The following is a 72,089-nucleotide window of genomic DNA, read 5'->3' as shown; positions in this document are numbered from 1 at the left end:
AGTTATGGAATTCCCGCTACATATGGTACACCTGTAAGATCATCTGTAGTTACAAAATCCCTTCTACATATTGTACACCTGTGAAATTGTCTATAGTTACAGAATCCCCTCTTCATACTGTACACCTGTAAAACTGTCTCAAGTTACGGAATCCCCTCTACATATTGTATGCCTGTAAAACTGGCTGAAGTTACGGAATCCCCTTTACATATTGTACACCTGTAAAATCATCTCCAGTTATGGGATCCCCTCTACATATTGTACACCTGTAAAATTGTCTCAAGTTACAGAATCCCCGCTACATATTGCATGCCTGTAAAATCATCTCAAGTTACGGAATCCCTGCTACATATTATACGCCTGTAAAATTGTCTCAAGTTACGGAATCCCCTCTACATATTGCACACCTGTAAAATTGTCTCAAGTTACGGGATTCCCGCTACATATTGTATGCCGGTAAAATTGTCTTAAGTTATGGAATCCCCACTACATATTATACGCCTGTAAAATTGTCTGTAGTTACCGAATCTCCGCTACATAATGTATGCCTGTAAAATTGCCTCAAGTTACAGAACCCCCGCTACATATTATATGCCTGTAAAATTGTCTCAAGTTACGAAATCCCCGCTACATATTGTATGCTGGTAAAATTGTCTCGTTATGGAATCCCCACTACATATTATACGCCTGTAAAATTGTCTGTAGTTACCGAATCTCCGCTACATAATGTATGCCTGTAAAATTGCCTCAAGTTACAGAACCCCCGCTACATATTATATGCCTGTAAAATTGTCTCAAGTTACGAAATCCCCGCTACATATTGTATGCCTGTAAAATTGTCTCAAGTTATGGAATCCCCACTACATATTATACGCCTGTAAAATTGTCTGTAGTTACAGAATCCCCTCTACATAATGTATGCCTGTAAAATTGTCTCAAGTTACGAAATCCCCGCTACATATTGTATGCCTGTAAAATTGTCTCAAGTTATGGAATCCCCTCTACATATTGTACACCTGTAAAATCATCTGTAGTTACTGAATCCGCTCTACATATTGTACACCTGTAAAATTATCTGTAGTTACCGAATCCCCTCTACATATTGTACACCTGTAAAATCATCTCAAGTTATGGAAACCCCTCTACACATTGTACACCTGTAAAATGGTCTGTAGTTACCGAATCCCCGCTACATAATGTATGCCTATAAAATTCTCTGAAGTTACAGAATCCCCTCTACATATTGTACACCTGTAAAATTGTCTGAAGTTACGGAATCCTCTCTACATATTGTACGCCTGTAAAGTTGTCTCAAGTTACAGAATCCCCTCTATATATTGCACACCTGTAAAATCATCTGATGTTACGGAATCCCCGCTACATATTGTACACCTGAAAAATTGTCTGAAGTTATGGAATCCCCTCTACAAATTGTACACCTGTAAAATCGTCTGAAGTTATGGAATCCCCTCTACATATTGTACACCTGTAAAATCATCTGAAGTTACGGAATCCCCTCTACATATTGTACACCTGTAAAATCGTCTGAAGTTACGGAATCCTCTCTACATATTGTACACCTGTAAAATCATCTGAAGTTACGGAATCCCCTCTACATATTGTATACCTGTAAAATCATCTCAAGTTATGGAATCCCCTCTATATATTGCACACCTGTAAAATCGTCTGAAGTTACAGAATCCCCTCTACATATTGTATACCTGTAAAATCTTCTGTAGTTACATAATCCCCTCTACATATTGTACACCTGTAAAATTGTCTGAAGTTACAGAATCCCCGCTACATATTGTACACCTGTAAAATCGTCTCAAGTTACAGAATCCCCTCTACATATTGTACATCTGTAAAATCGTCTGAAGTTACGGAATCCTCTCTACATATTGTACACCTGTAAAATTGTCTGAAGTTACGGAATCCCGCTACATATTGTATGCCTGTAAAATCGTCTCAAGTTACGGAATCCCCGCTACATATTGTACACCTGTAAAATCATCTGAAGTTACGGAATCCCCGCTACATATTGTACACCTGTAAAATCGTCTGTAGTTAGGGAATCCCCTCTACATATTGTACACCTGTAAAATCGTCTGAAGTTACGGAATCCTCTCTACATATTGTATACCTGTAAAATCGTCTGAAGTTACAGAATCCCCTCTACATATTGTACATCTGTAAAATCGTCTGAAGTTATGGAATGCCCTCTACATATTGTACACCTGTAAAATCGTCTGAAGTTACAGAATCCCCTCTACATATTGTATACCTGTAAAATCGTCTGAAGTTAAAGAATCCCCTCTATCATATTGTACACCTGTAAAATTGTCTGAAGTTACAGAATCCCCGCTACATATTGTACACCTGTAAAATCGTCTGAAGTTACAGAATCCCCTCTACATATTGTACATCTGTAAAATCGTCTGAAGTTACAGAATCCCCTCTACATATTGTACATCTGTAAAATCGTCTGAAGTTATGGAATGCCCTCTACATATTGTACACCTGTAAAATCGTCTGACGTTACAGAATCCCCTCTACATATTGTATACCTGTAAAATCGTCTGAAGTTAAAGAATCCCCTCTACATATTGTACACCTGTAAAACTGTCTGAAGTTACAGAATCCCCGCTACATATTGTATGCCTGTAAAATCGTCTGAAGTTACGGAATCCTCGCTACATATTGTACATCTGTAAAATCGTCTGAAGTTACGGAATCCCCGCTACATATTGTACATCTGTAAAATCGTCTGAAGTTATGGAATCCCCTCTACATATTGTACACCTGTAAAATCGTCTGAAGTTACGGAATCCCCTCTACATATTGTACATCTGTAAAATCGTCTGAAGTTACAGAATCCTCTCTACATATTGTATACCTGTAACACTGGCTCAAGTTACAGAATCCCCACTACATATCATACGCCTGTACAAATTGTCTGAAGTTACGGAATTCCCACTACATATTGTACACCTGTAAAATTGCCTGATGCTTGAATATGAATGGAGGATCGACATTCATATAAACCATCAGCCATGCATAGATTTGGTAAAGTTTGCACAGGAAACCAACGCTGAAGCTATTTTGCTGTTTGATATATAAACTTATCAATGGCTGATTTCAATACCACTTCACCACACACCAACCAGTTACAAAAACGCCAAAATTCCTAGTTGGATTGGCTCCCAATCAGGCAAATTGCAGAGGGATGTAGTGGAACGGTTTGGGGTACTGTTTTTGTGCATGTTTGGCTTTTCCCATTTTACTGTATCTCTATACCCTCTTTCCCATTTTACCTGCACACTGAACCTCTATACAATCTTTCCCATTTTACCTGTGCACTGTACCTCCATACCCTCTTTCCCATTTTACCTGCACACTGTACCTCCATACCCTCTTTCCCATTTTACCTGCGCACCGTAATTCTATACCATCTTTCTCATTTTACCCGCACACCGTACCTCTATACTATGTTTCCCATTTTACCTGTGCACCGTATCTCTATACCCTCTTTCCCATTTTACCTGCACACTGTACCTCCATACCCTCTTTCCCATTTTACCTGCGCACCGTACCTCTATACTATGTTTCCCATTTTACCTGCACACTGTACCTCTATACCCTCTTTCCCATTTTACCTGCACACTGTATCTCTATACCCTCTTTCCCATTTTACCTGCACATTGTACCTCTATACCATCTTTCCCATTTTACCTGCACACTGTACCTCTATACCATCTTTCCCATTTTACCTGCACACTGTACCTCTATACCATCTTTCCCATTTTACACTGTACCTCTATACCATCTTTTCCTCCCTCTACATGCTACAAGTATATACTCTGCAAAGTATAAACAAATAATTACATACACAGGTATGGGACCATTATTTCTTCAGGCTACACAAATGCAGCCTATAAAAATGAACTAATTAAGATATCCCTTCTGTCAATAAGTCAACCCCAAACCCCGCTGCACCCATAAATCAACACCACCCCACCCCAGTTTTATTCCCAATGGAGTTCTTACAGATAGAAACTCTCGAAAAGGGATCACACAGCACTACCAGATTCATTTCAATCTGAATGTCTGAATGTCAACAGCAACATTTCGGCTATCCTGATAAATAAAACATATCTATCATATAAATAAAAAAATGTTCGTTTTGCCTGCTGTCTAAGTAGCATTACAGAATATAGTACTGACATTCTCTACTTTAAAGGTGACAGAGAGACGAATTTCTAAGATCCATTAAATAATAGCTACTAATAAGGGAGGTCACTAAGTTATTTTGACCAATAGAAAGAAAGATACTGGGTTGTAACAGCCCATGGAACTACAGGGCAAAAAAGGGGTGACATGTTGACTAAGGGACCGGTGTACTGGTTCACCCAGACTGAATGTCTCCATACACTGAAAATCTACCTACATTGCCTACTGCATACATGTACATACAGTGTGTACCTGAGCATTGCGAAATATAACCTACTTACAAATGGTCTTATGTGGAATGAATAGTTGTCTGAATGGCATGCTACAGGGCTCCTGGAACACTGTCAGCACAGTAACCCACATACTACTAAGGTTTGGTGATGGTGGTGGTAGGGGACGGAGGCGGGGGGGGGGGGGGAGGGGGAAGGGGGTCTAGGAGTCACACTACTGCCACATTCCTTGTGCACAGGCCCATACACCACACCAGGCCAATCAATACTGTTCATGACTCATGACATGATCAATGACATACAATACCTGATCAATAGTTGATGGCAAATCGTCATAACTGCTGCTGTCCACCTCAACATTAATGTGCCATATACACATGTATGAGGACTGACAATATAACAGAACCAAGTGTCACCTCAACATTACAACATTACTCTGCCATATACACATGTATGAGGACTGACAATAGAACAGAACCAAGTGTCACCTCAACATTACAACATTACTCTGCCATATATGAGGACTGACAATAGAAGAGAACTAAGTGTCACCTCAACATTACTGTGCCATATACACATGTATGAGGACTTACAACAGAACAGAACCAAGTGTCACCTCAACATTACAACATTACTCTGCCATATACACATGTATGAGGACTTACAAAAGAACAGAACTAAGTGTCACCTCAACATTACAACATTACTCTGCCATATACACATGTATGAGGACTTACAAAAGAACAGAACTAAGTGTCACCTCAACATTACAACATTACTCTGCCATATACACATGTATGAGGACTGACAATAGAACAGAACTAAGTGTCACCTCAACATTACAACATTACTCTGCCATATACACATGTATGAGGACTTACAAAAGAACAGAACCAAGTGTCACCTCAACATTACAACATTACTCTGCCATATACACATGTATGAGGACTTACAAAAGAACAGAACTAAGTGTCACCTCAACATTACAACATTACTCTGCCATATACACATGTATGAGGACTGACAATAGAACAGAACTAAGTGTCACCTGAACATTACTCTGCCATATACACATGTATGAGGACTTACAAAAGAACAGAACTAAGTGTCACCTCAACATTACAACATTACTCTGCCATATACACATGTATGAGGACTGACAATAGAACAGAACTAAGTGTCACCTGAACATTACTCTGCCATATACACATGTACGAGGACTTACAATAGAACAGAACCAAGTGTCACCTCAACATTACAACATTACTCTGCCATATACACATGTATGAGGACTTACAAAAGAACAGAACCAAGTGTCATACTAATGTGCCATACTATATACACATACATGGGGGCTGTTGATAAAACAACAGAGCTAAGTTTTACTGCTAACAAAATGCATACGTGTACAAACTGAAAACATGCACAAGAGCTGTAGGGTCTAGTGGGCCTCCATGGCTGAGGGAGTTGGCATGCCAGCATGGCGCAATGGTCCAGGAGCCTCTCGTCAAAGTAGTCGCTGTGAGTTCAAGTCCAGCTCATCCTGGCTTTGTCTCCAAAGCAACCTGCGGATGGTTGTGGGTTTCCTCCAGGTTTTGCTCGGTTTCCTCCCACCATAATGCAGGCCGCCGCAATATAACGGAAATATTCTTGAGTATGGCGTAAAACACTAATTAAATAAATAAATAAACAAACAATAGTCTATGCAGTCACACGCATATAGCACCTTCATACAAGACTTGTCCATTACATGTCACTTCCACAATGGTAGAGAAAAGAATAGAACTGAAGACAATTACAATTTGTAGATCAGAATCTACAAATTGTGTCAGCCAATAACTCTCACACACCTGTACATGCACACTAATTGCCATGGTTACTACACAAGCTGACACCACTTTGAGTTTTTAGTTTTAATAAACTGAAGACTCTTAAAAACACATAGAAACACGTAGAAATTTGTCTTTCACTCTAGAAAAGTCTGAAGACTGTTCATGTAAATTTTTAGTCCATCAACTGATTATAATCACTTACATATATTTACTTATAGCTAAGATTTATAAATTTTCCCAGCTGCACCAGTTCTACACAGCTAGCTTCCATGTGTATAACTAGGTTAGCTGTATGTACATGTGCACCGTAGTTTTGTGATGGAAATTACAGGGGAATCCCCATGTGGTCTGAGCCCATTACAGGCATATCAGAGCCTAATACCTACATGTATTGTACTACAATACTACCAACTAGACTAGCAACTACCTGCAACTGACATTATCTCACACACTACGGAAAAGAATTAACATTCTAAATCATTAAAAGATTAACAAATAACCCATTATCGGCACTAATTTTAGGATCAGCATTAACCCATAAAATTAGGCTATGTCCATAACTCATGATCAGCAATAACCCATAAAATTAGGCTATGTCCATAACTCATGATCAGCAATAACCCATGGCGACCGAAAAGAGGATCTTCTTTTATACCAGACAATGTCAATAAACAAAGTAGTTCCATTTCCTTCTGTCCTGTGGTGATTACTAAGGACTTAACAATTTATTTGTTTATTTACTTGACTGCTGTTTAATGCCATACTGAAAAATTTTTCACTAATATCTGAGTACCCCCAATAAAGCAGGAAACCTTTAGCAAGTTTCTGACAAACTGTCTCAGGTTCTTGGTCCACATCTTGGGCCCCATAACCCTTACATCCTGCAATACCAAGTCATCTTCCATATCTTTGTGCATCATCAACCTGACATCTTGCAATGCAGCTGTACATATACATACAAAGGCTTACATTTTTTTAAATCCTCAAAATAGTCCCTTTTGGAGAATCACACATATGTTCCTGAGAGACCCATGATAGAGCAAGGAGTGTGCCACTTAGATAACACTTCCTGAGTACAAACTGTAGCATGGTACTGATCAAACAAAAAGCAGTTTTTCTATCCAGGAAACAAAACTTGGTCTGGAGTTCTGTATGATGAGTTTGTACCAATGCACTCTACATCTAACAGGTGCCCCACCCACAAATAGGAAGTATCTGATTATGTATGAATACAAAACATATAGGTTTATTAGCAGGTGGTCTTCCTCTTCCTACTCTCCAAACATTTTCATTTCTTCCAGCCATTATTAAACCTGACCACCATGACACAGAAGAGTTACCCGTCCATCGGAACAGCAGTAAACCCTTATAACATTCATAAATATATAAACAAGCTGTAGCACATTCCAAGCTGGCTCATTACAGTAAAGCACATTTCTGAAGTTTTATCAAAATTTATGCGCACAAGAAATACAGTTCTATGCATTTGATTATTTATTTGATAGGTGTTTTAGCCACAGCCTTATGCAGTACATGTATGTAGAAAAAATGGTAAAAATGGTTAAAAAGAAGCAAAAAAAATTCTCATTTTCCAGATAGTTGTATTCCAAGGAATACAGAAAGCTCAAAACTGCAATTGGAATATGTGTGTTCGTATGAGCACTGAGGAAGTGCATTAACAAGTTCAATGTAGAAATCTCTGACTTGTAAGTTGTGGTAAGATACGGTCTTATGATAAGATACTAAAAAATGATATGAAAAAATGGTTCAACTACAAATACTCGGTGTGTACTTCTGACTGCAGGCTCTTTATTACGTGTATGTCAGGAAGAAAAATGTTCAAACTGAGCGCTCTACAGATATCTGATGTACTGTTACGGTTCACATGTTGCATGTTCATGTAGATGTGCTTAAAAATGCAAAAATATACATGTTAACATGTTATTACATTTAACTAAGACACACTACCGCCATGGCTGACAAACTTTTTCCACATGTGATGTACAGACAGAAATAGTTTCAAAGGAGATAATATCATATGCCATGGTATATAATTCACGACAGATATACCTAGGTTTATATAAAGATAGTTAGTTATAAATAATGTCATTGGCAGCCTGCAAATAGCCAACTACTAAGTTCTGAGAAACACCCTGAAGCAAGTTTACTTATATTTCCAACATTCAGCGCTCAATGCATGCAAGGTAGCCTGTAGAGTACCTGTGCCTGCTGATGGCTTACCTGTAGACACCCTGGACACAGCTGTCACCACGGGAATAGGGGACAAGGTCTCTGAGCTGCCAAGGGACACAGGACTAATCACAAAACTGTGGGACGAGTTCCCTGCTTCTGATGGGTACTCTGCCATTCTCCGTTTTTTGAATGGCAGGTGACTTCCGCTGGTGTCGTGCTGAACATACTGGCTGTTTTTCTTAACCTGTATCAAACTGCTGTCTGTGAAGGCCACCTGACCTCTGGTACTGTTTTCAGTGCTTTGTGGGTGAGACGGGGACACAGCTGGGCTGTAAGAGGCACTGGACGGGTGATTGATGTTAGAGTTTGTATGGTGTGTTGATGTTACTGGTGTTACAGAGTTATCTAGCTGCAGTACTGTCTGTGGGAGTGGTGACACGCCCTCAGTCACAGGGCACTGGCTACTCCCCTTGTGCTCCACTGTGCCTACGCTGTGACCATGCTGCACAGACACCAGAGTAAAGTCCATCTGTGTTTTATTGTCAACCTGGGTAGAAGACTCTAATGCTCTCCCCTGAGGTGACAAGGAATAGAAACCTCCAGTTTTTGCTGGAGAATGGCCTACAGTGTTCTGTTCTGTGGAAGCCATGGCCCTTAGAGATGCACCTGGTGATAAGGTTATGTGAGGGGTAGGGGTTATGGGCAGAGACGGCACCAAGCCTTGTGCATTCTGCCCTAGCTGATTTGCCCTCTGCAGTGTTACTATAGCCTGAATCTGTCCCAGCATGAAGGCACGCTCTTTGGGAGATGCCCGGGCCAGGTTATCACTCAGTCTCTGTAATGCTTGCTGCTGAGCAGTCTGCAGGTTGTGGTCTGTGTCCTCAGAGGCATTCTTTCTAGGAACGCTGGAAGATACTGGGATAGGTGCAGGAGTAGGGGATGGGGCAGCCAAAGGGCGTTGGTTGGCTACAGGGGCCTGCTTTCTTGGTAGAGCAAGAATGGAGAGTGGCAGTTGGGGCTTGTGTCCATCACTAGGGAGCTGCGACACTGCTCCTGAGACACCTACCGGTGTCACAATCAACCTGCCATCCTTCACAGTGCTTGGCTTGAGCGTACCCAGTTTGCTTGACATCCTTGGAAAAGCTTCACCTTTTTGAGGGTACACAGGGAATGGTGTTAAGCCATTAGGCTTGTCTGACATTCTTCTATCAGGAACTACCTGTGGCTGAGGACAATGTGTGTTGTCAGGTAATCTAGTGTTCTCTCTCACAGCTGATGATGGAGACTGTACACTTCCTGACTGGTTTGCAGGGCTTCCTCTTACATGTCTCACTGGGCATGTGGATGCCTTAGACGGGCGCAGAGACAGGTTATGTAGATCAGGTATCATCTCGGAGTTCTCAATGTCCATGGCCTCAGCACCTGTCTGTGTCTCTATCGTACGACTCCTCTTCTGAGGGGGGAAATATTCCTCACTGACACTGACCACAAATTTTTGTTCCTGGCTCCATGGTCCTGGGTTAACCACTCTGGGAACTTCACTACTTTCTGACTGAGCTGATTTAGATGGTTTGCAGGCCTTTGCCTGACTCTTACGCTGTATGGGGTTAGGCACAGGCTGCACCTGGACAGGTGTGGGTCTGGCTGCTGCTGCTGCCCAGGGACTGGTTCTGCCCTGATGCGTGGCACTTTCAGCATGATTTACAACACTTTGCAACACAGGAGGTGGACTGTTTATACCACAGTAGTTTGATCTACCATTCTCTAATATGGAGGAAATCACTGGGGATTGCTTTCTTCTGATTTGATGTTTACCTGTTGATGAGGATGACACTGTGTCCTCCTGGACATAGTCACCCTGTTCTAAGTCTCTACCTGTTGTGGTGGGTGTGTCACTATCTGGGGCAGGCAAGCTAATCACCAGAGCCTCCTCGCTAGTAGAACTACTCCTGCTCGACACTGACGCAGGGCTAAATTCTCTGTGTCTGCTCACTGCTCCTGGAAGTGTCAAGCCTAAACCAGAGGCCAGCACGGACATTGCTTCAGCAGCAACAATCCGGGCATTTGCCTCATTCTGGTCTAACATGGGTGGTTGCGCTGTTGAGGTTGCTCCAACCTGTGCCATATCCGACGTCTCCCCATGTGCTAACTGCTGCTGTAGCTTCTGTACATTACTTAACTGGAAGTCCGCTTCTATAATATGGCCAATGTTATCATTCTGAGATTCTCTGTAGGGTACAATCTCACCTTTTCTCTTCTCCCGTTTTTTCTCCCCTTTAGCACGGTGTTTAGTCTTGCCCCGGGTTGCCCCGCGCTGGGGCACCGAACCCTCCTCATCAACTCGTCCGACACATGCTTTTGGTTTCGTCGCCATGTAAAGACTGACACACTTTTACCTACCGCCACTTGAGATCACCTTCAAAACCTTACTCCCCCGCGGCTGGCTTTCTGCTCACAACGTTACATGCGTGACTAACAATCCAGTACTTTACGTAATCAATAGCTGTTCCGGATGAAACCTTTGGAAAAGAAAGGTTTTTGTCGCTTTCATTCGTTTAACAACATCAATTTTTCAAGCGTATGTTTTCGTCGACTTCATCCGGCTAGCGAGGACGTCGACAGGGAAAGCCCCGATATCACGTGACGACGACAACCAATCAATTTTCAGATACAAATACTAGCGTGCATATTTCGGGGATTCCCCAAACTTGTACAATTTGAGACACATTTTCGCAAGATACAGGTAATATAAGTGAAAAGTGATGATATCTGCTATCACACAGCTCATCTACAGGCTTTTCCTTTCCTGACTGTAGCTGGTTATCACCAAAGCCCTGCACATTTGACCAGAACAGGCCCTCGAACACGCCTCTTCCTACTGAATAAGCCTACACCACGTGATCGTGAGGTGGACCACACGGAAAGCCCCTTTCTCTACAGGGATTATCGAAGTCTAGAAAAAACGGCACGGACTTTTCAGCTTTGAGGGTTATAAGATAATGAAATTTGGAAGCTGTTTTAGGTTAAAAATAAACAAAAACCAAAACACAACAGGAAAAAGAAAATTACCGGTATGCACAAAGTTTATAGTTACAAGATATACGTACGGTATGTATATATATACCACTTACCCACAACGAAGATAGCACAAGCTCATATCACCGATATACAAATTTACATCTGTGACATAAAAAATGACTCTATCATGTTTTCTCTTTGAAGTTACAGAAATGCACAACTTCTCGTTCAGTGTGACAACCTTTTATACACATATCGACACCGGTACATATACACAGCTTCCATGCAGCTTTATTTTGTAGGAGATCAGGGGCGACCGGTTTGAACGCCCTGGAGAAGTTATAGCATGTAGGCGAAATAAGGAAGAATACAGAATGAAACCAGGACCAGCAAATCATGACTCGGAAGTCGATATCTACCGGTAGTCACTACAGTACTTCATGGATCTTTATTTATCATGTATGGTTACTTTTTGTTAAATTCGGTGTATAATTACTTTTCATTAAATTCAATATTATTAACTTGCGTGTGATTTATTCACGCCAAACAGTCATTCGCCCAACTACAGACCTGAAAACACTAGGCTTATTTATAATACAATAATATATATAATACAATAACTGAAACTACAAAAAGAAAAATAGCTAAATTAAGACATGAAAGCAAATTAACAAAATTGACAAAACTCGAAAATGAAACATTGCACAAGATTTCAGTACCGGTTCTATGTGACTAGACAGATCTATGTTCACAACGGACAAAATGGGTTAACGGTACATAATAAGTATCTTACAAAGCTAAATACTGTGTGGACATTTGTGCACTTGAGAGGTAAAAATGTCTGCGTTTGAGTTATATAAAAATAATTAGATTGTATTAAGGTTAAAGGAATACAAACATTAAGAGTTGACGTACAAGTATATATAAATTGATTTAGAGCACTTCTGAAATTTGTATCCCCATCAAGACAATTTATTCCTCCGTGTATATAGCTGAATGACGTGGGAAAACATCATATCACCCTAACATGACCCCTTCCGTCCATGCGTCCCGAGTACACCTTGCATTTACCAAGAAATAGTTTGCTATAAACAAGTTGACTGCTAATTGCATGATGAAATTTATGTGATTGCGTTTTCTCATTTTGTTGCTTATGGTATAGTTATTATGATTATCCATTAACAGAAACTCATACGGAGGATTATGTATGTCCTTAAAGTAAATTAGCTAAGGCAGCTGAAGTGAGTGTGGAATATGTACGGACAAGGTACAAAGACATCATGATATGCGCGTTGGAGAAGGAACGGTGGGAGGGGTGGAGGACAAGAATGTGATGTATGAGCCGAGATTCACATGATGCTTTGTGAGCAGTATTTGAGTTAATTCAGATATCTGGAACATTTTGAATTCGGAAATTTTGGCTATTAGTATAAAATCGTCGGTTTTTTACGCACACAAGAAACACTCGTGTTGTATGAACACTATGGCCCAGATCAGTCGAATACACAACAACGATTAAATACAAATGGTGTCACACTTATCGACATACCCTTAGGATTTATAAAACATCCGTATACCTAAATGTTTTCCATGAAAAAGTAATACATCCTCATGCGATGACCTATCTAGCCAGATCATTAGGTCACGGTAGACAACCCACTTTCTCATATAGGATACTATGCAGCAGAAGGAAATCCGTTATAATATCTCCCCTCCCACGTCTATTCACCAGCTTCATACAGCATATTAAGTTGCGTGAGTATGGCTCTAAAATCCTCACCAAGCCGATACGGTTTTGGATTGAATGCGTAGTTATAGTTATAGAACTAAATACTCTAACTAATAGTTATTGCCGACATTTGTATTTGCCGTCTACACACTGATAAAGTGGACGTAAGCGTTTTAATTCACATATATAAATACCAACTGAGCGTTACAAACTACTTGTTAAAGAGTTCGCCCAAACCATCATTTTGTATTGTGTTTGGTTCAGTGGTTGATAGACGGTTGATACTTATTAATACCCATGGTATAGGTTTATTACATACATGTGAGCTCTGCATGGAAAACGGCGCAAACTACGCCTTTAAAGTATCCGTAACTGAGATACTTTGTGCTCTGCTCGGTTGTACTAAGTAACTAATTCTGGCATCTGGCAAGGAATAATGAGCTTGAAGAACCAGTATTTTGTACATCTATATAAGACAGACAATAAGACAACACAAATGTCCCACACGGGTGTACAAATCATTACAAGAGTTTCCATAATCATTACGTTTACATTTTTACATCAATATATATTCGTATATAAATTGGTTTGGTTCATATATAGTAACAATAGAGTTTTTCCATCGCAAACTATATTTCGGTTGTGTGACCGAGGAGCTCGATCATTCCTCGTCTAAACTTTCGTTGTCACTGAGTATATTTTGCTCCGTCAGTATATACATTAAACAATCTCCGTGAGTTAAAATTCATCCAAAAAATGTGCAGAGGTCAAAGAGTTGGCCCCTATAGCGAACAAAAGTGTATCTAACGATACTTCTCTTCTTGCCCTTATACCGTGATTCGGCAAAGATGTTTTGGGAATTAGAATATTAACTGTATTAATGTTACTCTGTTGAAACTGAAACACCTTTTTAGGTGCGTGTTTGGCATTATTAATGTTACAAAAAATTGTCATTTAATTACATGTTGCAAACAATCTTGAGGCCACGAAACATTTTAAAATATCGGCACTTATATTTTACAGCCTTTAGCATGTTGTACAAAAAATGTTGACATTTAACATTTGCCTTGTAAGTTTGATCGGAACTGGTGATACTTTGATAGGAACTGATGGTATAGCTAGACTGGAAGTGTGCAAATTTATATTTGTTTGTTAAATGGAATTATTGATGGTAGTTTGAAAGAAACTGATGGTAATTTGACCATAACGACCGGAGCTTGGTAGTTTGACCGGAACTGATGGTAGGCCTATAGTTTGATCGGAACAGTGTAAATTATATTTGTTTATTCAAATGGAATTACATGTACAAAGTGAGAAGGCGTGGTTGATGTTTTGCTCATTAATTTATTTTATGAAGCTCTGGATCCGGATGTAGACTGCATCTCATTTATGTTGTATAAATATGCTTAACTTAAGACGTGTAGGCCTATAGGCCAACGTGGGTATACTGACCGATGTATACAGTGTATACTAAAGATGGATCAGAGTGAAGGGAGATAACTCATAACTGCACAAACTTGGTGTTCATATGCGAGTACCAGAAGTGTACTTGATCTAATTTTAAGTTCTTTAGAAATTATCTATATATAGTACAAAAATATATCCCTCTTCCCCCGCTAAGAATTGGAAAAAAAATGTATCGTACAAACTACGACTGTTTAGGAGTAGTTGAATTGGAAGAGCAAACTAAATTCTTTAACATAAATCCCGCTCGGATTTCTGACCAAAAAGCAAAGACTGTGTACATGTATCTAGTGATTTCTCCTAAGAGCACCTGGCTCACGCTTATCTGTTTGTCCCCGTCATTCACTGTATGTGTCTTGGCCTATACCTGACCAAGCGCATCGTTATGCGGTTTGAAGATCTTTACCTGGTGCAGGAAGAATGTGGCTAAAATTTTCACAACTATTGAATTATATCGTGCTAATTTGTCTCTATAAGAATCAAATTTATATGGGCACACGAGACCAAATCTGAATAGTATATTTGGAGAATATGAAATCCTTCTCATTCAGACTGGGCGTAGTCGGCTTCTGAGGACACCGTTCACGATATCGCAGTTTATTTTCTATTTCCTACACAATGCTATAACATTGCACGCTGTTAATTTTAAATTTAATTCCAAAAGCCCGCGGATGGTCTCCTCCCACCATAATGCTGGGCGCCGTCGTATAAGTGAAATATTCTTGCGTACAGCGTAAAGCACCAATCAAATAAATAAATAAATTCAAAAAGTCATATATATATATATATATATGTGTGTGTGTGTGTGTGTGTGTGTGTGTGTGTGTGTGTGTGTGTGTGTTGTGTGTGTGTGTGTGTGTGTTTGTGTGTTGTGTTGTGTGTGTGTTGTGTGTGTGTGTGTTGTGTGTGTGTTGTGTGTGTGTTGTGTGTGTGTGTGTCTGTGTGTCTGTGTCTGTGTTGTGTGTGTGTGTGTGTGTGTGTTGTGTTGTGTGTGTGTGTGTGTGTTGTGTGTGTGTGTGTGTTGTGTTGTGTGTGTGTTGTGTGTGTGTGTGTGTGTGTGTGTACTGAAGAGCAATCATATATATATATATATGAAGTGCTCATATTACAGATCTAAATGTGTGCTCATATTACAGATTTAAACACGATAAGCATGCATACATATTGTTTGTCGAGAGTGAATTTGTTTGATAAGTAACCTCGCCACAGTACACCAGACTCGTAGATCATCGTATGCCTATATAGGCCGATCTGACCTTGCTTCATGAGCCTGAACGGAAAATCCAGTATCTATGCCTATTTATAGTTAATTAGGTATGTATGTAAGCAACGGCAAGTGTCGAGAAATTCTCAAAGGAAGAATAAAATCTCAGATGAATACCCTCCATGCATAAGTTATTTTATCATAATGCTCTTTTTTACAGCTATATTTATTTATTTATTTATTTATTTATTTTTGTTGGGTTTTTTTTCACATATAATAACAGAGAAAACCGTTGCGCCACGTAGTATCATCTGTATTATTTGTGTTGTTAGTATCATCTGTATCATCTGTGTCGTTAGTATCATCTGTATTATTTGTGTCGTTAGTATCATCTGTATTATTTGCGTCTTTAGTATCATCTGTATTATATGTGTTGTTAGTATTATCTGTATCATCTGTATTATTTGTGTTGTTAGTATCATCTGTATTATTTGTGTCGTTAGTATCATCTGTATCATCTGTATTATTTGTGTTGTTAGTATCATCTGTATTATTTGTGTCGTTAGTATCATCTGTATTATTTGCGTCTTTAGTATCATCTATATTATATGTGTTGTTAGTATCATCTGTATCATGTGCATTATTTGTGTCGTTAGTATCATCTGTATCATCTGTATTATTTGTGTTTGTTAGTATCATCTGTATTATTTGTGTTGTTAGTATGATCTGTATTATTTGTGTCGTTAGTATCATCTGTATTATTTGTGTCGTTAGTATCATGTGCATTATTTGTGTTGTTAGTATCATCTGTATTATTTGTGTCGTTAGTATCATCTGTATTATTTGTGTCGTTAGTATCATGTGCATTATTTGTGTTGTTAGTATCATCTGTATTATTTGTGTCGTTAGTATCATGTGCATTATTTGTGTCGTTAGTATCATGTGCATTATTTGTGTCGTTAGTATCATGTGCATTATTTGTGTTGTTAGTATCATGTGCATTATTTGTGTCGTTAGTATCATGTGCATTATTTGTGTCGTTAGTATCATGTGCATTATTTGTGTTGTTAGTATCATCTGTATTATTTGTGTCGTTAGTATCATGTGCATTATTTGTGTTGTTAGTATCATCTGTATTATTTGTGTCGTTAGTATCATGTGCATTATTTGTGTCGTTAGTATCATCTGTATTATTTGTGTTGTTAGTATCATCTGTATTATTTGTGTCGTTAGTATCATGTGCATTATTTGTGTCGTTAGTATCATCTGTATTATTTGTGTCGTTAGTATCATGTGCATTATTTGTGTTGTTAGTATCATCTGTATTATTTGTGTCGTTAGTATCATGTGCATTATTTGTGTTGTTAGTATCATCTGTATTATTTGTGTCGTTAGTATCATCTGTATTATTTGTGTCGTTAGTATCATCTGTATTATTTGTATTATTTGTGTCGTTAGTATCATGTGCATTATTTGTGTCGTCAGTATCATCTATATTATTTGTTTTGTTAGTATCATATGTATTCCCGGTTATTTGTGTTCATTTACATACTGAAGGCATTTGTTTCTCATCACATATGGGTGATATAATTGTTATTGCTATAATACGCTCCCATATGGCTGTCTACATGTATAATCACTGTTAACTGTGTACAGGATAGAGCACGAGAATGAACTACAAGCTGGAGCTGACGAGAATTACTGAGTTATGGAACGATCATCCGCGCAGACAGAAATGTATTACTCGGACGAGCCATCGGAGCCCCAGCCTCTATTATGAATCATGGTTTTTATGAACGTCATTCATCCTGAACCTCATTACTTGCTTTATCACGAATGTTTATTTGTTACACCTGTGTTTAACGCCGCAATGGATAATGTGTTACTCATACGTTGGATGAGGTTAGGTTTATGGGCGGAGAAAACAGGGGTGCCCGGGGTAAACTAACGCCCGTCGCCAGTTTGTTGACAAACGCTCTGACTTAAAGCCGCAGCATCGAGCGCTAGACTCGAGCTGGCGTTGTCATTGTTCTTCAAGACTCGCTAGTCACAATGAGCTACCGCTTTAACCACTAGAGCCAGCGAGAGCCCCATATATTGCCGGTAGGGCAATACTTTCAGTCATGTGAATGTTATACATTGTGTAAGTCTATATTAATACACTTCCGTTATACTGCCACTTGATTAGCCGGCGATGTGTTAAACTGATGACTGTACCGGGAAAGGATGGACTGGAGAGGAAGACAGCGGGGAGTGAAACTATCACCATACTGGGACGATCAACTCGTGATTGTATATGTAAATTGTTTTAATAGCAGGTTTTCTTGGATTCTGCAAAGTTTCCCCCCACTATAATGCTGGCGGCCGTGAAATATTCATGACTACGGCGTAAAACTCCAATCAAATCAAATAAATCTAAAAAGATCCACCCACCCACCTCAGGTCGCCTCTTCAAGTTTAAAAAGTCCATCCAACATTTTTGCAGGTTAAAGGCCCATTTAAAACTCAAATTTCGGGTCATGGTATAAGTGCATTTTCATGGCACAGAACATTGAATGTCTTACTGAGACAAATTCTAGGCCTGCATATAACACCTGCAAACAGTGGTTACCCATCTGCATGCAAAGCGCCGCACATGCACCCATGCAGCGAGAGGCCGAAGGATGGATACACAGCGCTGTGCCTGTAAACATGCATCCATTTTCGTTTCATATTGCAAGGAACAGTTTTTCATTTACTTGGAAAAGTTGTCAGAAGATTCAGGCGGTTTTGTCCGGTTTCGTCCACCTATATCAGATGTATGGAGGGGGAGGGGTGGGTAGGTGCTACGGTTCTCCGTTAAGTGGCAGATGACTCCGTCAATTGTGAAGTTCAGCAGTAACTTAAATATATCTATATTGGTACAAACTGAGAGAAAAAACATCTAATTATCCAAAAAATAATCAAAAGATAAAATTCTCACATATACATGTAGCGACTAGAGGAAACCTCTAGCACCCGCCGGTTATTGACAGACCTTCCGACTGCAGACTGGAGAGGAAGCCAGCCTGAGCTGGACTTTGACTCACGGCGACGGCAGTGGTGAAATGCTTCTGCATTGTACATTGTGGTGCAAGCTAACCACTAGGCCACGGATGCCCCAGACATGGCTGAAAGATGCTCCTGGCTGGATATTTGCTAGTTGTATATATGACCGAGAGACAAATGCTCAGAGGATTCAAACTGGATGTATAGTCCAGGAGACGAATTGTCAGTAGATACAAGCTGGATAGGGGCTTAGAAACAAACGGTCAGTGGATACAAGCTGGATAGGGGCTTAGAGACAAACGGTCAGTGGATACATGCTGGATAGGGGATTAGAGACAAATGGTCAGTGGATACAAGCTGGATAGGGGATTAGAGACAACCGGTCAGTGGATACAAGCTGGATAGGGGCTTAGAGACAAACGGTCAGTGGATACAAACTGGATAGGGGCTTAGAGACAAACGGTCAGTGGATACAAGCTGGATAGGGGCTTAGAGACAGACGATCAGTGGATACAAGCTGGAAAGGAGCTTGAAGACAAACGGTCAGTGGATACAAGCTGGATAGGGGCTTAGAGACAAACGGTCAGTGGATACAAGATGGATAGGGGCTTAGAGACAAACGGTCAGGGGATACAAGATGGATAGGGGCTTAGAGACAAACGGTCAGTGGATACAAGCTGGATAATGAGTTACAGATATATTCTCCCCGCACATGTCGGTGCCACACGCAACACAGCACGCACATTCTGCCCACGCCTATCCACACCGCACGTACATTCTGCCCACGCCTGACCATCCACACGCAAATTCTGCAAAAGCTTGTCTACACCTCACGCACAATCTGCCCACGCCTGTCCACACCGCACGCACATTCTGCCCACGCCTGTCCACAACGCACGCACATTCTGCCCACGCCTGTCCACAACGCACGCACATTCTGCCCACGCCTGTCCATCCACACGAAAATATGTGCCCAAGTCTGTGCACACCTCACGCACAATCTGCCCACGCCTTCCCACACAGTACGCACAATCTGCCCACGCCTGTCCACACCGCAAGCACTTTCTGCCCACGCCGCACAGATTCTGCCTACACCTTTCCACACAGCACACACCTTCTGTCCACCCCTGTTCACGTCGCACGCGCAATCTCCCTGTGCCTGCTACTGTAGAGGTTCTCCTTAGATGTGTAATGAGTGAATGCTTGTTCATTTTCTGTGGCCTGGCAGGAGATGTGTAATAAGTAGACTGATTGTACAGTCTGTGGTCATTTGTCTGTTAGAACCAACTATTATACACGTGTAATGAATGAATGCTTCTTCATGTGCACTGTACATTCTTATATTAACTTTACAGCCGTTGTGCCGTTACTGCACCTAGCTGACTTTATCTACCCGTCAAACTTGGTGTTTGGGATCATTAACATAACAATCTCGTGTAAATAAACGTTTGTATTGTACAATAAAAGGTAATCATTAGAATTTCACCCTTGGGTGTTAGAAAGAAGCAGGTAGGCCTACATGTGGGTGTAGAATGATGTAGAAGTGGGACAACATTGTGAGGGCACGTGTGCGTCTGAGACGTACCCACCCCTCCATGGGCGTGGCTCTCAGGACAATACGACCTCCTTTCAAGTCATCGTTTGTTTCTTTTCTCTCCCAGACAGATAAAGCTTTGTGGGCCATGAAACTGCTTTCCCACACCTGTCGGACCAAGGCAGAGGCCAGACAGTACCTACCTGCCCTGGTATCTCTTCAGAAATTGAACTAATCGTAAGATTTGAGGAAAAATCACGCCCGAGACTCTTTGAAATCTGCTCCGGTAAACGTCTATAATAGGTGTGTACAGTGAGCCGTTGTCTGAGCTATTCTTCTCTCGCGTTTGTGTCATATGCTGCGTGTTACCTGTCTACAAAGTTAGGTGTATCTGTAATGTTTTACTGCTCACAGTCATTTAGCACTCATTCAAGCCTATATAGATGGTATGGTACCGGTATTCTGTCGGGGACGCTCTCTTAGATACGACTCATGGGCCTCTTACAGAGATAGCTCTGATATTTTCATGACATAAAACCAGAATTTATAAAACATCATATTTTGTTGACAAGTTAGGAAGGACGACACATGAAGCGGAACCGTAAACTCCCATTTATTTCGCTCATTATTCTGGGATTTTACTCTGGTAAGTGTCATTTAAAATTCCAATAATAGAAGAGCCGTAGACTTCCTGATAAATAATCTGCATCATTTATATCACGAGAGCGTGAGTTGTTTAAAACTGTCACTGGTGTCGATACGCTCAGCATATACATTGCGTACTGTTGTATTACATAGCATCTGGTAAATGTGTGACTCAATTTTAAATACATTACCATTGTTTTCTCAGCAATGAATTCATCTGGTTGTCGATACTCAAGATTTTTCCCTTCCGTGCATTAACTTTTTTATGAAAGATTATTACAGATATAACTTCAGATGTTAGAATGATCATTTCCTTGTTTATCCAAAGTTGAAAGCTTAATAAAGCAGAGGTCAAATGGGTACTGATGTAACTGAGGGAGAAGAAAAACACCATTGTCGAGCGCTCATCATGCGTCTGTCCGGAGGTTTGGTTCCAAGCTGAACGCAAGCACGCCCTATCGATCTGAGAGAAGGAAAACACCATCGCGGAGCTTTCATTACGCATCTGTCCATGAGTTCTGGCTCTAAGCAGGACGCAATCGCACCCTGTCGGTCTAGAAGAAGGAAAACACCATTGTGGAGCCGCGTCTGTCGGGGGGGGGGGGGGGGGGGGATTTGGTTCCAAGCTGAACGCAAGCACGCCCTATCGGTTTGAGAGCCTTCATCATGCGTCTGTCCATTAGTTCTGGTTCAAACCTGGACGCAAACGCACCCTGTCGGTCTGGAAGAAGGGAAACACCACTGTGGAACCATCATCGTGTATCTGTCCATGGGTTCTGGTTCCAAGCTGACACCATTGTGGAGCCTTCATCATGTATCTATCCATGAGTTCTGGTTCCAAGCTGACACCATTGTGGAGCCTGATCGTGTATCTGCCCGTGAGTTCTGGTTCCAAGCTGAACACAAGCGCGCCCTGTCGGCCTGAGATAGGGTTTTGTTCCAGGCTGCGAGGGAAAACACCATTGTGGGTCCTACACCATTTATCGGTAGCTTTGGCTTCAAGCTGCGCACGAGTTTATAGTGATGTTCTGAGAGCATGCGAACATGAATACGATATCATAAAAGATATCTTCACCATTTATCACTCGTTAAGTACATCTATGAGTAGAACACTGAAATTTTCCAATATGCGTGTTTTGTGCGTGTGTATTTACAATATCAGTTATAAATGTCCCATTTTTTGCCTCGACATGGTATTTGATTCTTTTCCACAATGAGTACTTGGTCCATGCGGCTTTCTCTGACAGTGACTGACGTGCTTGAATGTGTGTTGGATACAGACAGAATCGCATATACTATATGTGGCTATTACTTTTTTAAAAAATCGGCCTTCATTACCCTCAAAACCATACTTATCGTTTTACAGTTCCTTTTAGTGTACTAAGGACTCCTTCGTAGTCATATGACAGGGAAATTGTTAAGCAGGACGTCAGTACATGTATGCACTCATTCCTTTTCCTCTATCCTTTTAACTCATTTACAGGATTCTAAAATGGATCTTTAATTTTATTCACACCATTGTTTCGTTGTAGGTACCTGGATGTGCTCTGCTTTCTTCCAATCGGCCAAAGGTAAGCTGGTACTGTTTGCTTCATTTCAAATTGTATAAACGTAGAATGTATTCAAAAGAAAAGTCTAATAAACTATTCCTGTACCAAGCTGAGAGATTCTGTGAGCATATACCCGACCCTGACAACATGTCTGTGAACATTTCATGGTAAATGTCTTCTGTGTGTTTTGACAGTGATCGGTAATCTACGGAAGCCAGATGCTGCCACTGGAGTTTTCTCATTTTCGACTTTATATTTCCACGAAATATAGGGTAATTCGCCTTTTCATGTTTTGGGGTTTTCGAGAAGAGAACTCCAGTGGCCGAATCCGATTTTCGGCACAGACACAACTGTATATGTTCACCCCAGACTAGCTTTCCTCTCTCGCTGATTTTAGTCTGACTCTCCTCTCTAACTGACTTAAGTCTGACTCTCTCTCACTGACTTCAGTCTCACTCTCCTCTCTCGTAGACTTCAGCGTGGCTCTTCTCCCTCACTGACTTTATCTCGACTCTCTCACTGACCCCAGCCTGACTCTCCTCTCTTACTGGCTTTCGCCTAACTCTCCTCTCTCACTGACTTTAATCCTCTCATAGAGTCTGGCCCGATTGCCCTCTCTCACTGACTTCAGCCCGAAAACCCTCTTTCGCTGACTTTAGCTCGACAAGTCTCTCATTGACTTTAGCCCGAATCTCTCAGTCACTGAATTTAGCCCAACTCTCCCTCTCGCTGACTTTAGCTCGACTCCCCTCTCTCACCGACAGACATTTGTAGCCAGTACTTGGTGACAGGGGAGCAGGGGGTAAGTGATGTGGCCCTTACCGCCTCATCCACCAGACACAGCACTCGTCCCAGCGACAACTACGGTCCAGAGAGGGCTCGTCTGAATGCCACCGCCCACATTGACAACACCGGTGTGTACCAAAGGGGGGCGTGGTCCGCTCAGTACGAGGACATCTACCAGTTCATCCAGGTATGCACCTTATACCGTTCAATATGCACCTCATACCGTTCAATTTAATTTAAATCAACAAACCTTTTGCTGTCATAACAAACCTCTTACCGTCCAACGTAATCTTACATTTAAATCGGGGAACTTCATACCGTCCAACATAATCTTACATTTAAATCAGGAAACTTCATACCGTCCAACATAATCTTACATTTAAATCAGGAAACTTCATACCGTCCAACATAATCTTACATTTAAATCAGGAAACTTCATACCGTCCAACATAATCAACATTTAAATCAGAAAACTTCATACCGTCCGACATAATCTCTGTTTGTCTAGTTGCCAATGTCATGCCCTTGGCCAGTGTGGCCGCGCGTGGCTTTAAGTCGGGAGATTTGTGAGGTATCTAACAAAGGGCGGCGGTTTGCTCCAGCCAGTGCGATTCTTTCCAACCATAACCTTACCGACGTCACAAAAGTGGAAATTCAGTCTTACTTGCAAATCAGGAAACCTCGCACAGTCTAATTTGATCATACAGCTTACTGTATATGTAAATCGAACAAAATGGAGCACATTGGAGCTGCAGCGGAAGGTGATTTATATAAAAAAAAATTAACGAAATTAACCTATCGACTGATTGAAGATGTTAACACCGTAATTTAATTACCGTATTATGTTTACTTTCTGTCCAAATTGTCTTAAAGGCAAATTTCTTAAATGAATAAATGTAAACCAACCGACGCCATTGTATGCTTATTATTCGTCCCTGGTCTATGTCTTTTCCGGCAGGTCGAGTTCCGGACAGTCAGTGTTGTCCGGGGGGTGGTCATCAAGGGCCGGAATGTGTATCCGGGGGACGGGTGCTGCTACCAGAGGGTGACCCATTTCAAGGTGCTTTACAGCCTGGACGGCAAGCGCTGGAAGACCATACAGGACAACGCGAACACAGACGTGGTGAGTAGCTATAACAAAAACAGCTGAACTAGTGGGGAAAAAAACATGTTTCTCCACACCTTTCGTTCTTTGTTGCGCGTTTTACCTCTGTTTTATTACCTGTTTATCACTGTTTCACGTTGGTCACCATCATTTAGCGCAGTCAGTTAGTTTTTCTCATTATTCATAAGAAATTTTTTTTCTGTTGATCATGCTTTGTGGTATCAATTGCAAACTCATCAAAACTGGTCTTTGTACATCATCGCTTTCTGTTCTTTGCAATAATCTTCTTTTTTTTTGTTTCTCAACATTTTCAAATAATTCTTCTTAAAGTATTTTCTATTTTTATCAGTATTTAATTTCAGCCTGAGCCTTTCCGAACATTTTCAATACTGATATATTGCTGTCGCTCGTTTATCAGTGCATGTTTTTCGGGGTTTATAAGCGTTTTCCAGCATTTTCAATACAGCCTTGGCCATTGTGTTTCACAGTTTTGCAGCGTTTTCAACACAGCCTTGACCATTGTGTTTCACCGTTTTGCAGCGTTTTAAATACAGCCTCGACGATTGTGTATTACCGTTTTGTAGCGTTTTCAGTACAGTCTTGACCATTATGTATCCGTTTTGCAACGTTTTAAATACATCCTCGGCCATTGTGTAATACCGATTTGAAGCGTTTTCAATACAGCCTTGACCATTGTGTATCACCGTTTTGCAGCGTTTTAAACACAGCCTTGACCATTGTTTATTACCGATTTGTAGCGTTTTCAATACAGCCTTGACCATAGTGTATTACCAATTTGTAACGTTTTCAGCACAGTCTCTACCATTGTGAATCACCGTTTTGTAGCGTTTTCAACATAGCCTTGACCATTGCTTATTACAGATTTGTAGCGTTTTCAAAACAGCCTTGAGCATTGTGTATTACCCATTTGTAGCGTTTTCAAAACAGCCTTGACCATTGTGTATTACCCATTTGTAGCGTTTTCAGCACAGCCTCGGCCATTGTGTATCACCGTTTTGCAGCGTTTTCAACACACCCTCGGTCATTGAGTATTACCGTTTTGAAGCGTTTTCAACACATCCTAGGCCATTGCGTAATACCGATTTGAAGCGTTTTCAGTACAGCCTTGACCACTGTGTATCACCATTTTGTAGCGTTTTCAATACAGCTTTGGCCATTGTTTCCAATGTTTCCTACGTAGCGCTGGTCGTCTTTTATTGGCGTTTTTGTTGGTTTCTCAGTACTTTCAGGGTAATGTTGATCAGGACAGCCCAGTGGTGCATATGTTCCAGTGCCCTGTCATCGCCAGGTTTCTCCGCATCAACCCGCAGACTTGGCTCAACCATATATCCTTACGGTTCGATGTGATTGGCTGCGCTATGGCAACACGTGAGTGGCGTCAACACAAACATAAATGACCCCTTTAACATCACCATCTACCGTTGTCGTTGGCATTTATTTACAAAATTAAAATTAATCATAAACTTTAAATAATCTTAATCTAAATAATCAGGAAAAAAGTCACAAAAAGCAAACCCAAATAAAGGGGTTGCGAATTTTTACATCTCACAGCGCATGACGATTTAGTTTCGTGAATGACTACCTTATTTGGACAGGCGAATTTTTTAATTTATTTTTTCTTCTCTTGTATGCTCTTAGGAGAATTGTTGGCACTGGCTGCAGGTAGGTGTCATAATGCTTCTGATAATATTGTGTTGGGTGCATGCATGTAAAAAAAAATCTATTGCACATGGGGTCCAATTAGTTAAGTCATTAATTCTATAGGAGTAGGAGCTGTACGCCTTCTTACATGGAAAGTTTGGCACTGAAAACACAAAACTAGGAATTTTAAAACAAAAGTGTGTTCTTTTCTTGATTTTTTTTTAAATCCGGAAACTAAACTCACTTAATGTCTGTTTCATTGACGTTTAATGTCGAATTGGTACCTAAGAATTTTTCTCCTTCAAAATGGCGGTCAGTTTAATGGGTGAAGGAAATCAGGGTGCCCGGTAATCCACCGACTTTTGGTCGCCTCCTGTACACAAGCAAATGCTTTATATTCCAGAAAGCAAGAGAAAGAAGATCGTTCTTAAAAGTGAGTCTTTTTTACTTTGTGTTTTTCAGTTTGCTTGTTTCTTTGTTTGTATGGGGGTTTATCCTCAGTTTTTCAATTTTAATTAAATTTCTCGAAAAATTCCTGTCGCACTGGGGTGGATACCACCCAGCTACAATACGTTTGTCCCTGTTTCCACGTTCCTGTCGCACTGGGGTGGATACCACCTAGCTACAATACGTTTGTCCCTGTTTCCACGTTCCTGTCGCACTGGGGTGGATACCACCTAGCTACAATACGTTTGTTCCTGTTTCCACGTTTCATAATTAAGTGATCTCAGAAGCTTATTAACACCTATGCTGCAGAGATTCACCATTTAGAAGCTCAAGACCAAGTCAGTATATCAAAGAATCACTACCTCCTTCCACAGATGGCTGTGTCAATTTCTGCTGGGGAAAAGCTAATGGTTACTACCAGGCCTGCTCTGACTGCCAGGAATATGTGACATGCGCAAACAGCTACATGTACCGGAGACCTTGCCCTGCATTCCTACGCTGGGATGACACCTTGAAGAAATGTCTGTACAACTCCCAGACCTGCCACTATACCTTCTGACACCAAGCTGCAAAGTATCTCTGAAGAAATCTCTGTACCATTCCCAGATCTGTCACTATACCTCCTGGCACCAAGTTGCAAACTCTCTCTGTACCACTCCCAGACCTGCCATTACACCTTCTGACACCAACTGGAAAGTCTCTCTGAAGAAATGTCCGAACAAGTCCCAGATCTGTCACTACACCTTCTGACACCAAGCTGCAAAGTCTCCCTGAAGAAATGTCCCAACAACTCCCAGTTCTGTCATTACACCTTCTGACACCAAGCTGCAAAGTCTCCCTGAAGAAATGTCCCAACAACTCCCAGTTCTGTCATTACACCTTCTGACACCAAGCTGCAAAGTCGCTCTGAAGAGATGTCCAAACAACTCCCAGACCTGTCACTACACCTTCTGACACTAAGCTGCAAAGTCGCTCTGAAGAAATGTCCGAACAACTCCTAAACCTGTCACTATACCTTCTGACACCAAGTTGGTACAACACCCAAACCTGTCACTATACCTTCTGACACCAAGTTGGGACAACACCCAGACCTGTCACTATACCTTCTGACACCAAGTTGGACGACACCCAGACCTGTCACTATACCTTCTGACACCAAGTTGGGACAACACCCAGACCTGTCACTATACGGTCTGATACCAAGTTGGGACAATGCCCTTGTAGGTTTTCTCAGATGTAGCTTTCAAATAGCCATGGCAAATTTGTTGATATACCAGTATCAATATAAGCGAACATTGTTTCTTTCAAAATACTGACATTATTGAACAATGTACTATAAAATAAATTGGGAATAAACTGGTTATAATGCAAAAGTGGAAGTCATCAAGTGGCTTATTCAGTTTGATGTTATAAATTGAATACACACATTGTATCTGATAAGTCAGTTTGCATTGATTCCATCAGGCAAAACTGGAATATCAGAGCAGGCATCCCAACATGATGGCAACACTGGGGGTCACAAAAAGACTAACACATCACACATGTCTAACTGCTGTCTATACGGAGACTGATATCACAGAGTCATATGATAGCACTTTTGTATACAGATGTACAGTATGGACCCGTTTGCATTATACTGCTGACAGCATTGTGTAATTGAATACTAAACAGTAGGAGTTCAGTGGCACAATGTTACCAGTGCTGCCTCACTCTAATGCCATGATGCTCTGTCAAACATGATCTGTCCAGTTCGCAGGTGAACCAGTACTTGTCCAGGTCTTTCATACTGAGACAGGAAGCCTGACAGATTTGAGCAGAAACAGACATGGAGAGGTTACATGGTATACAAAGCCTTTTCTGGACCACACAACACATACCTTACCATCATGAGTACTACAAAGTAGGCTACACCTACTAGTGAAGTGAAGTCAACTCTTTTGTTTCTAACAGAATGCACCATAGGGATTTATTTACACTCAAATGGAAGCGTATCTATAGCACCACATGGATACAGGTATCTAAGACAAATTTTCAGATGATGTGATTGCCCCTAATACACTGGGTAAAATTAATGTATCAATTACAAAATTTCTCTTGAGAATATGCCTGGAATGTCAGATACAGAAGTTCACAGGCACACTATAAAACTCTTTCATTCTCCCGCAAGTTAATTTATCAGATTAGAAAACATAAAAATGAAGCCAAAATCAGATGAAAGAGCGTCAAAGCTTATTTGCAAATATGACTTTTAATTTTTTTTTGATTTTTTTTTCCAAGAGAAAAGGGTATTTGAAAATATTTTTGTATGGTGGGTATTTGGGACCAACTTTTGGTATTTATCATTGTTGCATAATAATGTTCTAAATAAGGATGTGATGCCTGTCTAATAAATATATCTGAATGTAAATTTGTTGTTTACATCGAAACATATGTATTTAACCTAAACTGTGCTACTAGTAATATTTATGAACATATGAAAATGATTCCAAATGAGGTTTAATACATTTGTTAGTTGAAAGTAACAAATTCTAGTGCAGAAATATTTATTAAACCTGTGTTACATCCTCATTTATGACATTATTAAACAAAGACTATAAATACCAAATACCCACCATACAAAATTGCTTTCAAGTGTCTTTTTCTCCTCCAGGAAAAAATACTGAACACCACGTTTAGGAATAACTTTTCGCAGTCTTTCATCTGAACTTAATGTGATTTTTTATGTTTTCTTGACCTTTAAGGATTATCTCAGAGACAGATATAGCACAAACACCATACACATAATCACAATACACATAAACACCATACACATAATCGCAATACACATAAACACAATACACATAATCGCAATACACATAAACACAATACTCGTTTATATATGGATATTAACTCATATACACAGAACACACACAGAATATTTACCATTTCATAATAATGGTGCAAATCCTGTGTAATCTGAAAACACATATCACTGATAACAGCAGATCAGAAATGTCCAACTTTCATGTCAGAGTGATCAGTCCTGCAGGATATTACGTACACTAAAGTACATGGTACTTGTGGGCACACACAAAACCCAACACATTATGCTTTGTACAAACATGCACAAGAAACATGAACACCATATAAAACAGATACTAACCCGTACACCAACAACCAACACCAGCAACGATGTTGTACACTAAAGACTGTGCTACGCAAATAAATGTTAGCTTGATAAATTTCTGAATCACAGATAATTAATATTTTCTTAATGTTAAAGTAAGGGTACCACTTTATTTTCAATATAAACACAGTGCCCTTAAAGCAGGTAAAATTATGACACTTTAAGTGAGCAAGTTTTATGGGAGGTGAAAACCTGCCACCCATCACACATAAAAACTCCACTACCACAGGCAGTGTGTATTCATTGGAAGGTTTTGATGGCAGGTGAAAATCTGGTAGGACCTGCCACACATCACACACTAAAACTTCACCACCACAGGCAGTGTGCATTCAGAGGAAGGTTTTGATGGCAGGTGAAAATCTGGTAGGACCTGCCACACATCACACATTAAAACTCTACACCACATTTAGTGTGTATTCTGGGGAAGGTTTTTTGATGGCAGGTGAAAATCTGGTAGGATCTGCACACATCACACATTAAAACTTCACCACCACAGGTAGTGTGTATTCAGGGGAAGGTTTTAATGGCAGGTGAAAATCGGGTAGGATCTGCCACCCATCACACATAAAAACTTCACCACCATAGGCAGTGTGTATTCAGGGGAAGGTTTTTGATGGCAGGTGAAAATCTGGTAGGACCTGCCACAAATCACACATTAACACTTCACCACCATAGGCAGTGTGTATTCAGGGGAAGGTTTTGATGGCAGGTGAAAATCTGCTAGGATCTGCCACACATCACACATTAAAACTTCACCACCACAGGTAGTGTGTATTCAGGGGAAGGTTTTGATATCTGGTAGGAATCTGCCACACATCACACATTAAAACTTCACCACCACAGGCAGTGTGTATTCAGAGGAAGGTTTTAATGGCAGGGTTAAAATCTGGTAGGACATGCCACACATCACACATTAAAACTTCACCACAACAGGTAGTGTGTATTCAAGGGAAGGTTTTGATGGCAGGTGAAAATCTGGTAGCATCTGCTACACATCACACATTAAACTTTGCCACCACAGGCAGTGTGTATTCAGGGGAAGGTTTTGATGGCAGGTGAAAATCTGGTAGGACCTGCCACACATCACACATTAAAACTTTACCACCAAAGGTAGTGTGTATTCTGGGGAAGGTTTTGATGGCAAGAGAGCCTCTCAGAGCTCCAGAGAAGCTTAGAAAGAGAGAGAAAGAGAGAAGAGAAGAAGAGAGAGAGATGGGAAGGTTTTGATGGCAGGTGAAAATATGATAGGACCTGGCACACATCACAAATAAACTTTACCACCACAGGTAGTGTGTATTCAGGGAAAGGTTTTGATGCCAGGTGAAAGTCTGGTAGGACCTGCAACCCATCACACATTAAAACTTTACCACCACAGGCAGTGTGTATTCAGAGGAAGGTTTTGATGGCACGTGAAAATCTGGTAGGACCTGCCGCACATCACACATTAAAACTTCACCACCACAGGTAGTGTGTATTCAGGGGAAGGTTTTAATGGCAGGTGAAAATCGGGTAGGATCTGCCACACATCACACATGAAAACTTCACCACCATAGGCAGTGTGTATTCAGGGGAAGGTTTTGATGGCAGGTGAAAATCTGGTAGGACCTGCCACACATCACACATTAAAACTTCACCACCATAGGCAGTGTGTATTCAGGGGAAGGTTTTGATGGCAGGTGAAAATCTGCTAGGATCTGCCACACATCACACATTAGAACTTCACCACCACAGGCAGTGTGTATTCAGGGGAAGGTTTTGATATCTGGTAGGATCTGCCACACATCACACATTAAAACTTCACCACCACAGGCAGTGTGTATTCAGGGGAAGGTTTAGATGGCAGGTTAAAAATCTGGTAGGACATGCCACACATCACACATTAAAACTTCACCACAACAGGTAGTGTGTATTCTGGGGAAGGGTTTTTGATGGCAGGTAAAAAATCTGGTAGGACCTGCCACACATCACACATTAAAACTTTACCACCACAGGTAGTGTGTATTCAGCGGAAGGTTTTAATGGCAGGTAAAAATCTGGTAGGACCTGCCACAAATCACACAAAAAAACTTCACCACCACAGGCAGTGTGTATTCAGGGGAAAGGTTTTGATATCTGGTAGGATCTGCCACACATCACACATTAAAACTTTACCACCACAGGTAGTGTGTATTCAAGGGAAGGTTTTGATGGCAGGTGAAAATCTGGTAGCATCTGCTACACATCACACATTAAACTTTGCCACCACAGGCAGTGTGTATTCAGGGGAAGGTTTTGATGGCAGGTGAAAATCTGGTAGGACCTGCCACACATCACACATTAAAACTTTACCACCAAAGGTAGTGTGTATTCAGGGGAAGGTTTTGATGGCAGGTGAAGATCTAGCAGGATCTGCCACAAATCACACAAAAAAACTTCACCACCATAGGCAGTGTGTATTCAGGGAAGGTTTTGATGGCACGTGAAAATATAATAGGACCTGGCACACATCACAAATAAAACTTAACCACCACAGGTAGTGTGTATTCAGGGAAAGGTTTTGATGGCAGGTGAAAGTCTGGTAGGACCTGCCACCCATCACACATTAAAACTTTACCACCACAGGCAGTGTGTATTCAGAGAAAGGTTTTGATGGCACGTGAAAATCTGGTAGGACCTGCCGCACATCACACATTAAAACTTTACCACCACAGGTAGTGTGTATTCAGGGGAAGGTTTTGATGGCAGGTGAAAATCTGGTAGGATCTGCCACACATCACGCATTAAAACTTTGCCACCACAGGTAGTGTGTATTCAGGGGAAGGCTTTGATGGCAGGTGAAGATCTAGTAGGATCTGCCACACATCACACATAAAAACTTCACCACCATAGGCAGTGTGTATTCAGGGGAAGGTTTTGATATCTGGTAGGACCTGCCACACATCACACATTAAAAACTTTACCACCACAGGTAGTGTGTATTCAAAGGAAGGTTTAGATGGCAGGTAAAGATCTGGTAGGATCTGCCGCACATCACACATCAAAACTTTACCACCACAGGTAGTGTGTATCAGGGGAAGATTTTGATGGCAGGTGAAAATCCAATAGGACCTGCCACACATCACACATTAAAACTTTACCACCACAGGTAGTGTGTATTCAGGGGAAGGTTTTGATGGCAGGTGAAAATCTGGTAGGACCTGCCACACATCACACATTAAAACTTTACCACCAAAGGTAGTGTGTATTCAGGGGAAGGTTTTGATGGCAAGTGAAAATCTGGTAGGACCTGCCACACATCACACACTAAAACTTTACCACCACAGGCAGTGTGTATTCATTGGAAGGTTTTGATGGCAAGTGAAAATCGGGTAGGACCTGCCACACATCACACATAAAAACTCTACCACCACAGATAGTGTGTATTCAGGGGAAGGTTTTGATGGCAGGTGAAAATCGAGTAGGACCTGCCACCCATCACACATAAAAACTTTACCACCACAGACAGTGTGTATTCAGAGGAAGGTCTTGATGGCAGGTGAAAATCTGGTAGGACCTGCCACACATCACACATAAAAACTCTACCACCACAGGTAGTGTGTATTCAGGGGAAGGTTTTGATGGCAGGTGAAAATCTGGTAGGATCTGCCACACATCACACATAAAAACTTCACCACCACAGGCAGTGTGTATTCAGGGGAAGGTTTTAATGGCAGGTGAAGATCTGGTAGGATCTGCCACACATCACACATTAAAACTTTACCACCACAGGTAGTGTGTATTCAGGGGAAGGTTTTAATGGCAGGTGAATATCTGGTAAGACTGTATGAGGGCGTACAAATGCTGTCAGTTTTTACCTTCAAATGGTTGTCGTGTTGCTGAAATCCATCACCATCCTAACATTCATCTCTCATAGATGGACCGAGACATAACCCTAGACACAGACCCAGACATACCCCTAGACACAGACCCAGACATAACCCTCGTCACGGACTGAGACATAACCCTAGTCACGGACCCAGACATAACCCTAGTCACGGACCCAGACATAACCCAAGACACGGACCCAGACATAACCGTAGACACGGACCCAGACATACCCCTAGACACGGACCCAGATATAACCCTAGTCACGGACCCAGATGTAACCCTAGACTCGGACCCAGACATAACCCTAGACACGGACCCAGATGTAACCCTAGACACGGACCCAGACATAACCCTAGACATGGACCCAGACATACCCCTAGTCACGGACCCAGACATAACCCTAGACACAGACCAAGACATAACCCTAGACACGGACCCAGACATAACCCTAGACACAGACCAAGACATAACCCTAGACAGGGACCCAGACATAACCCTAGACACAGACCCAGACATACCCCTAGACACAGACCCAGACATAACCCTCGTCACGGACTGAGAATAACCCTAGTCACGGGCCCAGACATAACCCTAGTCACGGACCCAGACATAACCCTAGACACAGACCAAGACATAATCCTAGACACGGACCCAGACATAACCCTAGACACAGACCAAGACATACCCCTAGACAGGGACCCAGACATAACCCTAGTCACGGACCCAGACATAACCCTAGACACAGACCAAGACATAACCCTAGACACGGACCCAGACATAACCCTAGACACCGACCCAGACATAACCCTAGACACAGACCCAGACATACCCCTAGACACGGACCCAGACATAACCCTAGACACGGACCCAGACATAACCCTAGACACAGACTCAGACATAATCCTAGACACCGACCAAGACATAACCCTAGACAGGGACCCAGACATAACCCTAGTCACAGACCCAGACATAACCCTAGACACAGACCCAGACATAACCCTAGACACGTACCCAGACATAACCCAAGACACGGACCCAGACATAACCCTAGACACGGACCCAGACATAACCCTAGACACAGACCCAAACATACCCCTAGACACGGACCCAGACATAACCCTAGTCAAGGACCCAGACATAACCCAAGACACAGACCAAGACATAACCCTAGACACGGACCCAGACATACCCCTAGACACGGACCCAGACATACCCCTAGACACGGACCCAGACATAACCCTAGACATGGACCCAGACATACCCCTAGACACGGACCCAGACATAACCCTAGACACGGACTCAGACATAACCCTAGACACGGACCCAGACATAACCCTAGACATGGACCCAGACATACCCCTAGACACGAACCCAGACATAAACCTAGACACAGACACAGACATAACCCTAGACAGGGACCCAGACATAACCCTAGACACGGACCCAGACATAACCCTAGACACAGACCCAGACATAAACCTAGACACGGACCCAGACATAACCCCAGACAAGGACCCAGACATAACCCTAGACACGGACCCAGACATAAACCTAGACACGGACCCAGACATAACCCTAGACACGGACACAGACATACCCCTAGACACGTACCCAGACATAACCCTAGACACGGACACAGACATAACCCTAGACACGGACCCAGACATACCCCTAGACACGGACCCAGACATACCCCTAGACACGGACCCAGACATACCCCTAGTCACGGACTGAGAATAACCCTAGACACAGACCCAGACATAACCCTAGACACGGACCAAGACATAACCCTAGACACGGACCAAGACATAACCCTAGACACAGACCCAGACATAACCCTAGACATGGACACAGACATAACCCAAGACACGGACCCAGACATAACCGTAGACACGGACCCAGACATACCCCTAGACACGGACCCAGATGTAACCCTAGACACGGACCCAGACATAACCCTAGACACGGACCCAGATGTAACCCTAGACACGGATCCAGACATAACCCTAGACATGGACACAGACATAACCCAAGACACGGACCCAGACATAACCCTAGACACGGACCCAGACATAACCCTAGACATGGACCCAGACATAACCCTAGACACGGACCCAGACATGACCCTAGACACGGACCCAGACATAACCCTAGACACGGACCCAGACATAACCCTAACCCTAGACAGGGACCCAGACATACCCCTAGACACGGACTGAGACATACCCCTAGACACGGACCCAGACATAACCCTAGACACGGACTGAGACATACCCCTAGACACGTACCCAGACATAACCCTAGACACGGACCCAGACATACCCCTAGACACGGACCCAGACATAACCCTAGACACGGACCCAGATGTAACCCTAGACACGGACCCAGACATACCCCTAGACACGGACACAGACATAACCCAAGACATGGACCGAGACATAACCCTAAGATCTGCCACAGTTCAAATAGGACATGCTATTGCTCAACATTTGCAGGATTCAAATATACGTACATCAAAAGATATTTGAAGACAAGGGTTAGTAAACACAGAACAGATAAAACATGCGCATGTGCTGACAGGATGGAATGCATCTTCACAAAAATAACATTTCAGATCGTGCACCAGGGTAAACTGTGAATAAAAGCTTTTGTTCTAAATGGTTTATCATGGGAAACTGCGCATCAGTGACCCCGAAAATCCCACGAGGAAGCCCTAACTTTTATTCCACCAGAGAATCACCAGGGAAAGCCTTTTTATCTCATTTCACATATAAATCAAATGCTAGAAGTGTGTTTATGTCGTGTCACTGTGCTGTCACAAGTCAGCCATTGCCTTCAATAGTACCGATCTCAGAAGTGTCACTTTGAACTGATCAAAACATTTATTTATGCCAAGCATAAACCAACAACTTCAGACATGTTATTGACAAATTTTTCCACAGGTGACGCACAAATTTGCACACCATATAGGTCGTGGTCTTCAATGAACATCAAACAGTGCAGACGGGCACTCCAGCACTGTTAACTGCTTATAGAAAACCACGGAGTACAGAAATGACAGACAGAGATGACTACAAACATGCTGCTCCTATTCCTCGGGTAACAAGTTCAGTCTCATAAACAGGAAGGCACACGTGGTAAAAGTTTCAAATATAAAACAAGTCAGTTATGAATCACGAAAATGTACTTTGCTAATATAAAACAGCCTGGAAAACACTGGCAGCTCACCAAGAAGCACTTCAGCTTAAACTGCAGATCCCTCAATATGACTGCACATTTGATTCATGTAGCAGTGGAATGTTTTACTAAATAAAAACAAAAAATCTTACCCAGGCACCGACATGAATGTCAATTCTCCAACAATACCTCGCCTTACCTCATTAATGGTGAGGTAAGAAAAATGAAAGTAAAATAGACCTGATCAGATCGTGTAATGTCATGGCAAAACCTAGACAAATTGCCATTACAATACCACAAAATTCAAATGTTTACCAGCAGGTATATCCAGGTAAAAGTGCAAAACACTCCTCGGAATTTTTAAAATGGCCAGAAAATTGTTTGATTCCTAAATAATAGTTTCTAATCTTTCACAGTGAAGGACACTGTTGCCAAATGGCACACGATCTTGGCTCCCAAATGACCATCTCATGAGAATTTTGACCACAAGGTCATAACATGATGACACAAAGCATTATGTTCACCACAGCTGACCTTGTGGAGCCCAAACCTCCAGGCCTGATTATTCACTGGGGACGACATACAGCACTCAGTCTACATGTAACACAGGATTTCTTTGAAATCTGATGGTTTTGCCTGCACTGTGCTCCTCAAATATTAACACCTGAAACAAAATAGAATATAGTATACATACTAAACAACCTATGCCTATGTGCATGTACAACAACACTGTTTAGTTATGCCTTGTTCACACAGTAAGATTTACCAACAAACTGTTTAGTTATGCCTTGTTCACACAGTAAGATTTACCAACAAACTGTTTAGTTATGCCTTGTTCACACAGTAAGATTTACCAACAAACTGTTTAGTTATGCCTTGTTCACACAGTAAGATTTACCAACAAACTGTTTACCATTAGCCATCCTATTTATTTACATAAATGAATGAATGCTTGGGGTTTTACGTCATACTTAACAATTTTTCAGTCGTATGACGAGGAGTGATTAGGTGTGTGTACATATACTGTGTCTTCTTATGTATTTTATGGGAGTATCTCTACTTTGTGTAATGTATGCAAGCATCTCTACCTTGTGTACTAGATGGCAGTGTCTCTACCTTGTGAACTGTATGCAAGCATCTCTACCTTGTGTGCTGTTTGCAAGCCTCTAGTTTATTTCCTGTTTGCAAGTGTCTTTACTCTGTGTACTGTTTGCAAATGTCTTGATCTTGTGTACTGTTTGCAAGGGTCTCTACCTGATGGGCTATATGCAAGTGTGTCTACTTAGTGTACTATTTGCAAGTATCTCCACATTATGTACTGTATGCAAGTGTCTCTACAATGTCTGCTGTACGGAAGTGTCTCTACTTAGCGTACTGTTTTCAAGTGTTTCTACATTGTGTACTGTATGCAAGTGTCTCTGCCTTATGTCTATACAAGTACCTTACATACTGTATGCAAGTGTCTCCACCTTATGTCTATACAAGTACCTTATGTACCGTACGTAAGTGTTTCTCCCTTCTTTACTGTATGCAACTGTCTCTAGCTCCTGTACTGTTTGCAACTGTCCCTATCTTGTTTTCCCTTGAATGGACAGTACGCTCACCTCATTAACTCCTGACTTTAGGACTGGGGCTGGTACATAGAGTGTTACCTGAGGGCCCACCTTCCAATACCTGCCCAAGTTAAACCCATTGATGAACACAACTCCTTTGGTCCAACCCTGAAACACATACATTCATATTTTATGGCTGTTTGCTTCACTGGTGCTTTATTTGGAACTCAAAAATATTTCACCTGTCTCATCTTGTATGGGAGCAGGTAAACTGGGCAGTGTCTGATGTAAACAGCTTTCCCTCTCCAGGTACATATACATGGCAAACTCTCCTACCCTGAAGGTGCCATACAACCAGGTACATGTACATGGCAAACCCTCCTCCCCTAAAGGTGCCATACAATCAGCTACATGTACATGGCTAACCCTCCTCCCTTGAAGGTGCCATACAACCAGGTATATGTCCATGGCAAAATCTCCTCTGCTGAAGGTGCCACACAACCAGGTACATGTACATGGCGAACCCTCCTCCCCAAAAGGTGCCATACAACCAGCTACATGTACATGGCAAACCCTCCTCCCTTGAAGGTGCCATACAACCAGCTACATGTGCATCGCAGACCCTCCTCCGCTGAAGGTGCCATAACACCAGGTACATGTACATGGCAAACCCTCCTCCCCTGAAGGTGCCATACAACCAGGTACATGTACATGGCAAACCCTCCTCCCCTAAAGGTGCCATACAACCAGCTACATGTACATGGCAAACCCTCCTCAACAAAAGGTGCCATACAACCAGGTACATGTACATGGTAAACTCTCCTCCGCTGAAGGTGCCACACAACCAGGTACATGTACATGGCGAACCCTCCTCCCCTGAAGGTGCCATACAACCAGGTATATGTATATGGTGAACCCTCCTCCTCTAAAGGTGCCATACAACCAGGTACATGTACATGGCAAACTCTCCTCTGCTGAAGGTGCCACACAACCAGGTACACGTACATGGCAAACCCTCCTCCCCTGAAGGTGCCATACAACCAGGTACATGTACATGGCAAACTCTCCTCTGCCGAAGGTGCCATACAACCAGGTACATGTACATGGCGAAAACTCCTCCCCTAAAGGTGCCATACAACCAGGTATATGTACATGGCAAACCCTCCTCTGCTGAAGGTGCCATACAACCAGGTACATGTACATGGCAAACCCTCCTCCCTTGAAGGTGCCATACAACCAGGTACATGTACATGGCAAAACCTCCTCCCCTGAAGGTGCCACACAACCAGCTACATGTACATGGCAAACTCTCCTCTGCCGAAGGTGCCATACAACCAGGTACATGTACATGGCAAACCCTCCTCCCTTGAAGGTGCCATACAACCAGGTACATGTACATGGCGAACCCTCCTCCCCTAAAAGTGCCATACAACCAGGTATATGTACATGGCAAACCCTCTTCCCCTAAAGGTGCCATACAACCAGGAACATGTACATTACAAACCCTCCTCCCTTGAAGGTGCCATACAACCAGGTACATGTACATGGCAAAACCTCCTCCCCTAAAGGTGCCATACAACCAGCTACATGTACATGGCAAACTGTCCTCCCCTAAAGGTGCCATACAACCAGGTACATGTACATGGCGAACCCTCCTCCCCAAAAGGTGCCATACAACCAGCTACATGTACATGGCGAACCTCCTCCCCTTGAAGGTGCCATACAACCAGGTACATGTACATGGCAAAACCTCCTCCCCTAAAGGTGCCATACAACCAGCTACATGTACATGGCAAACCCTCCTCCCCTGAAGGTGCCATACAACCAGGTACATGTACATGGCAAACTCTCCTCTGCCGAAGGTGCCATACAACCAGGTACATGTACATGGCGAACCCTCCTCCCCTAAAAGTGCCATACAACCAGGTATATGTACATGGCGAACCTCCTCCCCTGAAGGTGCCATACAACCAGGTACATGTACATGGCAAACTCTCCCCTGCCGAAGGTGCCATACAACCAGGTATATGTACATGGCGAACCTCCTCCCCTGAAGGTGCCATACAACCAGGTACATGTACATGGCAAACTCTCCCCTGCCGAAGGTGCCACACAACCAGCTACATGTACATGGCAAACCCTCCACCCCTAAAGGTGCCATACAAACAGCTACATGTACATGGCAAACCTCCTTCCCTAAATGTGCAATACAACCAGGTTCATGTACATCGCAAACCCTCCTCCCCTAAAGGTGCCATAACACCAGGTACATGTACATGGCAAACCCTCCTCCCCTAAAGGTGCCATACAACCAGCTACATGTACATGGCAAACCCTCCTCCGCTGAAGGTGCCATAACACCAGGTACATGTACATGGCAAACCCTCCTGCCCTAAAGGTGCCATAACACCAGGTACATGTACATGGCAAACCCTCCTCCCCTAAAGGTGCCATACAACCAGGTACATGTACATGGCAAACCCTCCTCCCCTAAAGGTGCCATACAACCAGCTACATGTACATGGCAAACCCTCCTCCCTTGAAGGTGCCATACAACCAGGTACATGTACATGGCAAACCCTCCTCCCCTGAAGGTGCCATAACACCAGGTACATGTACATGGCAAACCCTCCTCCCCTAAAGGTGCCATACAACCAGGTACATGTACATGGCAAACCCTCCTCCCCTAAAGGTGCCATACAACCAGCTACATGTACATGGCAAACCCTCCTCCCTTGAAGGTGCCATACAACCAGGTACATGTACATGGCGAACCCTCCTCCCCAAAAGGTGCTATACAACCAACTACATGTACATGGCAAACCCTCCTCCCCTAAAGGTGCCATACAACCAGCTACATGTGCATGGCAAACCCTCCTCCGCTGAAGGTGCCATAACACCAGGTACATGTACATGGCAAACCCTCCTCCCCAAAAGGTGCCATACAACCAGGTACATGTACATGGCAAACCCTCCTCCCCTAAAGGTGCCATACAAACAGCTACATGTACATGGCAAACCCTCCACCCCTAAAGGTGCCATACAAACAGCTACATGTACATGGCAAAGTTTGGCACGGTACATACATGGTACTCCACTCTGGGCTACAGTAGGTTACTAACCTTCATATTAAGGAATGTATCCCTAGGTGTTGTATCATCAACACTCAGTTTGCCACGGTACATACACGGTACTCCACTCTGAGCTACAGTAGGTTACTAACCTTCATGTTAAGGAATGTATCCCTAGGTGTTGTATCATCAACCCTCACTTTGCCACGGTACATACACTGTACTCTACTCTGAGCTACAGTAAGTTTCTAACCTTCATGTTAAGGAATGTATCCCTAGGTGTTGTATCATCAACCCTCAGTTTGCCACGGTACATACACTGTAGTCCACTCTGAGCTACAGTAGGTTACTAACCTTCATGTTAAGGAATGTATCCCTAGGTGTTGTATCATCCACCCTCACTTTGCCACGGTACATACACTGTACTCTACTCTGAGCTACCGTAGGTTACTAACCTTCATGTTAAGGAATGTATCCCTAGGTGTTGTATCATCAACCCTCACTTTGCCACGGTACATACACTGTACTCCACTCTGGGCTACAGTAGGTTACTAACCTTCATATTAAGGAATGTATCCCTAGGTGTTGTATCATCAACACTCAGTTTGCCACGGTACATACACGGTACTCCACTCTGAGCTACAGTAGGTTACTAACCTTCATGTTAAGGAATGTATCCTTAGGTGTTGTATCATCAACCCTCACTTTGCCACGGTACATACACGGTACTCCACTCTGAGCTACAGTAGGTTACTAACCTTCATGTTAAGGAATGTATCCCTAGGTGTTGTATCATCAACCCTCAGTTTGCCACGGTACATACACTGTACTCCACTCTGAGCTACAGTAAGTTACTAACCTTCATGTTAAGGAATGTATCCCTAGGTGTTGTATCATCAACCCTCAGTTTGCCACGGTACATACACTGTAGTCCACTCTGAGCTACAGTAAGTTACTAACCTTCATGTTAAGGAATGTATCCCTAGGTGTTGTATCATCAACCCTCAGTTTGCCACGGTACATACACTGTACTCCATTCTGAGCTACAGTAAGTTACTAACCTTCATGTTGAGGAATGTATCCCTAGGTGTTGTATCATCAACCCTCACTTTGCCACGGTACATACACTGTACTCCACTCTGAGCTACAGTAAGTTACTAACCTTCATGTTAAGGAATGTATCCCTAGGTGTTGTATCATCAAGCCTCACTTTGCCACGGTACATACACTGTACTCTACTCTGAGCTACCGTAGGTTACTAACTTTCATGTTAAGGAATGTATCCCTAGGTGTTGTATCATCCACCCTCACTTTGCCACGGTACATACACTGTACTCCACTCTGAGCTACAGTAGGTTACTAACCTTCATGTTAAGGAATGTATCCCTAGGTGTTGTATCATCCACCCTCACTTTGCCACGGTACATACACTGTACTCTACTCTGAGCTACCGTAGGTTACTAACCTTCATGTTAAGGAATGTATCCCTAGGTGTTGTATCATCAACCCTCACTTTGCCACGGTACATACACTGTACTCCACTCTGGGCTACAGTAGGTTACTAACCTTCATGTTAAGAAATGTATCCCTAGGCATTGTATCATCCACCCTCAGTTTGCCACAGTACATACACGGTACTCCACTCTGAGCTACAGTAGGTTACTAATCTTCATGTTAAGGAATGTATCCCTCGGTATTGTATCATCAACCCTCAGTTTGCCACGGTACATACACTGTACTCCACTCTGGGCTACAGTAGGTTACTAACCTTCATGTTAAGGAATGTATCCCTAGGTGTTGTATCATCAACCCTCAGTTTGCCACGGTACATACACTGTACTCCACTCTGAGCTACAGTAGGTTACTAACCTTCATGTTACGGAATGTATCCCTAGGTGTTGTATCATCAACCCTCACTTTGCCACTGTACATACACTGTACTCCACTCTGAGCTACAGTAAGTTACTAACCTTCATGTTAAGGAATGTATCCCTAGGTGTTGTATCATCAACCCTCACTTTGCCACTGTACATACACTGTACTCCACTCTGGGCTACAGTAGGTTACTAACCTTCATATTAAGGAATGTATCCCTAGGTGTTGTATCATCAACACTCAGTTTGCCACAGTACATACACGGTACTCCACTCTGAGCTACAGTAGGTTACTAACCTTCATGTTAAGGAATGTATCCCTAGGTGTTGTATCATCAACCCTCAGTTTGCCACGGTACATACACTGTACTCCACTCTGAGCTACAGTAAGTTACTAACCTTCATGTTAAGGAATGTATCCCAAGGTGTTGTATCATCAACCCTCAGTTTGCCACGGTACATACACTGTAGTCCACTCTGAGCTACAGTAAGTTACTAACCTTCATGTTAAGGAATGTATCCCTAGGTGTTGTATCATCAACCCTCAGTTTGCCACGGTACATACACTGTACTCCATTCTGAGCTACAGTAAGTTACTAACCTTCATGTTGAGGAATGTATCCCTAGGTGTTGTATCATCAACCCTCAGTTTGCCACGGTACATACACGGTACTCCACTCTGAGCTACAGTAAGTTACTAACCTTCATGTTAAGGAATGTATCCCTAGGTGTTGTATCATCAAGCCTCACTTTGCCACGGTACATACACTGTACTCTACTCTGAGCTACCGTAGGTTACTAACTTTCATGTTAAGGAATGTATCCCTAGGTGTTGTATCATCCACCCTCACTTTGCCACGGTACATACACTGTACTCCACTCTGAGCTACAGTAGGTTACTAACCTTCATGTTAAGGAATGTATCCCTAGGTGTTGTATCATCCACCCTCACTTTGCCACGGTACATACACTGTACTCTACTCTGAGCTACCGTAGGTTACTAACTTTCATGTTAAGGAATGTATCCCTAGGTGTTGTATCATCAACCCTCACTTTGCCACGGTACATACACTGTACTCCACTCTGGGCTACAGTAGGTTACTAACCTTCATGTTAAGGAATGTATCCCTAGGTATTGTATCATCCACCCTCAGTTTGCCACAGTACATACACGGTACTCCACTCTGAGCTACAGTAGGTTACTAATCTTCATGTTAAGGAATGTATCCCTCGGTGTTGTATCATCAACCCTCAGTTTGCCACGGTACATACACTGTACTCCACTCTGGGCTACAGTAGGTTACTAACCTTCATGTTAAGGAATGTATCCCTAGGTGTTGTATCATCAACCCTCAGTTTGCCACGGTACATACACTGTACTCCACTCTGAGCTACAGTAGGTTACTAACCTTCATGTTAAGGAATGTATCCCTAGGTGTTGTATCATCAACCCTCACTTTGCCACTGTACATACACTGTACTCCACTCTGAGCTACAGTAAGTTACTAACCTTCATGTTAAGGAATGTATCCCTAGGTGTTGTATCATCAACCCTCACTTTACCACTGTACATACACTGTACTCCACTCTGGGCTACAGTAGGTTACTAACCTTCATATTAAGGAATGTATCCCTAGGTGTTGTATCATCAACACTCAGTTTGCCACGGTACATACACGGTACTCCACTCTGAGCTACAGTAGGTTACTAACCTTCATGTTAAGGAATGTATCCCTAGGTGTTGTATCATCAACCCTCAGTTTGCCACGGTACATACACGGTACCCCACTCTGGGCTACAAATGGCTGCCATGCTGGGCTCTCTTCAATTCTACAATCAGTGTAAGTTTTAGAAACATGATAGACATTCAAAGTCATGAGTTCAAGTCTAATTCAAGTTTTTTTCAGATCCGGAAATTCAGTATACACTGATCTATTCCCTGATGATGGCAGTTGCTTTTGAAACAATGACTAGGCTAAAAATTTATAAATTGTACTTTGTAGTATTAAGGTCTTATGTGCTGATGTGGACAAACCAGCCATTTATTTATTGGATTTGTGTCTTATGACACACTCAAGACTACTTCATTTACACGATGACGACCAGCATTATAGTGGCAGGTAAAAGGGCATAGCCCTGGAGGAACATATCCACAGATTACTGAGAGGCCTTCCCATGTACACGTATGGCCATATGCGAAGCCAGCATGAGCTGTCATATGGAACAACTTTACAGGAAAAAGTCACTAGGAAGACAATTTACTTGTACAATTAAGGTCATTAGGTCAACTCATCAGTACAGGGAAGGTCCACTGAACAACTCACCAGTACAGGAAAGGTCTACTGAACAACTCACCAGTACAGGAAAGGTTCACAAAGAACTAGTACAAAAAAGGTCCACTGAACAACTCACCAGTACAGGAAAGGTTTAATGAACAACTCACCAGTACAGAAAAAGTCCACTGAAAAACTTACCATGACAGGAAAGGTCAACTGAACAACTCACTGGTACAGGAATTGTCCACTGAACAACTCGCCAGTGGAGGAAAGGTTCACAGAACAACTCATCAGTGCAGGAAAGGTTCACTGAACAACTCACCATTACAGGAAATGTTCACTGTACAACTCACCAGTACAGGAATATTAAACCATGGAAGATACATCACCTGTACAACATGGTGTCATTAAATTCTAGTGGAAATATCTCCCAGTCTTGCAGGGCAGTGTTGGAGAGGAGGACATCGCCAACCAGACCTGGACAACACAAAAGATACGTATAAAATATAAACACACATATATCAACACCTGGTGTGGGGGACATCATCCACCAGACCTGGACAACACTGCACACATCACACACTGTTATAAACACACAGATATCAACACCTGGTGAGGGGGACATCATCCACCAGACCTGGACAACACTGCACACATCACACACTGTTATAAACACACATATATCAACACCTGGTGTGGGGGACATCATCCACCAGACCTGGATAACACTGCACACATCACACACTGTTATAAACACATAAATATCAACACCTGGTGTGGGGGACATCATCTACCAGACCTGGATAACACTGCACACATCACACACTATTATAAACACACAGATATCAACACCTGGTGAGGGGGACATCATCCACCAGACCTGGACAACACACCACACATCTCACACTGTTATAAACACACATATATCATCACCTGGTGAGGGGGGCATCATCCACCACACCTGGACAACACTGCACACATCACACACTGTTATAAACACACAAATATCAACACCTGGTGAGGGGGGCATCATCCACCACACCTGGATAACACTGCACACATCAAACACCGATATAAACACACATATATCAACACCTGGTGTGGGGGACATCATCCACCAGACCTGGACAACACTGCACACATCACACACTGTTATAAACACATAAATATCAACACCTGGTGAGGGGGGCATCATCCACCAGACCTGGACAACACTGCACACATCACACACTGTTATAAACACACATATATCAAAAACCTGGTGTGGGGAGACATCATCCACCAGACCTGGACAACACTGCACACATCACACACTGTTATAAACACACAAATATCAACACCTGGTGAGGGGGACATCATCCACCAGACCTGGACAACACTGCACACATCACACACTGTTATAAACACACAGATATCAACACCTGGTGCGGGGGACATCATCCACCACACCTGGACAACACTGCACACATCACACACTGTTACAAACACACAGATATCAACACCTGGTGAAGGGGGCATCATCCACCAGACCTGGACAACACAGCACACACCACACACTTTTATAAACAAACAGATATCAACACCTGGTGAGGGGGACATCATCCACCACACCTGGACAACACTGCATACATCACACACTGTTATAAACACACAAATATCAACATCTGGTGAGGGGGACATCATTCACCAGGCCTGGACAACACTGCACACATCACACACTGTTATAAACACACAAATATCAACACCTGGTGAGGGGGACATCATCCACCAGGCCTGGACAACACTGCACACATCACACACTGTTATAAACACACAAATATCAACACCTGGTGAGGGGGACATCATCCACCAGACCTGGACAACACTGCACACATCACACACTGTTATAAACACACAAATATCAACACCTGGTGAGGGGGACATCATCCACCAGACCTGGACAACACTGCACACATCAAACACCGTTATAAACACACATATATCAACACCTGGTGAGGGGGACATCATCCACCAGGCCTGGACAACACTGCACACATCACACACTGTTATAAACACACAGATATCAACACCTGGTGTGGGGGACATCATCCACCAGACCTGGACAACACTGCACACACCACACACTGTTATAAACACACAGATATCAACACCTGGTGAGGGGGACATCATCCACCACACATGGACAACACAGCACACACCACACACTGTTATAAACACACAGATATCAACACCTGGTGAGGGGGACATCATCAACCAGACCTGGACAACACAGCACACACCACACACTGTTATAAACACACAGATATCAACACCTGGTGAGGGGGACATCATCCACCAGACCTGGACAACACTGCACACATCACAAACTGTTATAAACACACAGATATCAACACCTGGTGAGGGGGACATCATCCACCAGACCTGGACAACACTGCACACATCACACACTGTTATAAACACACAGATATCAACACCTGGTGAGGGGGGCATCATCCACCACACATGGACAACACAGCACACATCACACACTGTTATAAACACACAGATATCATCACCTGGTGTGGGGGGCATCATCCACCAGACCTGGATAACACTGCACACATCACACACTGTTATAAACACACATATATCAACACCTGGTGAGGGGGACATCATCCACTGGACAACACTGCACACATCACACACTGTTATAAACACACATATATCAACATCTGGTGAGGGGGACATCATCCACCAGACCTGGACAACACTGCACACATCACACACTGTTATAAACACACAGATATCAACACCTAGTGAGGGGGACATCATCCACCAGACCTGGACAACACTGCACACATCACACACTGTTATAAACACACAAATATCAACACCTGGTGAGGGGGACATCATCCACCAGACCTGGACAACACTGCACACATCACACACTGTTATAAGCACACATATATCAACACCTGGTGAGGGGGACATCATCCACCAGGCCTGGACAACACTGCACACATCACACACTGTTATAAACACACATATATCAACACCTGGTGTGGGGGACATCATCCACCAGACCTGGACAACACTGCACACACCACACACTGTTATAAACACACAGATATCAACACCTGGTGAGGGGGACATCATCCACCACACATGGACAACACAGCACACACCACACACTGTTATAAACACACAGATATCAACACCTGGTGAGGGGGACATCATCAACCAGACCTGGACAACACAGCACACATCACACACTGTTATAAACACACAGATATCAACAACTGGTGAGGGGGACATCATCCACCAGACCTGGACAACACTGCACACATCACACACTGTTATAAACACACAGATATCAACACCTGGTGAGGGGGGCATCATCCACCACACATGGACAACACAGCACACATCACACACTGTTATAAACACACAGATATCATCACCTGGTGTGGGGGGCATCATCCACCAGACCTGGATAACACTGCACACATCACACACTGTTATAAACACACATATATCAACACCTGGTGTGGGGGACATCATCCACCAGACCTGGACAACACTGCACACATCACACACTGTTATAAACACACATATATCAACATCTGGTGAGGGGGACATCATCCACCAGACCTGGACAACACTGCACACATCACACACTGTTATAAACACACAGATATCAACACCTAGTGAGGGGGACATCATCCACCAGACCTGGACAACACTGCACACATCGCACACTGTTATAAACACACAGATATCAACAGCTGGTGAGGGGGGCATCATCCACCACACCTGGACAACACTGCACACATCACACACTGTTATAAACACACAGATATCAACACCTGGTGAGGGGGACATCATCCACCAGACCTGGACAACACTGCACACATCACACACTGTTATAAACACACAGATATCAACACCTGGTGAGGGGGACATCATCCACCAGACTTGGACAACACAGCACACATCACACACTGTTATAAACACACATATATCAACACCTGGTGTGGGGGGCATCATCCACCACACCTGGATAACACTGCACACATCACCCACTGTTATAAACACACAGATATCAACACCTGGTGAGGGGGGCATCATCCACCAGACCTGGACAACACTGCACACATCACACACTGTTATAAACACACAGATATCAACACCTGGTGTGGGGGACATCATCCACCAGACCTGGACAACACAGCACACACCACACACTGTTATAAACACACATATATCAACACCTGGTGTCGAGGACATCATCTACCAGACCTGGACAACACGGCACACATCACACACACACTGTTATAAACACACAGATATCAACACCTGGTGTGGGGGACATCATCCACCAGACCTGGACAACACAGCACACACCACACACTGTTATAAACACACATATATCAACACCTGGCATGGGGGACATCATCTACCAGACCTGGACAACACGGCACACATCACACACACACTGTTATAAACACACAGATATCAACACCTGGTGTGGGGGACATCATCCACCAGACCTGGACAACACAGCACACACCACACACTGTTATAAACACACATATATTAACACCTGGCGTGGGGGACATCATCTACCAGACCTGGACAACACGGCACACATCACACACACACTGTTATAAACACACAGATATCAACACCTGGTGTGGGGGACATCATCCACCAGACCTGGACAACACAGCACACACCACACACTGTTATAAACACACATATATCAACACCTGGCGTGGGGGACATCATCTACCAGACCTGGACAACACGGCACACATCACACACACGCTGTTATAAACACACAGATATCAACACCTGGTGTGGGGGACATCATCCATCAGACCTGGACAACACTGCACACATCTCACACTGTTATAAACACACAGATATCAACACCTGGTGAGGGGGACATCATCCACCACACATGGACAACGCTGCACATATCACACACTGTTAGAAACACACAGATATCAACACCTGGTGTGGGGGACATCATCTACCAGACCTGGATAACACTGCACACATCACACACTGTTATAAACACACAGATATCAACATCTGGTGAGGGGGACATCATCCACCAGACCTGGACAACACTGCACACATCACACACTGTTATAAACACACAGATATCAACACCTGGTGTGGGGGGCATCATCCACCAGACCTGGACAACACTGCACACATCACACACTGTTATAAACACACAGATATCAACATCTGGTGTGGAGGACATCATCCACCACACCTGGATAACACTGCACACATCACACACTGTTATAAACACACAGATATCAACACCTGGTGTGGGGGGCATCATCCACCAGACCTGGACAACACTGCACACATCACACACTGTTATAAACACACAGATATCAACACCTGGTGAGGGGGACATCATCCACCACACCTGGACAACACTGCACACATCACACACTGTTATAAACAAACATATATCAACATCTGGTGAGGGGGGCATCATCCACCACACCTGGATAACACTGCACACATTACACACTGTTATAAACACACAGATATCAACACATGGTGAGGGGGACATCATCCACCAGACCTGGACAACACTGCACATATCACGCACTGTTATAAACACACAGATACAGATATTTGTTTTTCCCTTTAATGCGTCAGAATTATCGGTGTACTTAGACTCATAAAATATATATAAAACACACATGTACTGCAACATCACAGAAGAAAACGATGCATCTCCTGTCATTTGAACAGTCTGCTGGCTCATCATCGAGTCTTCAATTATTACTAAACATGAATCCACCTACATGTATAAGGTTAAAAACAAAAGTACCTTTTCTTTGGTTGTTCAACAAATTGCTCTTGAAGCTGAAATAATTGACCCTTCCCTGGTTCTCCACCATGATGTCCAATGTGGTGGGTGACTGAAATGTTGGAAAATCAAAATTCTGTGAAAGTCTTAGTAATGATCTCTCTTTACTACAGCAAGATGCTTTCCCTGTACATCATACCTGTCTCTATCATTGTTACTCTTACAAACACGAGATGTACACCTCAGTGTGAGGTATAGATGAGGTGTTCAGCTCATCTATACAGTCAATTGCACTGTTGACTGGCACAATGTAAATGTACAGTGAAGTGGAAATCTTATACAATTAAAATGTAGTAATAATAAGTAAAAAAGCATGACTATTGTATTTATTTTATTTAACTCCATACTCAAGAGTAGTTTAAACCATACTGCCCAAAAAATCACCAATATGGGATGCATGGGCTAATTACTGACAACATGTGTACCACACATTCACCACACTATGGTGAATGCCAAGGGACAAGCCATGTGTGACATACATGTGCTCACACAGTCATCACACTATGGTGAATGACAAGGGACAAGCCATGTGTGACAGACATGTGCTCACACAGTCATCACACTATGGTGAATGACTAGGGACAAGCCATGTGTGACATACATGTGCTTACACAGTCACCACACTATGGTGAATGACAAGGGACAATCCATATGTGACATACATGTGCTCACACAGTCATCACACTATGGTGAATGACTAGGGACAAGCCATGTGTGACATACATGTGCTCACACAGTCACCACACTATGGTGAATGACAAGGGGCAAGCCATGTGTGACATACATGTGCTCACACAGTCACCACACTATGGTGAATGACAAGGGACAAGCCATGTGTGACATACATGTGCTCACACAGTCATCACACTATGGTGAATGACTAGGGACAAGCCATGTGTGACATACATGTGCTCACACAGTCATCACACTATGGTGAATGACTAGGGACAAGCCATGTGTGACAGACATGTGCTCACACAGTCATCACACTATGGTGAATGACAAGGGACAAGCCATGTGTGACATACATGTGCTCACACAGTCACCACACTATGGTGAATGACAAGGGACAAGCCATATGCGACATACATGTGCTCACACAGTCATCACACTATGGTGAATGACAAGGGACAAGCCATGTGTGACATACATGTGCTCACACAGTCACCACACTATGGTGAATGACAAGGGACAAGCCATATGTGACATACATGTGCTCACACAGTCACCACACTATGGTGAATGACAAGGGACAAGCCATATGCGACATACATGTGCTCACACAGTCATCACACTATGGTGAATGACAAGGGACAAGCCATGTGTGACATACACGTGCTCACACAGTCACCACACTATGGTAAATGACAAGGGACAAGCCATGTGTGACATACATGTGCTCACACAGTCATCACACTATGGAGAATGACAAGGGACAAGCCATGTGTGACATACATGTGCTCACACAGTCACCACACTATGGTGAATGACAAGGGACAAGCCATATGTGACATACATGTGCTCACACAGTCATCACACTATGGTGAATGACAAGGGACAAGCCATGTGTAACATACATGTGCTCACACAGTCACCACACTATCGTGAATGACAAGGGACAAGCCATGTGTGACATACATGTGCTCACACAGTCACCACACTATGGTGAATGACAAGGGACAAGCCATGTGTGACATACATGTGCTCACACAGTCATCACACTATGGTGAATGACAAGGGACAAGCCATGTGTAACATACATGTGCTCACACAGTCACCACACTGTGGTGAATTACTAGGGACAAGCCATGTGTAACATACATGTGCTCACACATTCATCACACTATGGTGAATGACTAGGGACAAGCCATGTGTAACATACATGTGCTCACACAGTCACCACACTACGGTGAATGCCAAGGGACAAGCCATGTGTGACATACATGTGCTCACACAGTCACCACACTATGGTGAATGACAAGGGACAAGCCATGTGTGACATACATGTGCTCACACAGTCACCACACTATGGTGAATGACAAGGGACAAGCCATGTGTAACATACATGTGCTCACACATTCATCACACTATGGTGAATGACTAGGGACAAGCCATGTGTAACATACATGTGCTCACACAGTCACCACACTACGGTGAATGCCAAGGGACAAGCCATGTGTGACATACATGTGCTCACACAGTCACCACACTATGGTGAATGACAAGGGACAAGCCATGTGTAACATACATGTGCTCACAGAGTCACCACACTATGGTGAATGACTAGGGACAAGCCATGTGTAACATACATGTGCTCACAGAGTCACCACACTATGGTGAATGACTAGGGACAAGCCATGTGTAACATACATGTGCTCACACAGTCACCACACTATGGCGAATGACTAGGGACAAGCCATGTGTAACATACATGTGCTCACACAGTCACCACACTATGGCGAATGACAAGGGACAAGCCATGTGTGACATACATGTGCTCACACAGTCACCACACTATGGTGAATGACTAGGGACAAGCCATGTGTAACATACATGTGTTCACACAGTCACCACACTATGGTGAATGACTAGGGACAAGCCATGTGTAACATACATGTGCTTACACAGTCACCACACTATGGTGAATGACTAGGGACAAGCCATGTGTAACATACATGTGCTCACACAGTCACCACACTATGGTAAATGACAAGGAACAAGCCATGTGTGACATACACGTGCTCACACAGTCATCACACTATGGTGAATGCCAAGGGACAAGCCATGTGTAACATACACGTGCTCACACAGTCATCACACTATGGTGAATGACAAGGGACAAGCCATGTGTAACATACATGTGCTCACACAGTCACCACACTATGGTGAATGACTAGGGACAAGCCATGTGTAACATACATATGCTCACACAGTCATCACACTATGGTGAATGCCAAGGGACAAGCCATGTGTGACATACACGTGCTCACACAGTCACCACACTATTGTGAATGACAAGGGACAAGCCATGTGTGACATACACGTGCTCACACAGTCATCACACTGTGGTGAATGACAAGGGACAAGCCATGTGTAACATACATGTGCTCACACAGTCACCACACTACGGTGAATGCCAAGGGACAAGCCATGTGTGACATACATGTGCTCACACAGTCATCACACTATGGTGAGTGACTAGGGACAAGCCATGTGTGACATACATGTGCTCACACAGTCATCACACAATGGTGACTGACAAGGGACAAGCCATGTGTGACATACATGCGCTCACACAGTCACCACACTATGGTGAATGCCAAGGGACAAGCCATGTGTGACATACATATGCTCACACAGTCATCACACTACGGTGAATGACAAGGGACAAGCCATGTGTGACATACATGTGCTCACACAGTCACCACACTATGGTGAATGACAAGGGACAAGCCATGTGTGACATACATGTGCTCACACAGTCACCACACTACGGTGAATGACAAGGGACAAGCCATGTGTGACATACATGTGCTCACACAGTCACCACACTATGGTGAATGACAAGGGACAAGCCATGTGTGACATACACGTGCTCACACAGTCACCACACTATGGTGAATGACAAGGGACAAGCCATGTGTGACATACACGTGCTCACACAGTCACCACACTATTGTGAATTGCTAGGGACAAGCCATGTGTAACATACATGTGCTCACACATTCATCACACTATGGTGAATGACAAGGGACAAGCCATGTGTGACATACATGCGCTCACACAGTCACCACACTATGGTGAATGACAAGGGACATATGGCCTAACACATTCTGTTGGCCATCTATTCTCTCCCAATTCCAACAATGAGTAGAGAAATCTACAAAATCCCTGCAACTTGGGCCTGTACCTTAGATTGCTCAGGTGAGGAGTTACACACCACTATGGTTACCTGCATCGCCATCATACACAATGACTGCTCTTAAGCAGAAGCTTGTCACAACATTCATACCTATACTAAAACAAGGACCACATTCAAACAGAACATGTCAGCTTGGCCAACAGGAAGTAACTGAAGGTTAACTTACCGCCACATCTGGAAGATGAACCCTGTTGGACTCCAGGGTACAGTTTACCACAGCTACCTGTATGCCATTCAATAAAACCTGCAGGCAAATACACACACATGTAGTTTATTATCAATATGTATCACCCAAACTCAACTCATCACATGCAATAAAACATCCTGGAAGTCAACAGTTTACTGAGTGTATACACATGTAGCTGAGGAAGGTGCTACCCACCTGTGCACGGTCATGGACTGCTCCAAACCTCACCACCCCACCTGTTGATAGCACATGCCTGTACACAATGTAACCATGAGCTTGGCCACCATTATTATTGATATCCAGCATTTCCATGGCAACCACTGATTTAGATCGGATAGGCTGAAACACAACGAAAAGCCAAATGCTAATATGTACATAACATAAATATCCCTGGCTTTATCTTCATAGCTCTACCCTCAACATGTACCCTAATTCTTCAACCTTTCAACCAGCTCAGCAACGAAACCTTGCAGAACTATGGAGCGTAGAAAATTAATCTGCACAGGTTTATGGAGCTTGCATTTTTAATGACACATACAAAAAGTTATTTTTAGCATCATTTTCACAATAATTGTATTAATAAATTCCACTGAAAAAAGGGCTGCAGTGGTTGAAAAGATTTACAGTAATTTAAGAAAAAATGAATTAGACAGTATGTAAGCCAATTCTGTGACATGGGTATGCTCTTTGTAATATCATAAACATGTACCCAGTGAAACATACCAACCTCAACTGTTCGTAAAAGGTTTGCCCAGCTTAAGAAGAAATCCATAGCAACGTCACCTGTTGAAACAAAATCAAACCAGTTTTAATTATCTGAGAATGGCTGATTGGCTTCTTTTTACATGTAGCATGACAGGCAGTTCTTTGAGTCCCTTTATCTCCTTGCCAGCTGCTGCATTGGAGAAATTTTTAACACCCTATCACAATGACAATTCACCGACAGAGGGCCATGACTACAAGACATTGTATATCGTAGCTATGGCAAATTTGTGTTTGTTACCAAACACAGCGACTAACAAATCAACTCAGACTCTTATCCATGTTAACCATTAAATAATATAGATAACATAATACTGACATAACACTGACCAAGCACTGAGTAAACCCTGGGCTTCAAATTTTAGTACAATGTATATAGAGAGAAAGTCAGACCATGTAGGACCTAAAGCATGGTCTTTCCTACCATATGCAGCCTTCATCACATCAGGTGGGGGGTCAGGGAGACTGTGAATTCCTACAACAACACAAAACCGCTTAAACATCAAGGAGTCAGATTTATAAATAAATCTTACACAGTCATCCCCTAACCCAAACTTCAAGCTGTTCATCAAGAACAGTACAAATTTTCTACCAGAAAGTAAAGATTTTATGCTGAATTTTTTACATTGCAAATTACTTTCATTAGTACAAAATTCTAAGAGACCATTTCCTTGAAAGATACATGAAACACTTGGTGTTTATTTGTTAACATGGAGTACAGGAGAAATCCCAGAAGCTTTTATTGGACCAACCCATACAAAGCCATTTTTACACCTGAGGAGAAATCCCAGAAGCTTTAATTGGACCCACCCATACAAAGCCAGTTTTACACCCTGAGGAGAAATCCCAGAAGCTTTTATTGGTCCAACCCATGCAAAGCCAGTTTTACACCCTGAGGAGAAATCCAAGAAGTTTTTATTTGTACCAACCCATACAAAGCCAGTTTTACACCTGAGGAGAAATCCCAGGAGCTTTTATTCGACCAACCCATACAAAGCCAGTTTTACACCCTGAGGAGAAATCCCAGGAGCTTTTATTGGTCCAACCCATACAAAGCCAGTTTTACACCATGAGGAGAAATCCCAGGAGCTTTTATTGGACCAACCCATACAAAGCCATTTTTACACCCTGAGGAGAAATCCCAGGAGCTTTTATTCGACCAACCCATACAAACCCATTTTTACACCCTGAGGAGAAATCCCAGAAACTTTTATTGGAGCAACCCATACAAAGCCATTTTACACCCTGAGGAGAAATCCAAGAAGCTTTTATTGTACCAACCCATACAAAGCCAGTTTTACACCTGAGGAGAAATCCCAGAAACTTTTATTGTACTAACCCATACAAAGCCAGTTTTACACCTAAGGAGAAATCCCAGAAGCCTTTATTGTACCCACCCATACAAAGCCATTTTTACCAATTCCAATTCTTTTAGGCATATCTTTCTTCATTTTCCTGAAAAACATGGAATGCAACCATGTTCAGGTGCAAAAGGTAAAGATAATCTTTGACTTAGAAATCTTGATGAATAACCAGTATTTTGTAGAGAAGGCAGCTGCAGAGTGCTACTTACACAGGAATGAGAAGAACCTGCAGAACAAGAATAGTGCCATGCACACACCTATAACCTACCCTGGGGCTTTAACACTAAATCCATAAGCATTGTCTTAATGACTTTAAACTTCCTTGTGACATCCCCAGCCTCCGTCAATAAGGCCCCGTAATCTGTCAACCACAAAAGATGAATGTTATTATCTGTACTCATATACTGTAACTTGTGGCACGATAACGCGACAAAGCTTCATTCCCAAATATATTTGATATATCTGTTTTTCTTCTCCTTTATATGTATAACTTCATGTTAAATAAGCACGTACATGTAATAAACATGATTTTGTAATTCAAGTCTTTTTGTGGATGCACCAGGTTCAAGCCTGGTTCTCATACACCGGGAAGATGACCTGACCAGCTGTGCCTGAAGGTTGAGTCAGCCAGGGACCCACAACTCAAGTCTGACCACCTGTGCCTGAAGGTACTGTCAGCTGAGGACCCACAACTCAAGTCTGACCACCTGTGCCTGAAGGTACTGTCAGCTGAGGACCCACAACTCAAGTCTGAGCACCAGTGTCTTAAGGTTGAGTCAGCTGGGGGCCAGCGACTCAAACCTGACCAGCTGTGCCTAAAGGTATTGTCAGCTGGGGGCCAGCGACTCAAACCTGACCAGCTGTGTCTGATGGTTGGGTTAGCTAGGGGCCAGTGACTAGAATCTGATCACCTGTGCCTGAACGTTGGGTTAGCTAGGTGCCGGCAACAAAAGTCTGACCACCTGTGTCTAAATGTTGGGTTAGCAAGGTGCCGGCGATTCAAGTCTGACCAGCTGTGTCTGAAGGTTGGGTTAGCTAGGGCCAAGTGACTAGAATCTGACCAGCTGTGCCTGAAGGTTAAGTTAGCTAGGTACCGGTGACTTAAGTCTGACCAGCTGTGCCTGAAGGTTGGGTTAGCTAGGGGCCGGCGATTCAAGTCTGACATCCTGCTTCTAAAGGTTGGGTTAGCTAGGTGCCAGCAAGTCAAGTCTGACCAGCTGTGGCTGAAGGTTGGGTTAGCTAGGGGCCAGCGACTCAAGTCTAACCACCTGTGTCTGAAGGTTGGGTTAGCTAGGGGGCAGAGATTCAAGTCTGACCACCTGCGTCTGAAGATTGGGTTAGCTGGGGGCCGGCGACTCAAGCCTAACCACCTGTGTCTGAAGGTTGGGTTAGCTGGGGGCCAGCGACTTAAGTCTGACCACCTGTGTCTGAAGGTTGGGTTAGCTGGGGGCCGGCTATTCAAGCCTGACCACCTGTGTCTGAAGGTTGGGTTAGCTGGTGGCCGGTGACTCAAACCTTCCGACACAGGTGGTCAGGTTTGGGTCGCTGGCCCCCAGCTAACCCAGCCTTCAGACACAGGTGGTCAGACTTGGGTCGCCGGCCCCCAGCTAACCCAACCTTCAGACACAGGTGGTCAGGCTTGGGCCGCCGGCCCCCAGCTAACCCAACCTTCAGACACGGGTGGTCAGGCTTGAGTCACCGGCCACCAGCTAACCCAACCTTCAGACACAGGTGGTCAGGCTTGAGTCGCCGGCCACCAGCTAACCCAACCTTCAGGCACAGGTGGTCAGGCTTGAATAGCCGGCCCCCAGCTAACCCAACCTTCAGACACAGGTGGTCAGGCTTGAGTCGCCGGCCCCCAGCTAACCCAACCTTCAGCCACAGGTGGTCAGGCTTGGATTGACGGCTCCCAGCTAACCCAACCTTCAGACACAGGTGGTCTGGCTTGAGTCGCCGGCCCCCAGCTAACCCAACCTTCAGACTCAGGTGGCCAGACTTGAATCGCCGGCCCCTAGCTAACCCAACCTTCAGATACAGGTGGTCAGGCTTGAGTCGCTGGCCCCCAGCTAACCCAACCTTCAGACACGGGTGGTCAGGCTTGAGTCGCTGGCCCCCAGTTAACCCAACCTTCAGACACAAGTGGTCAGACTTAAGTCGCTGGCCCCCAGCTAACCCAACCTTCAGACACAGGTGGTTAGGCTTGAGTCGCCGGCCCCCAGCTAACCCAATCTTCAGACGCAGGTGGTCAGACTTGAATCTCTGCCCCCTAGCTAACCCAACCTTCAGACACAGGTGGTTAGACTTGAGTCGCTGGCCCCTAGCTAACCCAACCTTCAGCCACAGCTGGTCAGACTTGACTTGCTGGCACCTAGCTAACCCAACCTTTAGAAGCAGGATGTCAGACTTGAATCGCCGGCCCCTAGCTAACCCAACCTTCAGGCACAGCTGGTCAGACTTAAGTCACCGGTACCTAGCTAACTTAACCTTCAGGCACAGCTGGTCAGATTCTAGTCACTTGGCCCTAGCTAACCCAACCTTCAGACACAGCTGGTCAGACTTGAATCGCCGGCACCTTGCTAACCCAACATTTAGACACAGGTGGTCAGACTTGGGCCGCCGGCCCCCAGCTAACCCAACCTTCAGACACGGGTGGTCAGGCTTGAGTCACCGGCCACCAGCTAACCCAACCTTCAGACACAGGTGGTCAGGCTTGAGTCGCCGGCCACCAGCTAACCCAACCTTCAGGCACAGGTGGTCAGGCTTGAATAGCCGGCCCCCAGCTAACCCAACCTTCAGACACAGGTGGTCAGGCTTGAGTCGCCGGCCCCCAGCTAACCCAACCTTCAGCCACAGGTGGTCAGGCTTGGATTGACGGCTCCCAGCTAACCCAACCTTCAGACACAGGTGGTCTGGCTTGAGTCGCCGGCCCCCAGCTAACCCAACCTTCAGACTCAGGTGGCCAGACTTGAATCGCCGGCCCCTAGCTAACCCAACCTTCAACCTTCAAGCTGGGGGCCGGCGACCCAAGTCTGACCACCTGTGTCTGAAGGCTGGGTTAGCTGGGGGCCAGCGACCCAAACCTGACCACCTGTGTCGGAAGGTTGGGTTAGCTGGGAGCCGGCGACTCAAGTCTGACCACCTGTGTCTGAAGGTTGGGTTAGCTGGTGGCCGGCGACTCAAGTCTGACCACCTGTGTCTGAAGGTTGGGTTAGCTGGTGGCCAGCGACTCAAGCCTGACCACCTGTGTCTGAAGGTTGGGTTAGCTGGGGGCAGGCGATCCAAGCCTGACCACCTGTGTCTTAAGGTTGGGTTAGCTGGGGGCCGGCAACTCAAGCCTGACCACCTGTGTCTTAAGGTTGGGTTAGCTAGGAGCTGGCGACTCAAGTCTGACCACCTGTGTCTGAAGGTTGGGTTAGCTGGGGGCCAGCGACTCAAGTTTTTACGACAGTAAACTAAGCTTGCGTAACTGAATGTTGTTTGTATTGCTAAACCCACATCATCCATGTATACATCCATCTAACACAATAGTCCCACTTATATTCTGACATGGTAATATATAGGAGACCTGACATACAACTTTGTTAATGTATGTAAATAATATGCATGCCTGTGGTGTGAACTGTTTGTGTTGTAATGTAGGCACAAATGTGCACCATAAAAGGCTAGTGCTGCCAAGCATGAACAACACTATAATCAACACCACATTCCTGATGTCACCGTGATTAAGACTGTCGGGTCTTCTACAACAAAACTGGGACTATGAGGAAGGTCTATTCCATCTGTAACAACTACATGTTACTGTAACTGGTATCCATCTGACCATCTGAGGGATGTAACAACTAACTATAACTTGTAACTGACCATGTGCAAGTTGTAACAACTAACCCTAACTGGTAACTAACCATGTGCAAATTGTAACAACTAACCGTAACTGGTAACATCTGATCTGTACTTGTCGAAATGATTGGCACCAGCAAAGAAGCCAAAATTTGTTCCACCATGGAACATATAGAAGTTGACAGAACTTTGCATTGTAAGAATATACTGTAAGGATTCCATTAGTCCTGTGGGCAAAAAACAGAATATTATTACATGATCTTAATGTAAAAGCTAGAGGCCCATTTCAGCTCTGGTGTAGGTCTAATACACACAATATTATTACATGATCTTAATGTAAAAGCTAGAGGCCCATTTCAGCTCTGGTGTAGGTCTAATACACACAATATTATTACATGATCTTAATGTAAAAGCTAGAGGCCCATTTCAGCTCTGGTGTAGGTCTAATACACACAATATTATTACATGATCTTAATGTAAAAGCTAGAGGCCCATTTCAGCTCTGGTGTAGGTCTAATACACACAATATTATTACATGATCTTAATGTAAAAGCTAGAGGCCCATTTCAGCTCTGGTGTAGGTCTAATACACACAATATTATTACATGATCTTAATGTAAAAGCTAGAGGCCCATTTCAGCTCTGGTGTAGGTCTAATACACACAATATTATTACATGATCTTAATGTAAAAGCTAGAGGCCCATTTCAGCTCTGGTGTAGGTCTAATACACACAATATTATTACATGATCTTAATGTAAAAGCTAGAGGCCCATTTCAGCTCTGGTGTAGGTCTAATACACACAATATTATTACATGATCTTAATGTAAAAGCTAGAGGCCCATTTCAGCTCTGGTGTAGGTCTAATACACACAATATTATTACATGATCTTAATGTAAAAGCTAGAGGCCCATTTCAGCTCTGGTGTAGGTCTAATACACACAATATTATTACATGATCTTAATGTAAAAGCTAGAGGCCCATTTCAGCTCTGGTGTAGGTCTAATACACACAATATTATTACATGATCTTAATGTAAAAGCTAGAGGCCCATTTCAGCTCTGGTGTAGGTCTAATCACCAAAAATACCCTAAATGACCATGAATTTCATCCATGACTAACTTGCTTGTTTTTCCTGATTGTAAGAGTTCTTTTTGATTACAGAAAGGTGCTTTAGGGTTTGTTTAGAAGGTAAATTGGAAAAAATGCAAATGCAAATGGAAAAATGCAAGTTTCAGCACCAAAAATAATATTTTTTGACATCTATTTGCCTTTAAAATGCATTTTTATGGGCGAAATGCTAGATCAATTAAGGTATTATTTATTTATTTACTGATTTTTGCTTCAAACCAACCGACCTGATGTAATATTATGCAAGTTAGCACCATCCATTGTTTTTGTCACCAAATCCCTCAGGACAAAGTAAATATGTAAAAAAAAACCCACAACAAAACAAAACATAAACCCAAAAAACTGGAAACAAGAGATACCCCAAAACACAATCAAATAATATAGATACTTTCACAGAGATGAGCCCTTGATCGTTGGTCATTCCGGTAGACACACAGGCTTTCAGGCTATCACAGTTACCTGCAACTGGCGGTTAGGCTGAGCATAAGAGCTGTTTTACTGTAATGGTATGACAACAGTTATCTCCCTTACTATCTGTGCATACCACTTTTAATAGTGTGGATTCGCTGTTGAGTAATGATATGACCAGAGTTAACTTCCTAACTGTTCATGCTCACCACTTGGTGCTATTTCACTGTCGAGTAAATGGTATGATAACAGTTATCTCCCTTACTTATCTTCACTTGTTCCACCGTAATGAGATGATAACAATTAATTCCCTTACTTTCTGTGCCTACCACTTGGTGTTCTCTGTCCCAGTGGTCAAACCAGCCTGTCCAAAATTCCATTACCATCAGCGGGACGTCCGGATTGGAGCGACGGACCAAGTCCAGTAACACTTCCCCCTGACTGGCCTTCTGAAAGTTCACCGTGAGCAAGGCTGCAATCAAATCAAACACATCAAAGGTAAATGGTAATTTATCTGAAAATGACACCCTACAGTTTTCTTTCACAACACAGCTATAAATAAACTGTATATAGGCTTTGGGTTTTGTCACACTTAACAATTTTTCAGTCATACATGTATGACAACGAGGTGGAATTAGGTGTGTGTCTATATACTGTGCCCGTCCGTGGAAGGGCGAGTCCATGCCGCCAAAGTAATGTCGTCGCTAAAGTATCATGCAGAAGACACCAGACATGACACTCCACCCAGCCACATTATACTGACACTGGGCCAACCAGTCCTGTTTCCTTGCTCTTACCTTCCAGCGTTGAGTGTCAAGTGAGGCAGCTAGCATTTCAAAGTTTTTGGCATGACCCAACCCGTGTTTGATCCTGGGTCTTTTGACTTTGAGGCAGACACCTTAACCAGTAAGTCACCAAAGCAGTCCCTGTAACTGTGTAGTTTTCTCTCACATGGTACATGTAGTTATCAACAAGCTCATAGGCTCCCCATGCTGGGCAGCAGCCATATTGGACAATGTAATCTCAGCCTTCCTCACAATGACTTCAAACCACTATGTATTAAAATATGAACTCCATTGGACGAATAACTGTTGAAGACCAGTACCCAGGACCACAAAGTTATGTGGTATTATACTTGAACTTAGATTTGAACTTGAACGTTAATTTTTCGTTTCTGTCATGAATATCTATCACAACTCTAATTAAAATAAAACATTTTAAGGTAAGTCACAATTGTAGCACGATAAACTGTTGTTAAGTTAAGAATGAATTTGACTTGAGTCTAAGAAAGTTTTGTGATCCTGGGGCCTGATGTTGACAAGATCAGGTGTGACAGACAGGCAGACGGGTGGACACAGGGGTGCATTTTCATGTCCCCTTATCACTTTTGTGACAGGTTTCTGTCACAATATAAACTGTAAGCCCACAACAACTGTCCAGACGCCGGCGAATTCCATGGCGGTGTAAGAATACTGGAAAAATGCAGCACACATGTACCTTGAGGTAAAGGAGCACGAAGTACCCCCTCCCTACTCTCTGACACTACCAAAAGTTCTTGGATCCCATTAGCCCGCAGAGTCTGCACGGAACAGAGAACAAACAAAATTACAGGGAAACCTTGAAATAAACTGTCACTAAGCACATATTATTATAACACAAGTATGAACTTGAATGAAACTGATGGAGCAGACGTAACTAGATTTATTTATTCATTTGATAACTCAAGAATATTCATGTAACTGGAGAACTGGTTTCACAAAGTATACAATAGTTCTAGCTCTGTACCAAACAAAACATATACACCTAGACCATGAAAATCCAGGAAAACTGTTCTCTCACCTGGGCAGATGAATTGCAGGTGTTCCACCTCATCACTCTAAATGTAACTACCAAAATCTTAACGCACCTGAAAATTATCTGATTAGATCTGTACTTTTCATTCACCTGGGCTATAAACTGTAGGTATCTCATTACTTCAAATGTAACTACAAAAACCACCTGAAACATGATTACTCAGTTTTGTACTTTTCACTTACTTGGGCTATAAACTGCAGGTGTTCTACCTCATCACTGTAACTACCAAATTCATTCTCCACCTGGACCATAATAATGGGACCTCCTCTGCTGTACTAAAGAAAAAAAATCTAATGTAGGCTCACAAATACATGTAGCATAAAATATCCAAAATGATGTCTGCAGTATGCTAGAGCACAGTGTTTAATTTGATAAAATAAAGGTCAATGGGGACCATTTCTAATGAAGCTAGTTTGTATCTGAGGAACACTTGTGACTCACATGTAATGTGGGAAATAAGCCAGTACCAGCCATTGTGGCAGGTGTTTGTTATTACCTGAAGGTCAACGACTTTAGGGAGAAGCTTCCTGAAGTAGCTCCTGACAGCATCCATGTAAGGTGGATGATTAGTTCTCATCTTCATCGTGGGGTCATGTAGCAGCCAACTGCAGGCACAGAACAAAGCCTGGTTTGTTTGTCAGCTCCGAACTCACCAACATCATAAACATTTCAACATTTCCTCTCCTATTTGAAAATTTGAAACTGTATTTTACCATAATATGGCCATTTGCATGGATACAAAGATAATGAATCAAATGAAAAGATTGCTGATGTCTTAGAATTATTTATTTATTTGATAAATTCATATTTGCTTTACATCATATTCAAGAATACATTTATACTTTATATTTATATATTTATATTTAAGTCTTTCTTTTTTTTTTCTTTTCATTTCTTTACTCATTTTTGTTTCCTTCAAAGTATGTATGTATGTATGTATGTATGTACATGTATGTATGTATGTATGTACATGTATGTATGTATGTATGTATGTATGTATGTATGTATGTATGTATGTATGTATGTATGTATGTACATGTATGTATGTATGTATGTATGTATGTATGTATGTATGTATATATGTATGTATGTATGTACATGTATGTATGTATGTATGTATGTACATGTATGTATGTATGTATGTATGTACATGTATGTATGTATGTATGTATGTATGAACATGTATGTATGTATGTATGTATGTATGTATGTTTGTTAACATTCCAAACTGGAAAAATACATGCCATTTTAGTGTTGTTATATTGGCTATATATTTTCATGTGACACTGAAGTACATACATTTGTTTACCATATGTATATTGTGTTTTGTGTGAAGACGTTGTGAAAAAGCGTTCCATTGTAAAGTGATCGATTGACCTTCAGTGCAGACGGCATTATCCTATTACCTGGGCAGTCCTCCCATGTCCCATTCTGCACAGATATATGGGCCTGGTCGTAATATCATGTAGAGCCCTACGTCGCGGGACAGCTTGATGAAACGCCTGCTCATATATACATAATAATGAAATGTAAAACTGTTTTAACAAAAGCACACAGCAGTTCAATTTGCATTACTTCTCTATCAGCATTCAAAGTCCACTGAAATCAATAAAATTCATTAAACAGCTGTTAGCAAAAAAATTGCCAACACTGATACCAGCAATCAATAGTCCTTCAATGACTACAGATGAAATAATAGTTGGAGGATAAAAGTGAAAGCAGCACAAGTGAGTAACAAATGGAAGCCTACATGTATATCCTGCCCTTCACTCTTAGTCAGGTACACAAATCTCCATGACAACTAATCCTATGCAAGTTTTCTCACTGATGTCCTCAATTTTAACATTACAGGTGTGCTTGTGTATGCCTCAACATGGACACACCTGATTCCTGATTACAGTTATAGCTGTTCATGTAGAACAGGTGATGGGCAGAAGACAAGCATCCTAACCTCAGATCTAGGTTATCTGCCATGGTAAAGTGGCCCCTTCTCTCTTCATGTTTGTTCCAGGCTACATACCTAGGAAGAGAAAGATCCATTCCTCTGATGAAGTCAAGTAGAACAAAAGTACAGGTATCATGGATTATAACACTGGCATTTCAACTGTCTAAATTAAATATCACACATGAACTTTGCAACCAAATTAAATATCTATTGTTGTCTGCACATATGAATTCTTGAGTATGGCCTGAAACAACAATAAAATACTGTATTAATAATCACAACTAAATATTTTATTTCATTACTATTATCATTAAGATTTTTTTTGTTACACATATACAAATGAACACAGTTTGAATGGTTTCAAACTCACGTTTCCACAGTGTTCAGTCCAGCTGCTTTCAGTTTCAACAACCGATCTTTCCAGTACACCATCGGTACCCTGAAGTAATGGATGCTACCACTGAGGATGGTGAGGGGCTTACCATCTAGCATAAAGTGACGGTTTCTCAGCTTCAGGGAGCTGTTCTGATGAGTGAAGTCATACTCGAAGCCTTCAGGCATTCTCAGTGGTTCAAAGTCATCAAGCACGAGGCCTGGCCTCGGCCTAGTGTGTACTGTCCCGGAATGCCACACCAGCCAGTACAGTGCTGCTATCAGGCATGCTGCCAGAATCCCAATGCGTTTTAAATGACTTTTATGGAAGTATAGAGATCCTATTTTAATAGATGTATTCATGCTGGAGATGTCATTCATCTGTATAAAGTGCAAAGAAGAAATTGTAAATTCTCGTTCACAAAAAATAATATTGGCTCCACCATTAGACATAGTTATTCATAAATTTCTAAAATTTATTTAATGCCACACTCAAGAATATATCACGCACAAATTTCCTGTCCAAGGGTGGGATTGAACCCGTACCTTGTGCATCCTTGCAACAGCAAAACAAGCACCTTTAACCACTCATCCACAACACACTCTCAATACATAATTAGGTATGCTTACCATATTAATGTTAATAAAGGCTACCATATCTCACCCAGTAGATGTGAACCTTCCACACAGTAACATATCAATATCTGATTTTGTTTGAGATTAAGCTTTAGCATAGGTCTTTTTTCCCAGCTATACAAAATCAATAAAACTGTAGTACAATTTTAGTGGGAGACATGAGCATGAGTTACACAGAAGGTCCTAATCGCAGCAGAGCACATCATTTTCTTCTGTGACCTCACAGTGCCTGTGTACTTCATGTGTTTTATGAGCATATATATGCCCATTTTGACATAATAAAGGAGTGAGTCAGTGAGTCAGTGAGTCAGTGAATGCTTAAGGTTTAACGTCGTACTTAACAATTTTTCAGTCATAAGACGACGAAGGAGTCCTTAGAGTGTATGTACTGTGCCTCCTTGTTGCAGGACGGTTTTTCACTGCTCTTTTATCTAGTGCTGCTTCACTGAGACGACTTACCGAAGGCAAGTAAGCCACCCCGCCTGAGCAATTATACTGATACGGGTCAACCAGTCGTTGTACCATCCCATTAATGTTGAACACCATGTGAGGAAGTTACAGCTTCTTTGTAAGGTCCTAGGTGTGACCCGACCCAGGATTGACCCTGGATCTACCATTCCCGACGCAGATGCTCTACCAACTGTGTTATCAGGGACAGTTGGCATAATAAAGGAAAAACACCAGAGCTTTGGATCATTTTTTAAAGAGTGAGTACGTTTTATGAGTTCGCCATTCTAATGAGATGCCCAAACCCTTCATTTTTGAATGTGCCTGCCACATAAGTCAAATACCTGGCTGATACATAAAGTCTAAGTGTTTCAACAACCAGCCATATACTCATTACAAATACCTGACATATACATAAAGCCTTAGTGTTTTAACAGCCAGCAATATACTCACTACAAATACCTGACTGATACATAAAGCCTTGGCATTTTAACAGCCAGCAATATACTCACTACAAATACTTGACTGATGCATAAAGCCTTGGCATTTTAACAGCCAGCAATATATTCATTACAAATACTTGACTGATACATAAAGCCTTGGCGTTTTAACAGCCAGCAATATGCTCACTACAAATACCTCATTGATACATAAAGCCTTGGCGTTTTAACAGCCAGCAATATACTCATTACAAATACCTGACTGATACATAAAGCCTTGGCATTTTAACAGCCAGCAATATACTCATTACAAATACCTGATTGATGCATAAAGCCTTAGCGTTTTAACAGCCAGCAATATACTCATTACAAATACCTGACTGATACATAAAGCTTTAACATTTTAGCAGCTAGCAATATACTCATCACAAATACCTGACTGATACATAACGCCTTAGCGTTTTAACAGCCAGCAATATACTCATTACAAATACCTGACTGATAATAAAGCCTTAGCGTTTTAACAGCCAGCAATATACTCATTACAAATACCTGATTGATACATAAAGCCTTGGCGTTTAAACAGCCAGCAATATACTCATTACAAATACCTGACTGATAATAAAGCCTTAGCGTTTTAACAGCCAGCAATATACTCATTACAAATAACTGACTGATACATAAAGCCTTGGCATTTTAACAGCCAGCAATATACTCATTACAAATACCTGATTGATACATAAAGCCTTAGCGTTTTAACAGCCAGCAATATAGTTATTACAAATACCTGATTGATGCATAAAGCCTTAGCGTTTTAACAGCCAGCAATATAGTTATTACAAATACCTGATTGATGCATAAAGCCTTAGCATTTTAACAGCCAGCAATATACTCACTACAAATACCTGATTGATACATAAAGCTTTAACATTTTAGCAGCTAGCAATATACTCATTACAAATACCTGACTGATACATAAAACCTTAGCATTTTAACAGCCAGCAATATACTCATTACAAATACCTGATTGATACATAAAGCCTTGGCGATTAAACAGCCAGCAATGTACTCATTACAAATACCTGACTGATAATAAAGCCTTAGCGTTTTAACAGCCAGCAATATGCTCACTACAAATACTTGACTGATACATAAAGCCTTGGCATCTTAACAGCCAGCAATATACTCATTACAAATACCTGATTGATACATAAAGCCTTAGCGTTTTAACAGCCAGCAATATAGTTATTACAAATACCTGATTGATGCATAAAGCCTTAGCGTTTTAACAGCCAGCAATATACTCACTACAAATACCTGAGTGATACATAAAGCCTTAATGTTTTAACAGCTAGCAACATACTCACTACAAATACCTGATAGGTGCATAAAGCCTTGGCGTTTTAACAGCCAGCAATGTACTCATTACAAATACCTGACTGATAATAAAGCCTTAGCGTTTTAACAGCCAGCAATATACTCACTACAAATACCTGACTGATACATAAAGCCTTAACGTTTTAACAGCTAGCAACATACTCACTACAAATACCTGATAGGTGCATAAAGCCTTGGCGTTTTAACAGCCAGCAATATACTCACTACAAATACCCGAGTGATACATAAAGCCTTAATGTTTTAACAGCCAGCAATATACTCACTACAAATACCTGACTGATACATAAAGCCTTAACGTTTTAACAGCCAGCAATATACTCACTACAAATACCTGATAGGTGCATAAAGCCTTGGCGTTTTAACAGCCAGCAATATACTCACTACAAATACCGGACTGATACATAAAGCCTTAACGTTTTAACAGCCAACAATATACTTATCAGTAGGCCTACTCTACATTGTGACTTGATAACGACAGTGGGGCCAAGTTGGGCAAAATCTGTGGTCTCTGTAGCTAGAACATTCTGTCTTTTGTAATGACCATTAAATTTGTGAGCAAACTGGTTATGTACATTGTAGTATTTATGTAATCCCAAGAGAATTATGGTCAATCCGGACAGTGTAGACCCGAGTTAGCCACGTTCTCACAGTGATGAACTCAACATTTATTACATCACAACCTGCAGCTGGCTGTGATATGTCAGATTATCTTCCTTTAAATATGCATGGTTGACATATGAATTGAATTAACTTTAACATTCATTTTAATTCAAAGTACGATGGATACTTTCTTGTATACAGTGTAACAATTAATGGCACTGAAAATTTTAAGTTTATTGTGTGTGACAAAGCACAGACCTCACTGAGATCAGTTCTAACCAGATCGCAGACGACTACATAGCAGGGGCCTATCTATCCCAATCCAAAATCAGAAGTTTGCATAATAATGTGCAGGATTTAATACAGTGACACTTAGCTCTATGGGGCTATGTAGAAACATGGCCCTATATGCCAGCACTGACATACCCTGCACTCTTGCTTCTCAATGTGCTGTCCTGAACATACATTAGTCCGAGATTGCTCTCACCTTTGGCCAAGGACCGCCCCAAACCAACATCAGAGCGTTCTCCATTTAAAAACCTGGTTGGTTTGGGGCATTGGTTTGGGGCTATTCTTGGCCCATCAAACCTTTTGCCAAGCCAGATGCCTAAGCAATCTCGGACTAGTCCGCTGCATGACATGGTTGTCAGTAATCTCTGTAAGTCCATAATTTCTGCAACAAATGTCTGTGAGTTTAGTGAAATGCTTCACCTTGCAAGTGTGCGCAGGATCCGAACTTCTCTGTGTACATGTCCTACAAGCATTATCTGTCCTTCATGAGTCATGTTTGAAATTTTTGTGTGATTTATGTATTTATTTGATTGGTGTTTTACACCGTACTCAAGAATATTTCACTTATATGACAGTGACCAGCATTATGGTGGGAGGAAACCGGGCAGAGCCTGGTGGAAACCCACAACCATTCGCAGGTTGCTGCCAGACCTTCCCATGTACGGCTGGAGAGGAAGTCAGCACCAGCTGGACTTCAACTCACAGCGACCACACTGGTGAGAGGCTCCTGGGTCATTACGTTGCGCTAGCATGCTAAACAACTGAACCACGGAGGCCCCAATTTACGTATGATCACTCGGCTACACTCAGAGCATTTCTACTTCTCGTATATGGAGGCTTTCGCAGAAGAATCTGAAAGTGCACACGACTGTTTCCGAGTACTGCCTAGCGTACATTTGCGGAACATTCGCAACATGTCAAACATGGACGATGAGCTGATCTAGCGATGAGGGCCTACACAGAGAAGTTCTGTTCTGGTCAAGTGCACGTTTGC

At 42.6% G+C, this 72,089-nt stretch overlaps 3 protein-coding genes across 3 annotated transcripts; 2 read left to right on the top strand and 1 right to left on the bottom strand.

Annotated features, from left to right (window-relative positions):
* Positions 1-20,824: 20,824 nt before the first annotated feature.
* LOC135482413 (inactive carboxypeptidase-like protein X2) lies at positions 20,825-28,030 on the top strand. The gene is made up of 8 exons (XM_064762384.1): positions 20,825-21,107; positions 22,639-22,677; positions 23,421-23,629; positions 24,401-24,565; positions 25,789-25,936; positions 26,207-26,230; positions 26,613-26,642; positions 27,031-28,030. The coding sequence occupies exons 1-8, from the start codon at positions 21,050-21,052 to the stop codon at positions 27,213-27,215; spliced, it is 858 nt and encodes a 285-aa protein (XP_064618454.1). The 5' UTR covers positions 20,825-21,049; the 3' UTR covers positions 27,216-28,030.
* A 4,766-nt stretch (positions 28,031-32,796) lies between these two features.
* LOC135465691 (serine-aspartate repeat-containing protein F-like) lies at positions 32,797-35,402 on the top strand. Its single transcript, XM_064743004.1, has 2 exons — positions 32,797-32,803; positions 33,715-35,402. Exons 1-2 carry the CDS (start codon positions 32,797-32,799, stop codon positions 35,400-35,402), a joined length of 1,695 nt encoding a protein of 564 aa, XP_064599074.1.
* Positions 35,403-36,324: 922 nt separating this feature from the next.
* On the bottom strand, positions 36,325-67,612 carry LOC135481763 (beta-galactosidase-1-like protein 2). The gene is made up of 18 exons (XM_064761446.1): positions 67,282-67,612; positions 66,918-66,986; positions 66,373-66,468; positions 65,463-65,571; positions 65,149-65,241; positions 64,610-64,691; positions 63,429-63,584; positions 61,662-61,799; positions 58,004-58,096; positions 56,796-56,846; positions 56,337-56,392; positions 55,805-55,948; positions 55,589-55,666; positions 51,462-51,552; positions 46,009-46,096; positions 45,056-45,173; positions 38,450-38,566; positions 36,325-37,509 (listed from the first exon to the last, which is right to left on the bottom strand). The coding sequence occupies exons 1-18, from the start codon at positions 67,470-67,472 to the stop codon at positions 37,435-37,437; spliced, it is 1,845 nt and encodes a 614-aa protein (XP_064617516.1). The 5' UTR covers positions 67,473-67,612; the 3' UTR covers positions 36,325-37,434.
* Positions 67,613-72,089: the final 4,477 nt, after the last annotated feature.

The sequence above is a fragment of the Liolophura sinensis genome, chromosome 1 (genome assembly GCF_032854445.1).
Source record: "Liolophura sinensis isolate JHLJ2023 chromosome 1, CUHK_Ljap_v2, whole genome shotgun sequence".
Classification (NCBI taxonomy): domain Eukaryota; kingdom Metazoa; phylum Mollusca; class Polyplacophora; order Chitonida; family Chitonidae; genus Liolophura; species Liolophura sinensis.
The sequence above is the reverse complement of the archived record's forward strand: the minus strand, read 5'-3'. Positions and strand labels throughout refer to the sequence as shown.

Excerpts from the sequence above, each read along its gene's own strand:
- LOC135482413 (XM_064762384.1), top strand. The coding sequence starts at position 21,050 with ATGAAGCGGAACCGTAAACTCCCATTTATTTCGCTCATTATTCTGGGA. Across the intron at positions 24,566-25,788 it reads ACAACGCGAACACAGACGTG|TACTTTCAGGGTAATGTTGA; the intron begins GTGAGTAGCTAT and ends TTGGTTTCTCAG. Across the intron at positions 25,937-26,206 it reads TGGCTGCGCTATGGCAACAC|GAGAATTGTTGGCACTGGCT; the intron begins GTGAGTGGCGTC and ends GTATGCTCTTAG.
- LOC135481763 (XM_064761446.1), bottom strand. The coding sequence starts at position 67,472 with ATGCCTGAAGGCTTCGAGTATGACTTCACTCATCAGAACAGCTCCCTG. Across the intron at positions 61,800-63,428 it reads CCAAGTGGTAGGCACAGAAA|GACTAATGGAATCCTTACAG; the intron begins GTAAGGGAATTA and ends TTTTGCCCACAG. Across the intron at positions 38,567-45,055 it reads ATACATTCCTTAACATGAAG|GGTTGGACCAAAGGAGTTGT; the intron begins GTTAGTAACCTA and ends TATGTGTTTCAG.